Genomic DNA, 72,089 nt, shown 5'->3' with positions numbered 1-72,089 from the left:
CGCTACGAAAACCGTAACTTCGACTCAGTGATTGACGTTCTAAAAAAAGTATACGCGCCATGATGCTCGCAGTTTTGTACGCTCATCAGCAGATTGTGCGTTCACATTTGCTGAATGTTTTGCTTCGATGACACACAAAAAAGAACAAACGCAACTGCCCAAGGACGATTTTTTGAACGCTGCCTGAGGCTGTGGTTTTCACCCTTTAATCACCAAGCTTCACTAATTGTTGGAACGTGAAATACGCATGGGCGCCATTTCAGCAAGTGAATGTTTTGTTTCCCATTGATTAGGAATGGTCATTGTCTGCACTGAACTGTGCTGATCTATTGTTGTATCAAAAGAGTTACTCGCCAAAATGGCATCCAGTGGGATTTCACATTTCAGCCCGAGTTCCGCATCGGCGGCGCTCTAATAATCTTTGCACCAAACCCTTTATTGACAACATTCTAACCAATTCTGTTCTTGACACTACAGCTGGGATTTTGTACTCTGACATCTCGGATCATTATCCCCTCTTTCAAATCACTACCTCCTGTCTTGAGAGCTCTGACTCATTTAAAAAAACATTCTTGTCAAGAGATATTAGTAGGACTTCCATCAGTTCCTTCAAACAATGTGTCAGTAACATCAATTGTAAACTACGTGAATCGTCAAGTCTTCAATTTGAAGAGGTGCCTATTCCCACTTCACACAATACCATAATTTGTGACACATCTACTGGACATCCACGTCCATACGTCACTCCTGAATTTAGACGTAACATTTTTGATTCAATACATAACCTATCTCATCCAGGTATTAGAGCAACACAACGCCTAATAACTAACATATTCGTATGGCCGTCAATTAACAAAGATGTCAGACTTTGGACCAAACATTGTATCCAGTGTCAACGTGCCAAGGTACAGCGTCACACAGTGACTCCGATAGGTACCTTTGCAACACCTGACGCTAGATTTAGCCATGTTCACATTGACATTGTTGGTCCGCTAACCCCATCCAACGGTTGTTGCTACTTACTCACATGCATAGACCGATTTACAAGGTGGCCTGAAGCAATACCCATTGCTAACATTACAGCTGAAACTGTAGCAAAAGCATTTACTGAAAGATGGGTAGCTACATTCGGTGTTCCCGCAATAATAACCACAGATAGAGGTAATCAGTTCGAATCAAACTTGTTCCAACAACTATCCCAATTAATAGGCAGCAAACACATTCGCACTACTGCGTACCATCCAGCAGCAAATGGATTAGTGGAACGTTTCCATCGGCAACTTAAATCTGCTTTCAAAACGCAGAGCGAGCCTAACAGATGGACTGAATCACTACCACTTATTTTACTAAGTATCCGCTCATCATTAAAAGTGGATATTGGTTGTAGCGTTGCTGAGTTAGTGTTTGGATCCACTCTGAGATTACCTGGTGAACTCTTAGTCCCGGTCAGTAATTTTGATAGTCTAGACCCAGCCGTGTACGTTGACCGTTTGCGCCGACACATGTCTGAATTAAAACCAGAGTCTACAAGACCTAATCAACGCAAAAGTCACATTCATACCGATTTACATTCATTTTCCCATGTGTTTGTACGCGTATGATTCGGTAAAGAAACCATTACAACCACCTTATCAAGGCCCGTACCGAGTCATCGACAGAAAGAGTAAATTCTTTATAATCGAAAAAAATGGCAAACAAGATTCAGTTAGCATTGATAGATTAAAGGTTGCTCACATTGTCTCAGAGACAAAATCTATAACAACACATGTTGTTGATGAACAACCAACACCAGCCAGTGCCCCTGAACAGAAGTCGGAAAGAATTATTCGTTCTGGACGTCATGTTCGGTGGCCAAGTAGATATGTACATACCGTAGTTATAGATAGATGAAATTTTGTAAATAATGTTTGTATATTATTATCGATCACTTCCTTGTGAAGTTGTGATCTTGGAGGGGGCTAGATGTAGTGAATTCCATTAACAGCTGCCAAGCATGTGTTAGTTTTTAGTGCTTGCACTCAGAGACTTTTACCATTCCCCTATTGTATGTGACCATCTGGGAATGTCAGCTGTAAATGGTGAACAATCAGCTCCAAAACCCCAAGTGTAGTATAAAATATGGTGTTCCATAGAGGACAGCCTCCGTCGTAGTTGTGAGTTGTCCGTCGGAGTTGTGAGTTGGGGCGTCGGAGTTGTGAGTTAGGGCGTCGGAGTTGTGAGTTGGGCCGTCGGAGTTGTGAGTTGTGCGTCGGAGTTGTGGGTTGTCCGTCGGAGTTGTGGGCTGTCCGTCGTAGTTGTGAGTTGGGCCGTCGGAGTTGTGAGTTGGGCCGTCGGAGTTGTGGGTTGTCCGTCGGAGTTGTGGGCTGTCCGTCGTAGTTGTGAGTTGGGCCGTCGGAGTTGTGGGTTGTCCGTCGGAGTTGTGAGTTGTGCGTTCTGGTTGTATTGTTAGTTGGGCACCGTGGTTGTGATTTGGGTATTTTGTGATTGTGAATTGGGCGTCGCGTTATAGTTGGGCGCCGTGTGATTGTGAATTGGGCGTCGCGCATGGTTGTGGATTCATTGTCGTGGATGTGAGTTGGGCGTTGTGAGTTGGGCGTATTCTATGAAGTTGGGCGTCTTGCTTCTGAGTTGGGCTTCGTGATTTTTTAGTTGGGCATCGTGTGGATTAATTGGGCGTCGTGTTGTTAATGTCCGTCGTAGTTGTGAGTTGGCCGTCGGAGTTGTGGGTTGTGCCGTCGTAGTTGTGAGTTGGCCGTCGGAGTTGTGGGTTGTCCGTCGGAGTTGTGGGTTGTCCGTCGGAGTTGTGAGTTGGCCGTCGTTGTTGTGAGTTGACCGTTGGAGTTGTGAGTTGGCCGTCGGAGTTGTGAGTTGTCCGTCGGAGTTGTGAGTTGTGCCGTCGTAGTTGTGAGTTGGGTCTATCATTTTTGGATTCTGTGTCCGATCTGTTCTAGGAAGCAAGAGAAGTGTGTTATTTCATGCATGGCACAATCGGGGAACTTCTGTGACTCTAGATGATGTAAGGTCTTCGTGGATTCTTGCTAGGTTTTTATTTAAAAAGTAAAACGATACCCTCCAATAATGTGGAACAAAGCGTGGTATAAGTTTTGCCACATCAGTGTCAAAATTTCCATTCAGTGTCAGTTTTCATCAACAAAATGCACATTAAACATTGCTACAATTAGGTTTGGCTGACAAATGAAAACCTAATAATCATAAAATTCTAAAACATAAAATGTATAACGTATTTTTTAAAAGATGACCCTTATCATTAAACTTACCAACAGTTGATGTTATGTCGAAGGGACAAAATGCATCCTATCTCATCGTACGTATAACCCGCGTCAAAGTAGTGCCGCACCAATCCATCTCTTTTACATCCTGTTAAGTTATTTGACATTCTATCATTTTTTGTTAATAGTGAAAACGCCCATTCCTATTTTCATTTATTTTATAACATCGTAGAGAACACGTTTTTTAAAGATACCTTACAGTTTAGGCCGGTTCGCAGGAATTAAAGATGATGGTTAGCCCGTATTCCTCAACAAAATGAAAGAACAAAATATTTACATATTTTTAACGCCAGGAACTGTAGGTAGAACGATTTTTATCCAGACCATTTCATTCTGATTGGTTGAGCTCCGGTCAATCAGGAGAATGTGCAACTTACTGAATATTCATGACTGTTCGTTTCGCGCACACTGCGAAATTGTCAGCTATAATGTGTCACTTTGTGTACAGAAGTACATAATATTCAAGCACCAGACTGCTGTCCAATGTAAATTATTGAAATTGACGTCATAATACAGGAAAATGAAAAGGCTGATCCAGCCATTCACTGTATTTTGTAATCTTTGAAGTATATATAAAGTAAGTGGCAACAACTCTATATCCTGGAATAATTGCAATTTAACATATTTTGGCCTTCAGATCGTCTAAAAATCTGGCAATGCATCTGTAAATTGCTACTACATGTAGTTTCCCGGGGATCCATAAGAAGTTTTTGAACAGCAAATAAACCCACCAAGGATACAAGTCAATAAAACAAACTCAAGGCATCGTCAGATTTATGTCTATAATTTTTTATTTGGAAGCACAGCTTGCATACACACAGGTCACAGCTCGGGTATCAGAAAAAGTTGCATAGTTCCGTTGGCTTATGCGTTCATGCGTTCGTATTTCCGTTTACAACAAACAACATATAAATTATTTCAAGTTAACCAATTAAAACACTATTCATCCATACCTAGTCAATCCAACTTACATAACACTTTCAAATACTAAAGTTTTAGTATGTGTTTGTTTGTTTGTTGGGGTGTTTGTTTGTTAACCTGTTCGTTGAGTGAAATTGTTTGTCCTTTTGTCTCTTGGTTGGACTGATACACCTCTTGGTGACAGTGCAGGCACTATTGTCAGTCCTGGCAAACCTGTAGTGTTGATGTCTATCTGTTGTCCTCAGTCGTGTAGTACTTCTTTTTTTTTTCTTTGACTGCCTTCCATCCTTTTTATAGATCTTGATGTATCCCCCTTGTTACTGTTTTCAAATCCAGATGTATGTTTTTATATAATTAATGTTTTAAAGAGTTTTTTCCTTTTCGTATAAATTTTTGTAATTTTTTGTATTTTATGTGAATTGCCAAATAATAATAATAATAATAAATAATAATAAAGGATGATTTGACCATCTTTGGACTAATTTAATGATAGGCATACACTTTAAATTTTATTTAATTTTTATTTAATGTTAAATTGCTCTCGGGGTGTGAAAACATATAACGCTTTCATGGTGCCTTGAACGAAAAAGAAATTAGTGAAAGATTAATGCTAGTTCGTTCGTGCTGACTTGCCCTATATATACGTTCAAATTCAACACTTTAATGCTGTTCGTGATTAGTTTTAATATTCTTATAAGGCCCGCATCGTACCTGCAGTTATTAAAGAATATGTTACAATTCATAAACAACATTTCGAAGGGGCGTAGATAAATATAAAATATCAGATCTGCAACTGACAACATAGTGCTGTGCGAACAAAACATAGGCCTAATTTCCCAATAAAAGCATCGAACACATGGGTCCATCCATTTCATGTAGGCATAGGCAAGCAAAAACGACAACTCAAAAGGATATTGCCTTCTCGGTGACGAATCGATGGACTCAGCAAGGTTATAATTCATCACAATCGGAACTCAATCACATGTGTAGAAGAACCCGGAAGTAGGCATACGCCACCTATTGGCCATTGCAGTTTAGTACACAAAATAAAAAGTCCGACGGCCAACTCACAACTACGACGCACAACTCACAACTCCGACGGCCCAACTCACAACTACGACGCACAACTCACAACTCCGACGGCCCAACTCACAACTCCGACGGCCCAACTCACAACTACGACGCACAACTCACAACTCCGACGGCCCAACTCACAACTACGACGCACAACTCACAACTCCGACGGCCCAACTCACAACTACGACGCACAACTCACAACTCCGACGCCCCAACTCACAACTCCGACGGACAGCCCACAACTACGACGCACAACTCACAACTCCGACGGCCCAACTCACAACTCCGACGGGCCAACTCACAACTCCGACGGCCCAACTCACAACTCCGACGCCCCAACTCACAACTCCGACGCCCCAACTCACAACTCCGACGATCCAACTCACAACTCCGACGGACAACTCACAACTACGACCGAGGCTGTCCTCTGTGGAACACCATAATAAAAGGCTATTGTAAGTTCCTTTGTGCACGCCCATTGAGCAGGCCCTAATCTTTTTCCTTAGCCATATAAAAGTGAATGCAGACAATTGGTCGCCCTCACTCTTCTCCAGATTTTGGTACAGAAAGGTTGTATCTCTCTAACTTATATACATTGTAGTCGTAGTATTTGTTAAGGTTCATTTATTGTGGTTGTCCAAAGGCTGACCATTAGGGTATAAAGTAATATCTCTTAATACTTAAATATAAATAGTAGCTAGTAATTGTATTTGGGAGATCTTAAATAATTTGAATGAAGCCAAAGCTGACCAGCGCCGCCAAATGAAGCTTAATTCTGCCCAGACTCAGAAATAGGGTAAGTGTATATTATTGTAAAGTTATACCCTATAGTATAGAGTCATGTTTATCAAGCTCAGGACTCGGTCTCTGCTTATGATACTTTCCTTTCTATATTCTCCTCTCACTATAATTCTCATTTACCTCTCACTCTCAAAAAGGTTAGGACTAAAAAGATAACCAAGCCATGGATTACTCAGTCTATTGTGAGCTCTTGTCACTTCAAAAATAGGCTGCATAAACGATTTCTTCGAAATCCGACTGTAGCTAATGAGCAGCGTTATAAAATCTATCGCAACAAGCTTACTGCCACCATACGCTTCGCCAAAAAAAGATACTACGCCGACAAGCTTGACCATACCAAAAATGATCTCAAAGGTATTTGGAGAGAGATCAATGGCATCTTTGGCAAACAGAAGAAAACCAGCCTTCCTAGCGAGTTTATGGATGGTGATAATCCTGTGTCCAGTCCGCCTGAAATTGCCGACACTTTCATTACTAATATTGGCTCTTCCTTGACTAACAATATCTCCCCTACTCACTACACTGAATCATTTTTAAATCTGTTCTTCCTTTCATTGCTGAACCTCTTAGCTACATCTTTAATCTGTCTTTTCTAACTGCTTCTGTTCCTCTCAACCTTAAAGTCGCTAAGATCATTCCTATTTTTAAAAACGTAGGAATTCAGCAACTATATACAGGCCTATTTCCATCCTTCCTTGTCTTTCTAAAATCTTAGAGCGGCTTGTCTATACAATCGCCTTTCTCAGTTCATTTCCCACCATCGTATTCTTTTCGATCAGCAATATGGCTTTAGATCAACACACTCTACCGACATGGCGCTCATTGAACTTGTCGACAAAATAACCAATGCGTTCAGCAAAAAATTCTCTGCTATTGGTGTTGTCATTGACCTTTTTAAAGCTTTCGACACACTAGATCACTATATTCTTATTTTCAAACTAAACCACTATGGTATCAGCCGTCGATTTCACCAAACTTTTCCTAACTTAGGATTAATCTTAGGACTTAGGACGGGTTCAGTTCCGTATCAAAATACGTAGGGCGCATTGAACTCATCCTAAGTTAGGACGGGTTACTCGTCCTAACTCGAGATAGGATTGATCCTAGCGTTTCGTGAAATCGGCTACAGGGGTGTCCCGCTTCAATGGTTTGCTGATTACCTTTCTAACGGGTACCAGTGAACTACAGTAGTGAGCTGTGACTCTAATCGTCGGCTTATCTAACACCCTCATGCTCTCGCTCCTGTCTTGTACATAGTTAATTCCTAATTGTTAATTTATTATTTGCTTTTAGATTATATTGTTCTTTTGTATAATTTACTACACTTTAGATTTGTTAAATTTCTATGTACTGTTTAATTTTCACAATTGTTTTCTTTTCTTTTCAACAAGAGTATGGAATAAACTGAATTGAATTGAATTGTTTTATGAATTGAATTGAATTGAATTTTAGGCGTGCGTGCAAAGCCCGAATCTTATACCAAACAATATTTTGCTCACGTACCTGCAGGTATTTGCTCTTCCACGGTTAGTTGATTTTGTTCTCCTTTGCCTTTGATCGGTTTTGAAAAGAAAAGTGCTGCATGCAGATTGGAAATTCAATTCAATTCAATTCAGTTCAATTCACATTTATAGGTGCAACCTAGGACACACAAAAAACCAGAGTCTTATGGCTCATTTAAATTTGTGTATGCCCTAAAAATATTTTAATTAGAAAGATTTGAGAGCCCCCCCCCAAAAGTTTCAGTGTAAAAATATTGCCAAATTTCGATGGTCTAGAATTTCAAAAGGTCGTGGCCTCGAATCCCCACCGATTCGGTGATTTTGTTTTTTTCACCAGAACTCTGGAAAGTACTGAGCTTACAGTGCTAATATACATCTGTTTAAGGGTATAAAACCAAAACTACTTCATTGTATGATACTAAAGGGATGTCCTATGATGACATTATTTACTTGGATCACTTAGAGATCGCCGAGGAAAGGTTTCACTCGATCTTCTTCTGACACTCGTAAAATACATCTAATTCTCCCACCGTATACAAGGATATTGTAAAAAAAAAAAAAAAAAAAAAAAAAAAAAAAAAAAACGTCATGGCATTAAAACTTGATCAAGTTTTGATTTCTCAGCTCTCAGAAAACAGCTGTATTAATGGCATAGGCCAAATAAAAATTGAACATGTTTAACGTCCCCGTCAAACTCCCTTTTAGATGCGTTTTTCTTTTTTCTTTTAAGTTACATTTTATTTTTGAAAAAAAAAAAACTTACGAACAAAATTGTATAGACATAAGACATAAGAAAGACATTAAAAAAAAAATCTTTCTGGAAACAAACAAAAATTACGAAACAAATTGTATAATTATTATTTTTAACGATCTCAGCAAAAAAAAAATCATTTGATAAAAAAAAATCCGACGGCTATTTAGAAAGAAGACGAGAAAAAGTCCCTCCTTCCTTTTTACAAAAAGGGTGGACGCTAAACGTTTTTGTTTTTTGTTTTTTTTTTGGCAACAAGGGTCACAAACTGGTCAGTGTGCACAATATTAACCAATTCAAAAGAAAATCTATGTATTGAAGGTTGGTTTTAGACAGCACAAAATAGAACTGGGGTTAGTGACAATATCAATGGTTGAACAATTCACCTAGCCCTGGGGACAAGGGGAGCAAAGTGACCCCAGACATTCCCGGTGTCAATGGAGTCGAAAAATTGTTTTGAAAATACACCCCCACACCCTCTCTATTCACACACGCACACCATTATTCGCAGAATGGCAAGCAGTCAAGGGTTGGCAAGTCCCTATTATCATAGGCCTATAGGCTTTGTCACAGTAAATTCCGAAGTTTGTGAAGTATACTTTTTTTGAGAAAACAATTATCAATTCTCGATATCGATAATAACGGATTTATTTTAAAGACAATGGACACTATTGGTAATTGTCAAAGGCCAGTCTTCTCACTTGGTGTATCTCAACATTTGCATAAAATAACAAACCTGTGAAAATTTGAGCTCAGTTGGTCGTCGAAGTTGTGAGATAATAGTGAAAGACAAAACACCCTTGTCACACAAAGTTGTGTGCGTGTAGATGGTTGATTTTGAGACCTCAAGTTCTAAACCTAAGGTCTCGAAATCAAATTCGTGGAAAATTACTTCTTTCTCGAAAAACTATGTCACTTCAGAGGGAGCCGTTCCTCACAATGTTTTATACCATCAACCTCTCCCCATTACTCGTCACCAAGTAAGGTTTTATGCTAATAATTGTTTTGAGTAATTACCAATAGTGTCCACTGCCTTTAAGCACATGTCATGACAAAACGTGCGGAAACAAGTGTGGGTATCCGGTTATTTTCTCCCGACTCCGACGACTGATTGAGCCTAAATTTTCACAGGTTTGTTGTTTTATATATAAGTTGTGGTACACGAAGTGTGGGCCTTTGGACAATACTGTTTACCGATGTTGTGCGATTGCTTTAAGATCTAACAGAACGCTCATTCGTACTTACCCTTTTAACCTCTAGGCGTAAGTTTTATTTATACATCATGTTGGTGAACATTGTGGATGAATGGCAAAGATCGCGCAGTGTTCAAAGTTTGCTCCCGAGCTATCCTGCGCAAATTTAAAAATCCATGCATGGTAAAAAGGTTTGCTACATATAAACAAAATGGCACAACGCGCAAATTTAAAAATGGCCATGCGCCCAATAGTGCAAATATTATGTTTGGTCGCTATTTACTCAAATTTAACTAGCGTTTTTTTGGAGAACTTTCATTTCAATTAAATTCAATATGACTTTTACTCCATGCTTTATCTCAGTGAGACGAAAATTTGTTTAGCAATGTAAAACGTATTTTAATACATATGTTAAAACCAGTTATGGGTGCCACAACTGGTAAATACGTTTTACATGCTAAAACTGAGACGAAAATCATGTTCGTGACATTGTTTTACTAATAATTTCTCAAAAAACTAAACCACCTCAGCAAGTAATATTTTAAGGGAAGCTTTATATTGTTGTTTTCATCAAACTGTGTTGTGGTAAAGAACAAAATAAAAGTTCACAGATTTACAAATAACGTACAGGGTTTACAGAAGGTAATGGTGAAAGACTTCTCTTGAAATATTGATCCATGAAATGCTTTACTTGTTGAGAAAACATGAAAACAATATCAATTCTCGATATCGAGAATTACGGATTTATTTTAAACACATGTCATGACACGGCGAAATGTGCGGAATCAAGAGTGGGTTTTCCCTGTAGTTTTCTCCCGACTCCAAAGACCGATTGAGCCTAAATTTTCACAGGTTTGTTATTTTATATATAAGTTGTGATACACGAAGTGTGGGCTCTGGACAATACTGTTTACCGAAAGTGTCCAATGGCTTTAAGTACAACCATACAGGAGTAATTAATGTAGCCATCTATAATCTAATAACCAAGTATATAAAAGCTCATTACAGACCAAAGCATTATTAGACGCGATTTCTCTGTCTCGCTTGATTGCATTTAACATTAGAAATCTTCCATCTTCTTTTGGAGGTAACTCAACCACATCAGCAGCCCTGATGACTTTACCTGGTGATGACATTATTTAAAGGCAGTGGACACTATTGAGCAATTACCAATAGTGTCCACTGCCTTTAACTGTTTTCCCCCATTTGCAGTGCAAATGTATAATCTTTAAAATACTTCAGTTAAACTTAAAACTTTTTATTCTCTGTTTTATTGCTTGTAGACTATGCATCTTTGAAGCCACGTAAGCCAATTTGCAGAGCAAAGATATCTTCTGCTAAACGGGACTACATAATGACCGTAGCACCAGATGGAGGATGGGGTTGGTTCGTGCTCCTTGCGGCCCACTCTACCCTCATCTTCCGAGAGGGTATCGCCAAGTGCCTGGGCGTCTTTTTGCCTACTTTTAGAGATGTGTTTGAGACCAGTACGTCGATGATAGGTTGGATAAGTTCCCTATGCGTCACATTCGCCGATTTTACAGGTATCCTTGCTTTTTATCGTCATTAAGGCAGTGGACACTATTGGTAATAATTACTCGAAATAATTATTAGCATTCAACAATACTACTCGGTAATGAGAAAGGGGAGAGGTTGATAGTAAGAACCTGTGAGAAACAGCTCCCTCTGAAGTACATAGTTTTCGAGAAAGAAGTAATTTTCCACGAATTTGATTTCGAGACCTCAAATTTAGAAATTGAGGTCTCGAACTCCTGAAAGCTCACAACTTCGTGTGACCAGGGTGTATTTTCTTTCATCTCGAAACTTCGATGAGCGATTGAGCTCATACTTTCACAGGGTTGTTATTTTATGCATATGTTGAGACACAGCAAGTGAGAAGACAATAGTGTCCAGTGTCTAATAAGTTTAGGGAAGGTTTCCGTATCCTGCCACCACTATTTCATTGATTTTTATATCTCATTGAGATTAGATACAAATTTATTTCATTACGAATGAAAAAGTGTTGTCATGATACGGACATTTTTCCTAAATCTGTAATTTTCGTGGCCGAGTTGTCAAACTCAAGCTCTTCTTTTGACCGAATGTAGCTTAGAGGAGGTACCAAGTGTCGATGACCAATTGAATCCAACATTTGCACAGGTTTGTTATTTTATGCAAGTGTTGGGATACAGCAAGTGAGAAGACTGGTCTTTGACAATACATGTATTATCAAAGGTGTACAGTGCCTTTAAAACACAGTGTCCTGTGGCTATAGACTTTGTTACTCTCCTACGCCCACGGCTTTAATTCTGGTGAATGACGAAGATAGCTACAGTGTATGAGATCGAGCGATACTGAAATACATGCTTGGGATCGATATGCACCTGTCCACACTCGGGGACGAGTAATCAACCCCTGGCAATCGAAATCTACTGTAATTACATGTCGGGTGCTTAAAGGTGCACCGTAGTCGTTATTGACTTTTGCTGTTGCTGTACACCGACTGCTGTTGCTGCTGCCCCTGCCACTGCTGCTGCTGCTGCTGATGTTTTTTGTTGCTGTTGTCTGTTGCATTCTGTGATAAGATGAAATAATAATAATAATAATAATAATATACAAATTATTCGATTTATATAGCGCCTAAAAGTCTACAGGCACTTAACAAAGTATATTTACGGAGCTCCAGGAGTGCCATCCCATATATCGAGTTACCGACATACTTTACCTCATCAAGACGACTTATTTTGTGGAACTAGTTACCGACATATTTTATCTTGCTAAGTCGCCTTTTTCAAAACAATCAGTTGACTACCCAACACAATTTGTCTCACCAAGTCGACTTACAGAAACTAAGAAGTTGACTTATACACAGCATGAACACCGTGCACGCTATCCACACCTCGTCCACCTCTGATTGTATAAGTCAATTCAAGTATCCTCTTCAATTTTATTGTTTTATGTAAAAAGCAAACTAATAGTTTACTAATTTTATTTTAAAAATTTAATGGCTGTTAGCAAACTGCTGCGTCCAGCTAAAACTATATGATGTACATGCAAAATATTGTTTCTGGCCTCACCTTTTGACCCTACCAGATAGCTACGTCAGAATGGGATAATAAATCATGCGGTCAGTTCAAAAGCATAAAAGTATGTTTTCGACAAACTGTTGAAAAGAAAATTAATTTGAAGGTAACAGACAGCACACAATGGAACCAAGTTTAACTCGTTGACAATACCAAAAGTGAAACCGTCAGACGTTGAACTCGCATTATCTCCATGCGCTGATGGCTATCAAAAGGATACCATTTCATTGTCGCCACAACCACCCACTGATAGAGCGGCAGCTCGGAGCACTCTGGTTAACGGAGCGAGATACCAATACTTGAGTACAGGAACATTTAGTGGACAACCTGACATTATTCAGAAACAGATGTCTGCCGGGACCCCCCCCCCCCCCGCTGCGTTTGGCGCACGGACCCCCAACAAAGAGGCCAAATAATGGGCTGAATCAAACATTGTAGGTACCACATGAAACCAGGTGGAAATGGTCATTAACAGGATGCTTAGTAAAAAATATCAACCGCCAGACACATTGTCTGCTGCATTAGGCCTGCCAGACACCCCCTCCCCCAAATATTTAGTGCACAAACCTATGGGTTGAAATTAACCAGTTGTCAAATCAGCTCAGATTTACATGGAACTTAGTCTAACTGTTACACTATGGCTAAAATGAACACACACCAAAAATTAAATCCATGCTTTATATCGTTTCCGAGATACAGCCTCTTAAAATATTCTTAAACCTCCCCTTTTTGGAGCTCCGCCCCCGCCCGACCGCGCGCGTCGTCGTGATAACTGTTTTTCAAACTTTAAAAGCCCTTAATTTTATAACGACACCAGCTGTAGGGCTGAAAAGGTGTATGCTTTTTAAGTTGTGGCCCTATAGATTCATTATTTGGCTGCATTGGGCCCGCAAGACCCCCCCCCCCCGCCCCGGGGTTAAACACCGGAGGAACCACCTAAAACCAAGTTAAAACTACCAATATGCCTATAAAACACTATTCTTATACCAGTATCAGCCGCCAGACAATGTTTTGCTGCATTAGGCCTGCCAGACCCCCCCCCCCGGTTTAAGCACCTGAAACAAACTTGATGTGTGCTGCATTGGGCCCGACAGACAACCCCACCCCCTGGGTTAAACATGTTAATGTATTATCTTATCAACAGCTCTCCAATGCTTTACCAAGTCAGTTTTTAATTGAGTAATTTTTTTTGAGTAATTACCAAACGCGTACCTTATCTTTAAAGGCAGTGGACACTATTGGTAATTGTCAAAGACTAGCCTTCACAGTTGATGTATCTCAACATATACATAAAATAACAAACCTGTGAAAATTTGAGCTCAATCAGTCATCAAAGTTGCGAGATAATAATGAAAGAAGAAAACACCCTTGTCACACGAAGTTGTGTGCGTTTAGATGGTTGATTTCTAGACCTCAAGTTCTAAACATGAGGTATCGAAATCAAATTCGTGGAAAATCACTTCTCTCTCCAAAACAATGGCACTTCAGAGGGAGCCGTTTCTCACAATGTTTTATACCACCAACCTCTCCCAATTACTTGTCACCAAGAAAGGTTTTATGCTAATAATTATTTTGAGTTATTACAAATAGTGTCCACTGCCTTTAAATAAAATCAGTAAATTAATAAGTTTGCTTGTTACATATTAAAAATACAATTGAAGCGGATGCCTGAATTGACTAATACAATCATAGTTGGACGAGGTGCGGATAGCGTGCTCTCCTTTTGTACAATATTTGATACACACACGTCTCAACGTGTGTCCAGGCTGTGTAATAATAATAATAATAACTAGACATTCGGTGTTTGTGACCAAACACAAAGCTGTTCCGTGTTCTTTTGCTTTGATTATGTGTTAACATTACCAAGGAGTCTATAACTGAAAAGAAGTTTGAAAAATACTGTACAGTGTCTTGAGTTACGGTGCCACTTCATGGGGTCACGGTAACCTAAGGCTAATCTCTAACGCCCAAGGAGTCTGTAACTGAAAAAAGTTAGAACATCGGTTGTGTAGTTCTTGAGATATGGTGCCACTTCTGGTTGACCCGGAAGTAGAGGTCAACTTGGGGTCATAAAGTTTATTTTTAATGCCTTAGGAGGATAAAACTGAACAAACATGGCTGGGACATCAGTTTATACACCAGACAAATCTATTATATGGATATTCTTTTGAATATAAGTTGTATCGACAACAGACTTTTATCCTTTTGATCACCATCAGCCCCATGTATAATAAACTTTAAAGGCTGACGATTGCACTTTTGGTATTGTCATTGTTAAACTCCGGTTCCATTGTGTGCTGTCTGTTACCCTCCACGCATAGATTTTCTTGTGAATAGTAGCTGTGTATGATTCATGGTTCGCTGAATAATGTGGCAATAACAAACTTTTATCATTTTGAACTGAATGCTTGATTTATTATCTAAAGGTAAATTCTTGAGGCCAGTAAGAGTATTGTGCACGTACACCATGTAGTTTTTGTTGGAAACCGTTTGCTAACAGCCATTTATGTTACCCTTTGAAATAAAATCAGAAAATTTCCAAGTTTGCTTGTTGCATAAAATTAAATTAAAGATGATGCGTGAATTGACTTTTACAATCAGAGTTGGACTCTAGACTGACGTGTTGGACTCCTTGAACACTCCAAGTGGTTCAATAGGTAGTGCAATTCCAATACTTATGCTGATGTTCTCATGATGTCAGCATCAACAGGAAGTTCCAACAACTTTGTCCCCTTGTACAATTAAATATGCAATATGGGTCACGTGGTTAATTAATTACGATTTAAAAAATTTTTGGGGGTCGGTGGTTTGATGTTTGATCTAGTACAAGTTGATTTCACAGAACTCTTAACCACCAAACTCTGCCCTTATGATCACCATTTTTCGCTTACTGTGTTTTTAAACATCATCGTGTCATGCATGCACACAGGTTATGTTGGGCTAACATTTGAGAAAAAGAAAAGGCAACACTATCGATATAAAGATAAGAATCTAACTTAAATATTACAAAAAGAAATATTTTTTAGTTTTGGGGGCTAAAAAATCGAGGGTGTACCGGCACAAAGGAAAATGAGATCTTTCTTTTGCATGCTGTGATAAAATGAAATAATAATAAAAATAATAATAATAATAAAAATAATAATAAAAATAATAAAAATCTCGACGAAAACAACACCTGTTCCGACGGTAGGTCGGAACAGCTAAAAATAATAAAAATCTCGACGAAAACAACACCTGTTCCGACGGTAGGTCGGAACAGCTAATAATAATAATAACATAACATTTATAAGGCGCGCAGTATCTGGAATAGATCCATTCAAAGGCGCCGGAAGCTAGTCAGCTGACAAATTAAACAAATGAGACTTGAGGTTGTGTTTGAAAGTAGAAAGATCAGGTGTGGCCCTCAGCTCGTCTGGGAAGGAATTCCAGAGACGCGGTGCGCAGCTGGAAAAGGCACGGTCTCCGTAACTTCCCAGACGAGTTTTGGGAACATAGAGTATGTGTGATGATGATGGTGATCTAAGGCCTGGTCTGTTGTTACGTTGTTGTAAAAGATGTGTAATGTAGCAAGGTGCTAACCCATGGAGGGCCTTGAATGTGAGAATCAAGATTTTGAATTGTATTCTATGTTTAACAGGAAGCCAGTGGAGATTATATAAAATGGGTGTTTGTGATCGGAAGATTTGGTTCTGGTGAGTAGGCGCAGTAGGTAGGTGGTGATAAGTCAACGTCTTAGTTTCTGTAAGTCGACTTGGTGGGATCAATTATGTCAGTTAGTCGACCCAAGTCGGTTTGTTGTGATAAATTATGTCGGTAAAATGACTTATCATTATGAGTCGACTTGGTGAGATAAATTATGTCAGTCACGATTTATCATTTTATATGAGTCGACTTGTGAGATAAATTATGTCAGTAAGTCGACTGATTGTTTTGAATAAGTCGACTTAGCAAGATAAAATATGTCGGTAAGTTAACTTATTCCACGAAAATTAAAGTCGTCTTGATGAGCTAAATCATGTCGGTAACTCGATATGTGGGATGGCACTCATGGAGCTCCGTATAATATATTAAATAAATATTATCCTTAACTATTTACAATTGAGTGAATGATCTTATTCTAAGATTCTACAAAAATTAAAGTTGTTTTTGTCTTTTTCTTTTAAAGGTCTTATAAGTGGACCCCTCTGTCAGCGATTTGGCTGCCGTCCAGTAGCAATAATTGGCGGCGTGTTTGCTGGCTCTGGGCTGGTAGTCGCAGCTTATGGTGCTCGGACTATGATGCATTTATCCTGGTCGCTTAGTTTTGCAGGTATTTATGTTTCTTCAAGTACTCGATTTATATAAATATTAGTCTCAACTCCCAAACATCGCATGCCTTTTCAACTCACTCTGTGACGCTCAATAAAAATGGGACTATACGTTTGAATTATGAGACCTAAAGATAAGACGCATCGATGTTTTTTTTTTGGGGGGTCTAAAAAGTCAGATAAGACGCGTCTTATCCGCAGGAAAATACGGTACTCCGGTTAAAAACATCTGTTAACTTTGTACAATAACGTCATTATTATTTATAGCACCATGTAACGGATTACAAGGTGCTGTGGCGCAAGATGCTGACAACTGATTAAAACAAATCTTCTATTAAAATCTAGTCTACTTTCCAGATAGTCTGGTTCTTTACGGTTTCTACCCGGGTGAGAATACAGTTTTGCTATTGTACACAGCGAACAAGACATTCAACTCAAGACTTCCATTGTGAAACAAGGGGGAACTTGGGGAAGTCTGGTCGTTCTTTGTCATTATTATAGTTATTGGATTGGCCGCTGGGGGCGCTAGAGCATTCCTACTCCCCCAGGGACTTTGTGAGTGACCTAAAGATGGACCTATTTCCTGAGGCCAAAGGTTGAGGGAACTTCACTCATGATAGGGCCTACTTCTGGTCACTCACAGGCCCGAGGGGGATAGACGCGTGCACAAGTGAACAAATTATTGGTGCGTTCGATTAGCTTCCCTGGGTGTCTACCCGGCGGTGCTCACTCGTGTGAGCCCCTGACAAGAGCTAAACGAACGATCGCTCACCGCTCTCATAGTGACGTCATGTACCTGGGGCCAGCCCCCAAGTGACACACTCCACAAGCAGGGCACTGGGGGCTGACCCGGGTGAGCCCCTGTGACGTCAAAGCTATTCGAACGTACCGGGGGGCAGACCGGGGCAGACACAGGGAAGCAAACGAACGCACACTATATGCCAGCCAGTGTACACACCTCGGTCTAAAAATGAAAAAGGAAAACAACTCTTCAGGGTTAACCTAAAGTGTTATAACTCACGAGCAATTTATAGTCTTTAGCAATTCCTAAATAAGGAACGGTTTTAGTTTCCAATATTATTAAGTTTTAAATCAGAGAAACAAGCGCGAATTTGAATGCGTGTTCATGATGTTGTTTGTTGTTTAACCTCTAAAAAAACCTGAGAATGTATAAAATTGTAAATTGCGAAACTAGGAGCTGTTTTTTTTTAGTGGGGTAGAACTACCGTAGAATGTACTTTTGTAAATATAGCGTACAGACGTCATATATTGTTCGGGCCGGTGCAATGACACTGTTCACACCATGTGTGAGTTTCAGTTTAAGCCGATAATGGAAAGAATTTAACCATTCCACATTTTGATTTTGATCGGTACTTTTTTTTCGAAGATCATTCATTACTGAATTCCGGTTGAGTTGTCACATTCCCAACTGTTTTTTTTTTTTTTTTTTTTTAAAGTTATTATGGGGGTAGTCTAGACTTTAAAGCCACTGGACCCTTTCGGTAAACAGTATTGTCCAAGGTCCACACTTCGTGTATCACAACTTCTATATCAAATAACAAACCTATGAACATTTAGGCTCAATCGGTCATCGGAGTCGGGAGAAAATAACGGGAAAACCCACCCTTGTATCCGCGCGTTTCGCCGTGTCATGACATGTGTTTAAATAAATCCGTAGTTCTCGCTATCGAGAATTTATATTGTTTTACCGTTTTCTCAAAAAGTAAAGCATTTCATGGAATAATATTTCAAGAGAACATTTCACCACTAACTTCTGTAAACCCTGTAAGTTATTTGTAAATCTGTGAACTTTTATTTATTTTTTTTCTGTACCGAAAGGGTCCAATGGCTTTAAAAGTAATGACATTTTTAGTTATTCCTTTTTGCTTTTTGTGAAGCCTAAAAAAAAATGTTTCTCGACCTAACTCGCAAATTAGTTTTCGATGAAGTGGAACATATTTTGAGGTTGGTTGAATTTCAATGAAACAAACTCATAAAAAGACATTCTAAAGTCTATATGTTTTCAATCAGGCGGAACATATTTTGTGGTTGATTGAGATTCAATATAAAAACTCCATATTTCTTTGTGTTTTTGTTTTCGTGTATCCAGGTGTCGGGTTAGGTCTTGCACTCACCCCCAGTTTAACCATGATTAGTCGGTACTTTGACAAGCGCTACAGCATGGCGAATGGACTCGCCTATTCTGGATCAGGGGTGGGCATCTTGACACTTGCCCCTCTTTCCCAACTTTTGATTGATTGTTACGGGTGGAGGGGAGCCCTCTCCGTGATCGGTGCTATGACATTCAACGTGGCTGTATGTGGAGCGCTACTCAGACCGCTCCATTTGTCAACAGGGATGAAAGGACAGGGGCGTCGATACCAGAGACTCCCCTCAAACAATGACGAAACCAACAGTATCGATTCTAGTAACGACATTGATGATGACGTCACACCAGGTGGAGGGGGCGTGTCTGGAGACTCTGAATCAGGAGGAGGGTGCTGTAAATTCAAGGGTGAGATCCTTGCCCTGTCGCTGTTCAAAGATCCATCTTTTTTGCTACTCATGGTTGTTCAGGTCTGTGGACGTTTCGCGTATATGGGCTGGCTTGTCTATTTGATTCCACACGCTATTGAGAAAGGGATTACGCCAATGGGTGCTACGCTCCTGGCCTCCATAGCCGGTGTCACCAACATCTTCTCCCGGGCCTTGCATGGTATCCTAGTGGACAGGAAGATCTTAACAGCCACCCACCTTCTAACCATCGCGGCTGTAGTGGCTGCTGGGTCCCTAATGGTGGACCCTTTACTGAAAACCTTTGCGACCCTTACCATCGCATCGTTGACTTATGGACTGGCTAGTGGGGTATACTTCCCTATATCCGTCGTAGTAGTCAAGAATGCTGTTGGAGTTGAGAAATTCGCCAATGCGTTAGGATGGTCGTATGGTTTTGCTGGGATTGGACGAATGCTTGCTGGATTTATAACAGGTAAATCACAAAACGCTACAACCCATTTGCGGTAAACAATTGTATACCACAAAACCCTACAACTCAAAGTTATGTTAAAATTACCAGAAAGTGCCCACAAGGTGTCCACAAGGTGGCCTCAAGGTGCCCCACAAGGTATCCCCACAAAGTGCCGCACAAGGTACCGAAAAGGTGCACAATGTGTCCACAAGGTGCCCTCAAAGTGCCCAACAAGGTATCCCCACAAAGTGCCCCACAAGGTACCGAAAAGGTGCACCACGAAGTGCCCACAATGTGTCCACAAGGTGCCCTCAAAGTGCCCCACAAGGTATCCCCCACAAGGTGCACCAAAACGTGCCCACAAGGTGCAGGTGCACCCCAAGCTTCCCCACAATCTGCCCCACCATGTGCCCCATCACACAAGGTGCCCACAGTCTGCCCCACGTGGCCGCAAACTAGGTGACAACAAGGTTTCCCGTTAGCTGCATGCACCACAAGGTGCCCCACAAGGTGCAAACAAGGTGCCCCACAAGGTTCCAAAAAGGTGCCGCACAAGGGGGTCCGAAACGACTACGGTATTTATTGTTTTTATAAATTGATTCATTTATTCATTTTCATTTATTGACTTGTGTTTATCAGGTTGGCTATTTGATCAATATGGAAGCTATGACGTTTCCTTCATCGTGCTTGGGCTTGTTCAGAGTGTCGCTGTGTTTCTTATGCTCATCATATGCTGTGTGGAGTACCACCGAAAACGACGTCAACTGTAAACAGTAATGGCGCAGTTTGTCCCCCTGTGTATGTCAATGCAGCCATAACGAGGCTTGGAAGACAGGTCTTGACTCTTTGCAAGGACTATGAGGAGCCCCATTTGAGAGTAAGGTTTGAATATTGTCTGGTACAATGACTTGTTTAGTCACAAAGTACCACTGCATTTGAGTTCCTCGGACTGCATTTTATATGTCAATTGGTTCAGGGCAAGCTTTAACATAGCAACCTCCAGATAAGCAAACCTTGGTACCAGAGTGTATGGGTGTTCACCGTCTCTTACATTACTACGCAAAGGCTTGCCCGGAATTATTATGTCATATCAACTGTCTCTATAGTCCGAGAAATTCAAAATTAATGTAACTTGTGATCAAGCACGTCAAGAAAGGGCATTCTCATTTGAATGCTCACATATATTTATTGGGGATCGTAAGACATTATTTGAACTCATGTGCTACCAAAGTGGTCCTGTGGTATGTACTGCAATAGGAGACTTTCCAACGCTAGGCGGCAGCAGACATACCGGGTAAATTTCCATTGTTTACGTAGTTCTGAACATGCGCATAATTCTGAGAACAATGGATTTACCCGGTAAGTCTGCTGCCCTCTATCGTCCCAGAAAGTCTCCCATTGGTTGCCTCCAAGTTGCTTGTAAAAGTTGCTTCGTGTGACAAGGCACTAAAGGCCCGGTCACACAGGCTCTGATAACGAGAACGAAAATGAGAGCGATAAAAATGCACGCCCTCGAATGGTTGAATTGAATGGGAGACTTTTGGGACGCTTGGTGGCAGCAGACTTACCAGGTAAAATCCGGGGTTCCTGGTAATGTGCGCATGCTCAAAAGTACGTTAACAATGGAAATTTACCTGGTAAGTCTGCTGCCACCTAGCGTTCCAAAGTCTCCCATTGCTCCACGCAGAATACGCCCACGCTTATTCAACCAATCGAGGGCGTGCATTTTTTCTCGTTATCGGGGCTTGTTGGGTGACCGGGCCATACGAAACTTTTAAGCACTCTGTACCAATGACGTCATCTTTGCTCAAAATAAAACCCGACGTCTTTAGCTTTAGTACAGAGTGCTATTGCAACCATGTGTTATTGATATTGCAATAAAATATGACATGAACATGATAATTATGTAACTAATAACTATAATTCTGGTGCGAAATAATTGAAACTACATGTAATTTTTTTATGAAAGCGTTTTAAACCTCAATCCTGTTCCCCCTAATTTTTAATAATTCACAATGGACTATAACAGTTGACATTGCAGGATTTAACAGTGTTGACAGTTTTAAATTGTAAAAAGGACCATTGTTTTAATAACTCTACTGGTTTGTTTTTAATTCTAACTCAACTTCTTTTTACATCGGTTTAAAGGTACAGGACACATTTGGTAATTGTCAACGACCAGTACTCTCACTTGGTGCATCCAAACATATGCATCGAAAATCTGTGAAAATTTTGGCTCAATTGTTCATATCGAAGTTGCAAGAGAATAATAAACGATAAAACACCCTTGCTCTATTACGAGTGCTTTCAGATGTAGCTACTAAAAGGCTTCAGTATTTTTATTATTTCAGTGAGAAATCTCTTTCTCAAAACTACATACTTCAGAGGAAGCTGTTTCTCACAATGTTGGGCTGAAAAATATCAACAGCTCCCCCCATTGCTGGTAACCAAGTATAAAGTTGTTACAATTATTTTTAGTAATTGCCAATAGTGTCCAGTGCCTTGTTTTAAAATAACTCAACTCATCGGGAGGTGAACCGCGAAACAATTCCTCCAAGAACAAGCTTCATGCTATGTTAGTATTGCTTGTTTTAAAATAACTCAACTCATCAGGAAGTGGACCCCGAAACAATTCCTCCAAGAACAAGCTTCATGCTATGCTAGTATTGCTCATACGGAGCAGGTTTGTGACATTGTGAAGACCCATAACTATTTCAAAACTACCATAAAAGCAATGCAAAGTTTTCTTAACGATTGTGCCCTATAGTTGTCTACTATAAAAGTAAAATAATAATAAAAATTATGTAATTTTAACATTTCTCTTATTTGGTCACGTGAGATTTCTCTTTTTAAACACGATATATTGTGTATATCAATATCTGACTTCAAAAGTTCTTTAAAAATTTTTTTTTTTAAATAATGTAATTAATGCAATTAATGTACATTTTTAAATTCATGATGTAATGGCGACTTTGAAACGCTAGGTGGCAGCAGAGTTATTAGGTATATCTCCGTTGTTAACGTAGTTCTGGACACACGCACTTTACCGAAAATAATTTGAATAGACCTTTTTCCAAAAACCCATTGCGCAAGCGCTTATTACGGTTGAATGGGGGTACATGCTGGTCTAGCTAGAGATAGACCAGCATGCATCACATTCCACGCCTAACACGCACGTACCGAGTGTTTGCAATAAGGGCCCAATTTCAAAGAGCTGCTAAGCATAAAATGTCTTCCTTGATAAAACCAGAATTACCAACCAAACGTCCGAGTGTTGCATATTTCTTGTTACTGGTATTCAGCTATTGTTTGCTTGTCCTGAAAATCGCGTGGAAATTGGTTGGCGTTCTTTGTTTTATCAAAGGAAGAAATTTCATGATAAGCATGCTTAGCAGCTCTATGAAAATTGGCCCTGATAAGTCTGCCGCTACGTTGGTTGTTTGAGTTTGCAATAATGTAATACGGTGGTTGAAGACATCGTAACCCAACAGAATAACCGAAATAATTATTATGTTTAATGTGATCACAGACTGTGTTTACAAACTTCATGTATTTATGCAAAATAAAATGCAATAAAGTACTATGACACTGCGAACGTTTTTCACTGATTTCAATAATGAGGTCGTTTTTTACGGTGTCTTGTTTAAATTAATAATAACTGACGAGCTAAACTCTGGGTCAAAATCTTTCCAAGCGGGAAATTTACCTGGGCTCACTGTGGTTGTTTCAAGAGAGGGCGCCATCATAAGTATTGGTAAACAGTTGGCAGTACGGGAGACAGCGAATCCACGGCTTACAGGCTCCAGATTCGGCTGAGGCTAGCTTGGCCCCGCGGTTGTTTTGACAATATTGCGCATGTTTTTCGTACGCGCTCATGGCTTCAGACTTCAGGACGGAGCCTGTAGCCGAAACCAAAGCCCAAGTCGTGGTTTCGAAAAGGGACATAATCTCCGGGGGACGGAGTCTCCTGCCATACCGGAAGTATAACCCTCGCCAAGAGGGGGAAACATCACCATGCTTCTATCCCATGTAAGCCTCACTTCTCAATGGTAAGCTTATTCTTTTTTAACTAAACACCAACTTTTGTTTCAGACCCCTTTTATAGCATATAAATGGTTCAACAATGACAAACTGTTTTATGATGTATGGGCGAACGAAGCATGTATAGTCTAAATTGTACCATTATGCCAAACACACCTATTCAAGAATTGTGTACGGTGAGTGTTCACTGTCTCTTACGTAACTACCCTAAAAGCTTGCCCCGAATCATTGTGGGTGCTTTCGATTAGCTTCCCAGTGTCGATCGACCCCGCAGTGCTCACTCGGGTGAGCCCCTGACAAGAGCCAATCGAACGATCACACTCGCCCTCTCGTGGTGACGGCATGCACCTCAGTTCACCCCCAAGTGACCCACTCTACAACAAGCAGTGCACTGGGGGCTGACCCAGGTGAGCCTGTCAAAGCATGGAGGAATGGCAGACCGGGGTTGACCAAGTGAAGCGCATTGGACGCATCCGTATAGCAAATGTCTCATAGTCAGAGAAACACGATTTTAAACAGTAACAGTAGGACGTCATGACCTGACAATTCGGGTGGCTTCGCCCAGAGAGCTGCCGTTGAGCCCATCCCCACGCCCATAATCACTTTGACCTCGCATCGTGTCACATGGCCTTCATGGTTCTGAAGGTTTGCAGTTAAATCGGTCGCACATGTGTTTTCTTGCAAGACCTGTCTTTCAGTACAGGGGACCAGTAAAGCATGTTATGGGTGCGTTCGTTTAGCTTCCCTGGGTCGACCCCGGTGTGTGGCGGTTTTTTCTTCCAGGACGAACGTGTGTAATTATCTGCACACGTTCGTCCTGGAAAAAAAAAAACCGTCACACACCGGGGTCGACCCAGGGAAGCTAAACGAACGCACCCTAAGTTTCCAATAATTTGTTGGCTCTGGAGGTTCAAACTATGGTGGCGCTGTTTAAAGGCAGTGGACACTATTGGTTATTACTCAAAATAAGTATTAGCATAAAACCTTACGTGGTCGAGTAATGGGGAGAGGTTGATGAAAAAAAACATTGTGAGAAACGGCCCCTCTGAAGTCACGTAGTTTTCGAGAAATTTGAGGTCTCAAAATCAAGCACCGGAAAAAAATACAATTTCGTGTGACAGTTAAGGGTGTTTTTTCTTGCATTATGATCTCGTAACTTCGACGACCAATGGGAGACTTTCTGGGACGATAGAGGGCAGCAGACTTACCGGGTAAATCCATTGTTCTCAGAATTATGCGCATGTTCAGAACTACGTAAACAATGGAAATTTACCCGGTATGTCTGCTGCCACCTAGCGTTGGAAAGTCTCCTATTGAGCTCAAATTTTCACAGGTTTGTTATTTTGTGCATATTTTGAGATACACCAAGAGAGGAGACCGGTCTTTGACAACTACCAAAAGTGTACACTACCTTTAATATTGAAAAGGTACAAATTGTACATACGGGTGCACGCTATTTATTATACACCACTAACCTTGCAAAATGCTACAGGGACATTTGCACGGTGTAAGGACATTCTTAAAGAATGATGCTCTGACATTATTTGGAAAACATACATATGTGTAGGGGTGTTTTGGCCTGGATGGGGAAAAAATTCGACTGGCCCGGGGACTCTCCATATTAAATTGAACAGAGGATGGAAGTTCAAGAGTCGATGAACAATTTTCCCTCTACTGTAAACAAGCTGCGATTTCTTAGCATTGCTCGTGTATTTTTTTTAAATACTTTGCATTTTGCAGTGAGTGCTATGAGAGTTTATTTAGGGTGCGTTCGATTAGCTTCCCTGGGTCGACCCCGCGGTGCTCACAACTTAGATGACAAATTGATTTCAATGTTCGTAGAGTGGTATGTTATGCATGTGTTGGGATACACCAAGTGAGAATATTGGTCTTTGGAAATATTACCCAAAGTGTCCAGGGGTGGATTTCACAAAGAGTTAGGACTGGTCTTAACTCGAGTTAGGACCAATTACTCGTCCTAACTTAGGACTATCCATGCAATTTTGTATATCTTTTGGGTTTATTCCTAACTCTTTGTGAAATCGACCCCTGGGGTGGATTTCACAAAGAGTTAGGACTAGTCTTATCTCGAGTTAGGACCAGTTACTCGTCTTAACTTAGGACTATCCATGCAGGACTAGTCCTAGCTCTTTGTGAAATCGACCCAGAGCCTTTCAACTAAGTATCTTGATATTGTGCGAATACACTATTATAATAATGTAAAATTGTTTATTTATGGGTTTGAATTTCTTGCTAACATACGATGAACATAGTCATGTATATCTCTTCACCAACGTAGAAAAAAAAATACTAAAACGAAATTATTTATTTTTGATACTAGTAATGGACGACGTCATTTTGACAGCAGTCAAAGCGTTTGAAGACGGAGGAAAACATTGTTACTAATAATTGTTTTAACTAAGATGGACACATTAATATAAAAGTTCATTTATTTATATGGAAGTAAAAAATGTACACAGTATTCGTTGCTTTAGCCAAGTTGCAATAATTGGAATATCTTTAATTACCACCACCTCCTCTTCCCGATTTATAGGGCACATTTTCTTAAAATAAAAATGTAGTTCACATGTCGACTTGTTAATTATTTGGTAAATGTTGAATTTAGGGCAACCCTCAAGGAGTAGTATGACAATTCTGTGGACATTGAAAACGAGTTATACTATTATGTTAATAAGTGCAGACGGTTTAATTGAACTTAACAAAGTGATGTTTCGTCTTTGGAAACAAGTGCTGCCAGTTTTTACTAAATGGTGTTACATTTTCTCTCGTTCCTCCTCATATGACGTCATATGCATAAGGTATATTGACAACAGAAATCTCACTTGGCGAAGCATTAAATAAAGGGACTGTAATAATTAATTTGTTACCTATTGTGATTTTGTTGTTGTTTTGTTGGTTGTCAGCTTGATTTTGTTGTTATTTACTCAGCTATTGAGATGTATTTCTTTTCATAGAAGGTATAGACTGGTTTTTTTTATGTAAACTCCGGTGAGATGTGGAGCAACGAATCATTCCAACTGCTTTAATCCACGGAAATACTTGCCTGGTGCATGTTTTCCTCTGTCCTACAATCTAGACTGTTTTAAAGTGGACACTATTGGTAATAATTGTCAAAGACTAGCCTTCACAGTTGGTGTATCTCAACATAAGCCTAAAATAACAAACCCGTGAACATTTGACGTCAATCGGTCATCGAACTTGCGAGATAATAATGAAAGAAAAAAACACCCATTGTCACACGAAGTTCTGTGCGTTTAGATGGTTGATTTCGTGAGGTCTCGAAATCAAAATCGTGGAAAAATACTTCTTTCTCGAAAACTATGGCACTTCAGTGGGAGACGTTTCTCACAATGTTTTATACCATCAACAGCTCACATTACTCGTTACCAAGTAAGCTTCTATGCTAACGATGATTGTGAGTAATTGCCAATAGTGTCCAGTGCCTTTGCAGTGAGCAGAGTTTGTACGCAAGGCTACGAGCAAGAGACACATCAAACCGATACTACGGAGTTACGAGTCTGCAGTGAGACAGCGCCTATCGTCAGACCAACATATAACGGTATCCACACACACCGCCAATTGCGTGGATGATGTGATGAAGATTTAGATATCACAAGCCTAGACAGACATAAGGAGGCTTCTGTTATAAGACCACAAAAGGTAAGCGAAATTATACCTGATTACATACTTTAAATAAAATAAAATGCAATACGAATGTTTCAAAGCTATGTTTGATACATGCTTGGTAAAACCGGCTCTGAAGAACTTGTGCTGCGTTTTAACAGCGACTTATTCCGTTTGTGTGTGTGTTTGTATGTGAGATTTAATTTTAGTAGCAGTTCCAATACAAATTGTACCAAAAGCTCTAAGATTACCAAAAAGGAGTAATTGAAAAATATCATTATAAAAGGTATAAATAATAGCCTGATGAGAGAAGCAATAATAAATGCACTGCAATAAAATACCGACCTTAGCGAAGCACGCTATAAGCAAAACTCACTTTTCTATTGAGTTACAATACCACACTTCAGGAACTAAACGTACCCTCACAAAAATGGCAATTAAATGTATGTTTAATTATTATTAAATAATGTCTGCTTGAAGCTAATACTAGTATTTCTAAATCAGTTTTTATTGAAAGTGTCTACATGGCCTATTCAATCTTTCTTTAAAGGCAGTGGACACTATTGGTAATTACTCCAAATTATTAGCATAAAACCTTCTTGGTATTGAGTAATGGAGACTCTGTTGATAGTATAAACCATTGTGAGAAACGGCTCCCTCTGAAGTAACGTAGTTTTAGAGAAAGAAGTAATTTTCCACGAATTTAATTTCGAGATCAAATTAATTATCACAGAAGACGACATGTCGTCTTTTATGATAATTTATCTCGGGATGTCGACATTCCAATACTAGAAAAAATGGGCCCACAACTCTTGCTAAAGAAACATGTCGAAATAATACCATTGCTATCCATTAAGACGTTTTGTAGTCACTTTTGTCGGGAGCGAGGGAACTAGCAAAACACACACAAAGTCCCAAAGCTGGGACATAATTTTATGCATGAGACAAATCTATGTATGGATATTCTTTTGAATATTTTGATTGTTCGTAGATTCATGGTTCGTTGGATATAAGTGGGTGGTTTTGGGGACAACATACCTTTATCCTTTTGATCATCATGAGCGCATGGAAACAGAATAACTGTAACTTCAAAGGCTGATGGTTGCACTTTTAGTATTGAACTTGTGGTTTTCTTGTGTGCTGTCTGTTACTCAGATTTGTTGTTAAAAATAACGTGATTTGTTTTAAAACTTATGGTTCGATGGACATAATGGCGAAAACAAACTTTTATCCTTTGGAACCGAATCATGTTATCCAGTTCGTCTCACGTACTTGTAGTAGTAGGGTCAAAACGTGAGGCCACAGAACGATATTATTTTAGCACGTACGCACGTAGGCCTACATCATGTAGTTTATAGCTATGAGCAGTTTGCTTATCAGCCATTCTATAACCTTTTGAAATAAAATGAGTAAATTGATAAGTTTATTTTTTACCTAAAACGAAATTGAAGAGGATGTCCGAATTGACTTATACATTTCGAGTTGGACACGAGATTGGGCTCATTTTCATGGTTCTCTTACCGTAAGCACAAAATCGGCGCTTACGGAAGCAAGGAATTCTATGCTTACGGCAAGCGTATTTCACGGGATAGCTTAGAATTATGATTCAGTGAGGGTAAATAAGTGAAAAAGATGTAGGATAGGCCTAATTAAAACCTGCACGAACCAGTTATAGGTCTGATGATTGGAATGATTAAGGAGTGTTACATCAAAATATGATGGCCAAATTATATCTTATGGGGTATACAAATTATTATGTTGGATATTTTAGTAATAATTGTCTGGTCTTTAGCCGCACAGTATCAATCAAAAGCTCATGACCAAAATAATTGTTATTATTGTATTAAATTATTGTAATCGATCTGACTGATCACCTTTACCCCAACCAATCAATAACATAGAGCTGCTTGTAAACACAAAAAGTAGGTCTAGCTATAAGCAGAACAAAGTTATTATACCAGAACAGGGATACCTGTTATTATCTGCTAAGCCGCAGCTAGCTCTCAATGCACTCTCCAACAATCAGTCAATAGAGGGCGGTATTTACAATCCATCAAGGCAGATTTGCAGACGAACATGAACCAACTTTTAAGTGTCCTCTTTCTTCATTCTGCACTCTTCCTATAACATGTTGTGGAAGCGGTAAAGTATTCGAATTGACATTTAATATAGAACAGAGAGAATACTACTGAGGTGCTTTTGGGGTGGACACTTCGTCAGGAAACTGAGATGCGAGAGCTTTTGGGGCTCACCGGCTGATTAAAAAAGAGCGAGCGAGGCCGAGGGGGTTGGACTGTCACAGCGTACAAATCCAGGAGAGTCTTGAACCAAGACTACAGTGTGCCATGCTGTGTGTGTATGTGTTTGTTGACATGAATGTTTTCTGTCACTGGACACCACGTACTACTACTATACTAGACCACTGTTACTGTGACCATGGAGGTAGAAATGAGTGTCACTGTGTCAGCTGATCAGTGTCACGACAAAACCCATGGACATGATGGGGTGACCTGAAACCTAGGACTCTAGGGTAGGAGTAGAAGTTGACGCACAAGCCCACAAGCTCAGCCTCCCCCTCAGAGCTGCGCTAGTGCTACAGAGCTCCAGCTTGCAGCAGTGTAGTAAGTTAATCAATAGTGAACAGAACAGTTTGGTGTTTTTCATCAGTTGTACTTGTTTGTTGCAAAACATACTCTCCTCAGCTCAGTAAAGACCCAAAACTTCTTTCTAAGATTTAAACACATGATGAAGTGCAAGTTTCTTGTTAAAAAAAGAAATCATTTTATTAGTTTTTGATTGTAAACAATTTTCCTGTAGTGTTATACTATCACTATCAGAAACCCATGACACCTTGTATAGCACTGTCAGTGTCATTTTTGAACATGCACTTTTTCATGAACTTCTTTAAAGGAACGCGTTGTCTTGGATCGGTCGAGTTGGTCTGAAAAGCGTTTGTATTCATTTGTTATAAAATGCTTTATGATTAGAAAGATATTTTAAAAGTAGAATATAATGATCCACACAAGCATCACTCGAAATTGCATGGTTTTCCTTTTACCTCGTCGACAAACACTGTCGGCCATTTATGGGAGTCAGATTTTTGACTCCCATAAATGGCCACCATGTTAGTTTGCAAGGTAAAAGGAAAACCACGCTATTTCGAGGCAAATGTGTTTGGATCATTGTATTCTACTTTTAAAACACCTTTCTAATGATGCATTTTATAACAAATGGAAGCACTTTTCAAAGACCAACTCGACCGATCCAAGGCAACGTGTTCCTTTAACAAACTTGCTGACAGTATGTTGTAGTATAAAAATAAAAAACATTAAAAAAAACAGACGCCTATAAGTATCAAATGTCGCAGAGAAAAAAACGGGGTCAAAAGGCCATTCAATTTGTTGCATGGCCCTGTAACAAAATTATATTTGAAACTGGCATCAAACCTGAAGCTTGCACTTCAGCAAAAATGGCCCAACTCAAACTGGTCTAGCTACATGTACAGCCCTCTCCACCGCTTTTGTCATGTTTGTGAAGTAACAAATTCAGGGCGACTATTTTTTGTCATTTGTTATTCACAGATACAAGACATCATGGAGGAGACATTGCCACCAGTGGTTGCCCGGGAAAGGTATTTCTTAGCCGCCCGAACTGGAGACGTCAAGGGCATCAAGGACAGTCTAGAGAACAGTGCCAAGCATAGCATGGATATAGACAGCGTCGATGCTAATGGGCGCTCTGCACTCCACATAGCGATAGCAAATGGAAACCTGGGTGAGTAAATGACTGTGCAGTGTTGTAGAAGGTATGCAGGGAACGATTTCCCTTTTATAGCTGAGCAAAATGCTTCACAGCATGTTGCTTCTCCAAAAACAGGATTTGCTACTCAATGTTGGCATTCACTGTGCACAAAATAAGTGCAGTCTAAATTGATTGCTACATGTATACATGTAGACGATGTGACCTCTGATGTCACTCGAAAACCATATCATGATTCGCGCGCGTACCGCCGGGCAAAACCTTTGTGTTTTGGCAGCCAGCTAGAAAGTATAACGCAATCTTACCATGACTACGCGTGCCCAGCGAAATATGACGTGACCAGTGTTTTGTCAACAGAGGGCGGTTTGAATGAAGCATAGGTCACATCGTCTATACAAAAGTGCTGGACGAAATCGCCCCCTGGTACAACTGAGCTGGGGCTGCTTTCAGTTTGTGTGTTCAGTTATGACAAAAGTAAATGGACGGACCTTGCCCATGTAGGGAGTAGGGTGAACACCAATCTAGACCAACCAACTGTAGTGCTGAGGGTTAGAGTCAGGGCCCTACATGTACAAAGCTGTCAGCTTTATACTGAAATCTCTGATCTCCTATCAACTCTTCAGTCCCCTGGGCCAAATTAAGCTACCTGCTAAGCACACAAATTTGCTTCCCATGAAATTTCTTTATTGATAAAAAAAAAAACAGGATTACCAACCAAGTTTCCATTTGTTGCATACTGCTTGTTACTGGTATTCAGCTGTTGTTTGCTTACAATCCAAACATTATTATCTCACAACTTTGACGACCAATTGAGTTAAAGTTTTCACAGGTTTATTACTTTGTGCATGTTGACATCAAGTGAGAAGACTGGTCTTTGACAATAACCAATAGTGTCCAGTGTATTTAATACTCATTACATGACTAATATACACATATTGACTGGCAATGAGGTAACTAGTGTACGTCTATTCTCCCGAGGGACTTTGAATGACCAGAAGAGGGACCTATTTCCTGAGGCTGAAGGCCGAGGGAATTAAGCCTCTCTTCTGGTCACTCATAGGCCCAAGGGGGAATAGACATACACTAGTTACCGAGTTATGCCAGTCAATTTATACATGTATGTGTTTTATGACACAGCTTGATCTTACTTGTCAAATAAGAACAGAAATCTACAAAAGAAAGGAAGTTTTGTAGCATGCTGTTCTCGGTTCAAGTCAAGAGAGGGCGCTGTAACCGGGCACTATTTTCAAAGACTAGTGCCCGCTCGGGTACTATTTCCCGCAAAGCACGCGCGCGCGAGCACTAGACTATATTAGTTCATCCCACGTGACCGTGTTTTTTCAGCCAACCAGAATACAGAACGAGCAATAGGTGTGTTATAACTGTAACTATTCAACAGCGTTTTCGTTCCTTCTTGTGACCCATTTCTTAGTATTTATTTTTATGCAGCTGTTATATACCCGCTTCTTGAACACAACGTCCAAATAAAGGCACCCTCTTGAGAGCTGTGGAGCACGACTTTGGGGAAGCTGTCAGCAACATTGGCGCTGACTGAGCTGCTGCCACGCTGTTCTTAGCTCTCTACTACCGTTTTGAATTTGTGGGTCATTTGAGTTTCTCACCCATCTCTATTTCCTACCAGTGTCTGTGCCAGACATGTGGATTCTACTGAGCTTGTTGTTGTGTGAATTGGATTCTCCTAAAAAGTGATTTTTTCATGATGATTTTTCTGTCCTATGTGTGGTTTCTACAAAACTTGTACCTGTGCACATATGCTCCATTGAGCTTGGATTATCATCCTTCCAGTCTTATGCAAATGACTGAATCAATACCTTGGGCCAGTCAAAACCCCAAGATGAATGGAACTGTTCTGCACCAGCAGTCAACCTCAACACAGGCACCACCATGTACCTTGTACTACAGTAGGGCTGAGTTGCTTCGCCTTGCCCCTGTGTCTAACAAATGGAGGATTCCCAGCGAAACTTATTCCACCCTGAAAGACTTGGGCATCTTTCGTTATAGAGGTCGGCGTGCTGGATCCAATATGAGACGAAGATCTTCAAGTTGGAACTGTGTCACATACTCCGACTCCTCCTGCGACCTCATTCGAAGGCCTATACCTGTTCAAACAAGTAAACCTCGCTCAGTCATAAGAATACCACGTACCCAGGTAAATAAATTTGCTTACCGGTAATTGCTCTAACCTTAGACCTATACCACGCTCACCCCCACTCCACAACATAACTGTTCACCTGTGGAATGCAAACTCCATACGGAACAAGACAGTTACTCTCTTAGATCATGTTTTGTCTTATGATGTGGATAATATGGTAATTGTTGAAACCAAGCTACTTGATGATGATGCTGTAGTCATTGGTGAATTTACCCCTCCTGGTTACGAGTTTTTCAACTACCCTCGTGGAAGCACTACCTATGGTGGAGGCGTTGGAATCCTTTCTAAAAAGTCCTTGAACTTTAGCCCCCTACCAACTGACATTACTTCTGTTACTTTTGAGCACTGTGTTGTCATCCTAAAAAATCAAATCCAAGTTGTTGCTCTATATAGGCCACCACCATCACGGGTCAACAAATTCAGGACCTCTGAATTTCTAGAAGAGTTTGAGACATTCTTGGATAAGATATGTGACCCACCACATAAATCTATCTTACTTGGTGATTTTAATCTGCATTTGGACAAGCCTGAAAAATGGGACACTAGTAAGTTCTGTATTGCTCTTGAGAACTTTGGTTTTAACCAACATGTTAAGGATCCCACGCTTACGAAAGGTCACATCCTTGATCTTGTGATATCTGGTGCTGGTGACAACCTTGTTTATAATGTTGAAGTTGACCATTGTTGACCCTGTTACCCTCACAATAGCGGGATCACTTGATCACCATTACTTGATAAAGTGCTCTCTTAATTGTGAAAAACCTAACCACCTCAAGATCAGTAAGACCTACCGTGAATATGGCAAAATGGACCACAACCGTTTCCGTGAACTGCTAAGTGAAAAGGTTGACTCCATTCCTGATAGCGCCGATCCAAATGTTCTCGTTCAGTCATTCATCAGCATAACATCTGCTACTCTCAACGACGTCCTTTGATCACCAAAACCACTACAGTCAGGCATAGACTCCCGTGGTGCAATGACACTATCCATGGTGCGAGACGTGAACGGCGCAGATTGGAACGTAAATGGAAGAAGAGTCGGTCACAAGAGGACGAAGAACTTTTCAGGCAGCAGAAGGAACTTGTTGGCAGGCTCATCATAGATTCTAAGATCGGGTTTTTCTCTGATAAGTGTGCCTCCGCTAATCCCAAAGAAATGTATCGCACTATTGACGGTCTCCTCAATAAGCCATCCAAGATCTTACCCGAGTCTGTTTCTAAGCTTGAGCTTGCCAATAAGTTCTTGACATTTTTCATTGAGAAGGTTGATAAGATTCGTAATGATGTTGGTTCACGTAATGTATCTGCTAATCTTGACGAGTATGTTACAGTTACTAAGTCATCCTTTTCTGATTTTCAACCACTCAAAAGCGATGATGTTGCGGAGATTATCAGGCAATTCCCCAGCAAAGTGTGTACCCTTGACTCTATTCCATCTTGGCTTATCAAAAAGTACCTTGATATCCTGGTTCCTCTTATCACTAAGATAGTTAATGCATCTCTTTCCAGTGGCACTTTTCCTTCTGCCCTCAAAGAGTCCATCATTACTCCTGTTATTAAGAGGAGTTCTTTGGATAAAAACTCTCTCAAAAACTACCGGCCCATTGCCAACCTTCCTTTCCTGTCCAAAGTCATCGAGAAGGCAGCGTCACGTCAAGTAATGGCCCATGTGGACAGCAACAATCTAGGTGAGCCCTTCCAGTCTTCGTACAAGCGTCACCACAGTACGGAGACAGCCCTTCTGAAGGTGAAAAATGGTCTGCTGCGTTCCCTTGATAACAATAAGGCTGTCCTCATGGTCCTTCTTGACATGTCCGCTGCCTTTGATACCGTCGACCACGACATCCTTCTGGCCAGATTAGAATCCAAATTTGGTATTGGTAGCACTGTTAAATTTTGGTTTTCCACCTACCTCAAGGATCGTGTCACTAAAGTCTCCATTGATGGCGAATTCTCCTCTGATCATGTCATGCGGTACTCCTTACCGCAGGGTTCTGTTTTAGGCCCACATGGGTTTATCTTATACACCTCCCCAATTGGTAATATCATCCGCGCTTTCAATATCTCATTCCATGCTTACGCGGATGACATACAACTTTATGCCGAGTTTGATCCCAAATCAAATGGTGACTGTGAACAGGTCCTTGCAAGGTTATCTTCTTGTATTGGTGTGATCAACGAATGGATGATTCAAAACACGCTTCGCTTAAACCAGGATAAGACTGAGTTCTTTCTAATTGCCAATAGAAATGTCTCTGCTGCTCTTCCTGATCTTCATCTGAGCGTGGGCGCTTTATCCATTCGGAGATCTACATCAATCAAGAACCTAGGTGTTACTTTTGATGAATCTCTCACCATGACTAGTCAAGTTAATACCATATGTAAGTCCGTCAGCTTCCACATACGTAACTTGTGGCGTATTCGGCGCTTCATCACCATTGACGCCTGCCATCATGTCGTTAGAGGACTCGTCCTATCCCGCCTGGACTATGCAAACTCACCGAGGCCGATCTTACTTGTCTGCAATGCCTGCAGAACAAAGCAGCGAGGTTAGTTATGGCTTGTGGACGGGACGTGCCCTCTACCGACTTACTAAGGGAACTTCATTGGCTTCCTGTCAGACAAAGAATTGCTTTTAAACTCATGCCGTATGTCTACAAGGCTATCAACAACCTTGCCCCTAGTTATCTTTCTGCCATGACTCAACTCCAGAACACTGGTTCCGCTGAACACAGACCAAGACTGCGCTCCTCCACTGATTGGACCCGGCTTGTTGTCCAAAGATCATACAAGAAAGCTGTTGACATGACTTTCACATCTACCGCGGCTCGTCTTTGGAATGAACTTCCGATCAGTTTTCGTGAAGCGCCGTCTTTGTCTGTTTTCAAGCGGAAATTGAAAACTCATTTGTTTCCGTGATTCACTGTTTTCTTTGTTCCTCTTCTTTGTAAAGCGCTCCGTTCTTCGTGGGGCGCTCTAGAAATGCTTGTTTATTATTATTATTATTATTATTATTATTATTCTGTGCAATGTTGCTAACAAGTCAAGGGTATGTAAATTTGTAAATTGCTCTTTTCGCTTCCAAACTTCTTTCGCTTATCTGGTCTGATTTCTGAATTTTTTACCCTTGCTTCTGAAAGCACACAAAGTTGTGCAACAAGGGAGTTTTTTCTTATGTTATTCTCTTGCAACTTTGATGACCAATTGAGGAAAACTTTTCACAGGTTTGTTATTTGACGCATATGTTGGGATACACCAAGTGAGAATACTGGTCTTCGACAGTTACCAAATGTGTCCAGTGCCTTTAAAGGGTTTTGATACCTTTTGTTTTTGGCCATGACATGAATGAAGATGTACATTCTTTTACCCCTAGAAGTTTCAGCTTCATTAGTTGTCAAGATTTTGAGAAAAAAACCTGAAACTCACGTAGCAATGTTTTCAGGTGAGTAAATCTGTTGAACATGCTTAAATCAATTTCGTCTCACTTGAACAAAATATTATTTTTGTGTGAAATTGTTCTACTCATTGTTTGAAAACCTCAGAAATAATATTTATTTTTAGGGAAGCTTTCTACCTCTATTTAATATGTATCTAAATCGTGTAGGCAGAGTCACACTGCAGCGATAACAATCACGACGCAAAGAGAACACATTATGTTGGTTGAATGAGCGTGTGCTTATTCTGCGCGGAGCAATTCAACCAATAGAATGCGTTCAATTTGCGTTATCCTTATCATTATCCCTGCAGTGTGACTCGTCCTTTAGTCTTCTGTAAATCTGTGGACATTTTGTGTTTTGTGTCATATCAAAAGTACCCAAACCCTTTAACTCCAAATTATTTCAAAATTGATTTGATAATTTGTTTGAAGGATTATGCAGAGGGTCGACAGATTATTGACTGCCGTTGTTCCAATGATGACTTCCATCCTTACATCAATCCAATCATTCTCGCTGCTCAAAGAAATAATTTCGAGATGGTGAAGGTAAGACAGATTTCTCCACTCGGCTATAAGGTTGGGGGGAGCAGGGATGAGATTATTCAGACTTTTGGCTGAATTCAGACTTTTTATGTCGGCCTGGTGAAGAAAATCAGGCAATATTTTTATCCACAAATAAAGAAATCCCGCTTATTGATCTACCCCTCTATTGCTTTGGATACTGTTTCCAAAAGCTCCTTGGAATCTACAACCCCAGGGGTTAGCAAACGATAGAAATGGCATCATTTCAACATACCTTTGAATTTGTATCCAAGTTTCAGACTTGTTACAGTAATAATGACTCTCACCCCTGGGGGAGGGACTTGTGTGTAAAGCACTTGCCTCTCACCACTGTGTTCTTTGTTCGATTCCCAGCTAAAGCCCGGTTGATACTTCCTGCAATTGTGAATGCGATGCAAATTTGATGTGAATTTGACGTCACAACTCCTCTTTCGCTGTGCTATTCGCAAGAGAGTTGAGCACAACTCAACTCAGTGCGAATTTCATTGCGAGTTTGTGACGTCAACATTCGTATTGCAATCACATTCGCATTCGCAGGAAGCATGGGCAGGGCTTAAGGCCATGTGAGAAGAGAGACGTGTCATGGCCTAGCGGTTGAGACACCAGACTCAAGCTCCAGGTGTTTCTGATCAGCAGAGTGTGGGTTCGAGTCCCAGTCGTGACACCTGTGTCCTAAATGCAAGACACTTAACCGCTATGCTATGCCTTCGGAAGGGACGTAAAGCCATTGGTCTTGTCTGTTATATAACGCACATCAAAGAACCCAGTGCACTTATCGAAGAGAGAATGGGTTTGTTGCAGTGTTCCTGGTTTGATTGGTAGCACATTGCGCCAGAGCACCTTGTTACAAACACTTGGTTACAAACACTTTTCAAAGACCAACTCGACCGCTTCAAGGCAACGTGTTCCTTTAAATATTATCAATAATATTATTTGTAAATACTTAGTGATGATTTTGTTACGTTTGCAGATTATGACGGTCCTGTCCCACCCTGATGAAGACAACCCAATGAGTAGTGAAGAGACTTCACATTCACCTCTACCTAAGATATCACGCGCCCTCGATCTGGCATTGCAAAAGGTAAGGAAGTAAACATCCCTTTCTACTGTTGATAATGGCCAGCTGGTTGTTAGCAAAACACTCGTGTTAAAACAAATTTATTATTGTCTGTCATTATTCGTTTGCTGAAGTATCTCTATTATGATTTGTTTCCAACAAATTCAAAACATATTTTGGAATATTTGTGTATCATTTAGAACTACAAACTGTGGCCATCTGTTTTTGATTTGCACGCATGGCTTTCCCAACCTCGTTGGGCAAAAAACTTGGGCTTTGCAATTGACGTTGCATTAAAAAAGTCTACATCGGGATCATGTGAATGCTCTGTCACAGAGTGGACAAGCTCACTGGACTCAAGCTCATCCATGTCGTGGCCTAGCGGTTAAAGGGATGGTACACGTTTGGTAATTACTCCAAACAAATATTAACTTAAACACTGACTTTGTAACGAGCATTGGAGAGTTGTTGATAGTATTAAAACTTTGTGCAAAACGACTCCCTCTGAAGTAGCATAGATTTTGAGAAAGAGACAATTTCTCATGAAAATCATAAAAAAGACTTCTAGCCAGAAGTCTTTTTTTTATTTCCTTCTGAAAGCACACAAATTCGTCCAACAAGGGTGTTTTTTCTCTCATCATTTTCTCTACCAATTTGTTATTTTATGCTTATTTTGGGATACACCAAGCGAGAAGATTGGTCTTTGACAATTACCAATTGTTTACCTTCCCTTTAAGAGCACTGGTCTCCTCATCAAGCTCTGGGGTTTCTGATCAGAAGAGTGTGGGTTCAAGTCCTAGTAGTTTACCTCGACGATCTTGTGTCCCTGAGCAAGACACTTATGTAACCATTATTGCTTTGTCCTTTGGATGGGACAAAAGCCATTGGTCCTGTGTGTTGTTTAATGCACATAAAAGAACCAAGTGGACTAGTATTGAAAAGATAAGTAGTTTGCCCCCGTTGTTCTTGATTTGATTGGCAGCATATTGCGTCGCTGCATTTTGTAAACCATTACATGTTGCTATGTTAAAGGAGTAGGTTTTGTAATTCTAACGTAGTCCACCTTGCTGGAAATACTAAGGGAATCAATGTGTGGTGAAGAGGTTTTCTGGACTGGTTCTTGATAATTTTACCGAGACGATCGTTGAGGTAAATTATAAAGAACCAGGGGTGGATTTCACAAAGGTAGTCCTAACTTAGGACTAGTCCTAGGCAATGCTAAGAGATGGGACCAGTCCTAAGTTAGGATGAGTTACTGGTCCTCACTTAGGACCAGTCCTATCTCTTAGCATTGCCTAGGACTAGTCCTAAGTTAGGACTACCATTGGGACCAAAACTAGTTGAAAACCGATTCAACACACTTTGATTCCCATTCATAAATACCTTTTCGGTCAAAAACATCAACACTTTTTTAAAAATAAATGCAAAAATTATAATTGTTAAATGATTTCTTTCAACACAACACCCCTCCAGCTATGAAATGGTAAAGACCTCAGCCGCCCTCGGGTAAACAACTCCTTATAAGGGAATGCTGTGCGCGTATCGCGTGATGTGGCACAACTTTTTTAGCCATTGCTCTCGACCAATAGGAATGAAGAAACTGTCTTATAAGAACAGGTGCAAGCTCGCGTGTCACGCCCATGTTTCATCACTTTTTACTAGTGTTATATTATCCGTTCAAACAACCCCTCGTGATGCCCTCTCGACCAATGAGAATGGATAAACTGTCTTAGGTATTTATGAATGTATGTTAAAGCGCCTTCAGCAGGACTGAGTGATGGATATGCCTGCTAAATAAGAAGCCACTCTTTTTTTTTTATTGTTATATCGAATGCATGTGAGTGCTTTGTCGCAGACTGGTCTGGTTCATCAAACCAAAACTCTGGTGTTGTCAGCAGCAAAAGGGTAATCGCTTTTTCACTGTTTTCTCGTGACCCATATGGCCAATCAATTTGATACGTGTACTCATGTGTAGTTTTGTCAGTTTATGTATGGACCACATAAAGTGCTTACATGTACACTGCCAGCTTACACTGCCAGTAACTGTTTTGTTAGCTAAAACCAATTCTGTACATTGTTCCGTAATTTTTTTTGTATTTTCCAATTTCTTGCCCAGTTCATCGCTCATCCAAACTGTCAGCAAGTCATCATAAGCCAGTTCTACAAACGACTTCTCTTCGTCAGAGACAAGTCTGCCGTCCACCGAACTTTTCTCTTTGCTCTACTCTTTCTTCTCTACCCCTTCCTCGCTGTACTCCATGTTCACTCCGACAGACAGAAAATAAAAACCTTCGTCAGAATTCCGTAAGTATTATCAATTATATCTATTAAGTCTTTTGGGGGTCTTTTATACAGTTTAATAGTAATATTTATAATAATAATTTGGGAGGGCTAATCATCCTTACTCGCAGCTAAGAGCTGAATTGCGAAGGATGCGGCTACAACGTGTTCGAGAAGCAGGCATGCAAGGGCGCCTATAATAATAATAATAAGACTTGTAATGTGCACATATCCACCCTGCTGGGTGTTCAAGGCGTAGTAAAACCAAAAACAAAACACAACACAAAGAAAAACAGACACAACAAAATTAGTAATTGAAAACTTGTGACATAAGATAAGTTTTGAGAAGAGACTTGAATTTTGCAGTACAAAGACAAGATCGAAGATTAAGTGGTAGAGAGTTCCAGATGCGTGGCGCGGCTGAAGAAAAAGACCTGTCACCCCATGAGTGTCGAGACTTGGGTTCAATGAGGAGAAGCATAGAACTTGATCGAAGATTCCTTGATGGAGTGTAAACTTGAAGCAGTTCAGAAATATAGTGGGGAGCCTTGCCATTAAGAGCTTTGTGGACAATGAGCATCAGCTTGAAGATGATTCGTTGAGAGATAGGGAGCCAGTGTAGTTGTTTCAGAATGGGGGTGATAGAACACTAGGATTTTCTAGACAGTGTCACAATGCGGGCAGCAGTATTTTGGAGCCGTTGTCCGCCAGCCACATCAACTTGATTTTTTTCCTGGTGGAGGAAAACCGGATAGTCTGGGAAAACCCTCGTGGCACAGCAGAGAACCAATGCACAACTCAACTCACATATGGCTGGCCGGAAATCGAACCGGAGTCACTTTGGTGAGAGGCGAGCGCTTTAAGCACAAGCCAACCATGCCACCGAGGAGTTATATTGCCACACCCTTTTAAAGCAAACGTAATGATTTCATGGTCTGGCCATTCCAAGATATTAACGCAGAGTGCAATCAGATCCCCCTTGTGCATGCCGAAGATTACTGTACTAATAATTCAATGTATGTTTTTCACCCTGCCTACAGCATTGTGATGTTCATCATGTATCTAGCGGCTGATCTGACCTTCGTGACCTTACTAACCTGGGAAAAGGTTAACGATAGCGGAACGGCTCACAACCTCAGCTTCACTCGGCCCTACAACGTGGCTGCACTGCTCTGGATTCTAGGTAATATCATTTATTCTGTTTGTCTGTAAATGTCATTTGTCATGTTTGTTGAAAGGGTTTTGATACTTTTTGTTTTGTACTATCAACAGCTCTCCATTGCTTGTTACCAAGTAAGTTTTTTTGGTAACTATTATTTTGAGTAATTACCAAAGGTGTCCAGTGCCTTTAAAGGCAGTGGACACTATTGGTAATTGTCAAAGACTTGCCTTCACACTTGGTGTATCTCAACATATGCATAAAATAACAAACCTGTGAAAATTTGAGCGCAATCGGTCATCGAACTTGCGAGATAATAATGAAAGAAAAAAACACCCTTGTATGTGCGTTTAGATGGTTGATTTAGGGACCTCAAGTTCTAAATCTGAGGTCTCGAAATCAAATTCGTGGAAAATTACTTCTTTCTCGAAAACTATGGCACTTCAGAGGATGCTGTTTCTCACAATGTTTTATACCATCAACCTCTCCCCATTACTTGTTACCAAGTGAGGTTTTATGCTGATAATTATTTTGAGTAATTACCAATAGTGTCCAGTGCCTTTAACAGGACCCTGATGTAAAACAGCCTCTGAGCTTATGCTTCCGCCCAGTGACTCATGAGAGTCAGTGAAAGACCTTTTTACGGTGGAATTGTCGGTCCTCGGCTCAATTTCACAAAGAGATTAAGATTTATTATCTTAACTGGGATTCACAAATCACTATGGCAACACTGACAAAACTTATTAAGATGACTCTTAGTGCTATGTAAAATCAGCCCCAGGACATCTCCACCTGCATTATAAGGAAGTTTTTGAAGAGGATGTCCTCCCTTTTTAATATCACCTGGTGCGACTTGGCATTGGATCAAAACATCTGGAAATCGTACACAGGAAAGCCTGTAGTATGACACCGAACGGAGGCTTACAGAAGATACGTTTCTAGGTTAATAGTAGTGGACACTATTGTAATTAGTCACAATAATTATCAGCATAAAACCTCACTTGATAACAAGTAATGGAGAGAGGTTGATAGTATAAAACATTGTGAGAAACGGCTCCCTCTGAAGTGACATAGTTCTCGAGAAAGAAGTAATTTTCCATGAATTTGATTTCGAGACCTCAAGTTTAGAATTTGAGGTCTCGAAATCAAGCATCTGAAAGCACACAAGTTCGTGTGACAAGGGTGTTTTTTCTTTCATTATTATCTGGCAACTCCGAAGACCAATCAAGCTCAAACTTGCACAGGTTTGTTATTTTATGCATATGTTGAGATACACCAAGTGAGAAGACTGGTCTTTGACAATTACCAATAGTGTCCTTTGTCTTTAAAGACACTATTGGTAATTACTTAAAATTATTGTTAGCATAAAAACATACTTTGTAACTAGCAATGGAGAGCTGTTGATAGTATAAAACATTCTCAAGAACATCCCGTAGTAATGTAGTTTTTGAAAAAGAAGTAATTTTCCACTATAAAATGTTTTAATTTGATTTAAAAACCTCAGAATTAGATTTTGAGGTACCAAATCAAGCATCTGAAAGCAAACAACTTCTTGTGACAAGGGTGTTTTTTCTGCCATTATTATCTTGCAACTTCGACGACCAATTGAGTTAAAATTTCCATAGTTTTTTTTGTGCTTCAATGCTGAGATACATCAAGTGGGAAGACTGGTCTTTGACAATTACCAAAAAGGTGTCCAGTGCCTTTAACAGGACCGTGTAAAACGGCCTCTGAGCTGTTTTATGTATCCTGTGTAAATATTGTTTTAATGCGACAGTGGGGATGTTGTGCCAGCTGCGAAGGATTTGACACACCCGCCCAGTGACTTATGAGAGAGCGTGTGAAAAACCTTTTTACAGAGGAATTGTGGTAGACACTACAGCCGTAGGCCCACTGCTCGATTTCACTTAGAGATAAGATGGATTATCTTAAAACTGGGATTCAGTTAAGCAAACTGCAACGTCACAAAACAAATCACTTAATGTTTCTGTGGAAATCGGCCCCAGGACATCTCGACCTTGTTATAGAGGCGTTTTTAAAGAGGTTGTCCTCCCTTTATCACCTGGTGCAACTTGGCATTGGATCAAAACATCTGGAGATCGTACACAGGAAAGCCTGTAGTGACTAATGACACTGAACGTAGACACTGGACATGTTTGGTAGTTGTCAAAGTCCAGTCTTCTCACTTGGAGTTACTCAAACAAATGCATGAAGAAAAAAAACCAATTGGTCGTCGAGGTTAATAGAGAATAATGGTATAAAAAACACTCTTGTCGCTCAAGTTGTGTGCTTTCAGATGCTTTCAGAATTGGAGACCTAAGCTGAGGTCTCAAATTCAATACTGAGGTCTCAAATTCAATACAGAGGTCTCGAATTCAGTACTGAGGTCTCGAATTCAATACTGAGGTCTCGAATTCAATACTGAGGTCTCAAATTCAATACAGAGGTCTCGAATTCAATACTGAGGTCTCGAATTCAATACTGAGGTCTCAAATTCAATACTGAGGTCTCAAATTCACTACTGAGGTCTCGAATTCAATACTGAGGTCTCGAATTCAATACTGAGGTCTCGAATTCAATACTGAGGTCTCGAATTCAATACTGAGGTCTCGAATTCAATACTGAGGTCTCAAATTCAATACTGAGGTCTCAAATTCAGTACTGAGGTCTCGGCTATATCTCGTTGGGCCCCTCTGCCCCCTTTCAATAATAATAATAATAATAATAATAATAATAGTAATAAGAAGAAGAAGAAGAAGAAGAAGAAGAAGAAGCATTTATATAGCGCTCTACGGAGAACAGAGCGCTTTACATGAGACTATGACAACAAAAGAAAAACAAACAAACTAGGATGGGTGGGGAAACAGAAATGTCTTGAGGAGGCTTTTGAATACAGGCAACGCGATCGCCTCTCTCAGACCCGCGGTCAATGTTGGTTCTGATTGCACGGTCTTTTGTGTTCAATTCAATTCAGTGGACATTTATTTTTCACGTCGACAATAACAATTTCCTTTATGGTTTACAGGTTGCATTTCTTACTTATAAAGAAGGTACAACATTGGTGTTTATATACTGCATATAGAGTGCAAAATTTGGACACAAAAAACATTATCTCAAATTGCAGCGTTTCAAAACAAATTTCGTTATTTATTGCACTATTGGTAATTACTCAAATTATTTTTTCGCATAAAACCTTTCTTGGTGACGAGTAATGGGGAGAGGTTGATGGTATAAAACATTGTGGGAAACGGCTCCCTCTGAAGTGACGTAGTTTTCGAGAAAGAAGTAATTGTCCCTGGATTTGATTTCGAGACCTCAGATTTAGAACTTGAGGTCTCGAAATCAACCATCTAAACACGCACAACTTCGTGTGACAAGGGCGTTTTTTTTCTTTCATTATTATCTCGCAACTACGATGACCGATTGAGCTCAAATTTTCACAGGTTAGTTATTTTATGCATATGTTGAGATATACCAACTTGTGAAGGCTAGTCTCTGACAATTACCAATAGTGTCTACTACCTTTAAGCATTGAGTTGAAAACAAATAACAATGAGTATAATAATGAAAGATGGATGCCACATAATTTAAAAGCCGTACAATGTATAGAAATTTCAAAGTTAATAACTAGAGAAAAGAATGTGCTTGTCAACATGCAGGGAAAAAGGTTTAAAGACAGTGGACACTATTGGTAAATGTCAAAGACAAATCCTCTCACTTGGTGTATCTCAACATGCATAGAATAACAAACTTGTGAAAATTTGAGCTTAATCAGTCGTAGAAGTTGCGAGATAATAATGAAAGGAAAAACACCCATGTCACACGAAGTTGTGTGCTTTCTATGCTTGATTTCGACACCTCAAGTTCTAAACCTGAGGTCTCAAAATCAAATTCGTGGAAAATTACTTCTTTCTCGAAAACTATGGCACTTCAGAGGGAGCCGTTTCTCACAAAGTTGTATACTATCAACCTCTCCTCATTACTCGTTACCAAGTGATGTTTTGTGCTGATAATTATTTTGGGTAATTACCAAAAGTGTCCACTGCCTTTAATAACTAGAGAATTGAACGCGCTTGTCAACATACATGGAAAAAGATTTAAGCATAATGCTTTTGTGCATTTCCCTGAGACAGCAAAACATTGAGTGGGGGGACGGGGGATGGGGGGAGAGAATGTTTATTGTTAGGGGGAATTGTTGGCATGGAATGGCTTTATGTAACGTTAGGAATGGGTGGCCCAGGGGAAGCATTTTGGCCGGGATTGTACAGGAAAGAGATTTTTCAGTCTTTTGGCTGAACTCAATCTTTTTCATGTCGGCCTGGTGAAGAAAATCAGACAATATTTTTTTCCACAAATAGAGAAATCCTGCTCATTTGTCTACTTCTCTAGTGCTTTGGATACTGTTTCCAAAGGCTCCTTGGAATCTATAACCCCAGGGGTTACCAAACAGTAGAAATGCCAACATTTCAACATACCTTTGAATTTGTATCCAAGTCTGCAAGTTTCAGACTTTTTCGTTAGTAATGACTCTCACCCCTGATTGTAGCAACGATATAATCCAGTACGGACCGAGTTTGACATCTATAGGTGAACTCGGCTGTGTTTTTTATGGGTGCGTTCAATTGGCTTGCATTGGTCTATCCCAGTCTGCCCCCAGTACGTTCAATTAACTCGGACGTCATTCCAGGGGCTTTCCTGGGTCAACCCAAGTGCCCTGCTTGTGGGATGGGTCACTTGGGGCTGGCCCCAGGTGCATGACGTCACCACAAGAGGGTGAGTGATCATTAGTTTAGCGCAGGGCAGGGGCTCACTTGATTGAGCACTGCGGGGTCGACACAGGGAAGCTAATCGAACGCACCCAATGTAGTTCACAGGAAAATGATAACTCAAGAAGCTCCAAAAATTTCTGAAAAATCAAACTGTAGTTGGACACAGATTAGTTTTAAAAATACTTACCTGAAGTGGTTATATAATTGTGATTAGAGATAGAGACCAGAACATCACTTTTCCTCTAGCGACTCACACCTGTTATCTCCATGTTATTCCCTTTTCAATGACAGTGGATCATGCACAAACCCCTGGCAGATTAACTGCTCATCCATTAAGTATAATGACCTAAGTATTTCAACTTAAACACACCTACCTAACGAGTTTTTGTAGCCAAACTCAAAAATTCTTTAGTTTCCCTTAGACCAGCCTTACCTCTTTGTAAAATCAAGCTCTCGTATACTTTGTAAAATCAAGCTCTTGTATACTTTGTAAAATCAAGCTCTCGTATACTTTGTAAAATCAAGGTCTCATATAACTCTTACTCATTACTTTTTTAAAAACTCCATACAGACAATCCCGTTTGCAGCAGATGCCTTGATGACGACCACCGAGGCCACTGTTCATTTCAGGAGATCCGCAGAGCTACAGCCATCCATCGTCGAGAGGAATTTCACAGATGTCAAATACGCTGAAATTGGCGACTACGTTATCGGTGAGATCGACAAAACAGAGATGCAAATCAACCAGACGACAAAGGGACAGATCAAGGAGCATGTGCGGAGGTATATGAACTAAACGGCCAACGCCGAGCCGGAGGGCGCGGGGAAACGTCATACAACACCATTGATAAGACCCTATTATCAGCTGACTTTGACAACAAAACTGAAGACTTCCTCAACCAGACCTGGGACCACCCGCAGATCATGGGGCGAGCTATGTTTGCCCTGGCGACTGCATTTACGGTTCTGCGCATGTTACTGTATTGCGTGATCAGCGATCTGATTGGTCCACTGCAGATCTCCCTCGTTAGTATGATAATCAGGACGTTCCATTTCTTTTTTGTCGTTGGGACCGTGCTGGGATCGTTTGCTGTTGGATTGACGTTGACGTACTCGCACTACATGGATGAAAGCAGAATCGGCAGCTTTTCAAGGTAAGTTTAATAACAGGCAGTTACACCCAAACACATGCTTCATCATCATCATCATTTAGCCTGTGTTAAAGGAACACGTTGCCTTGGATCGGTCGAGTTGGTCTTTGAAAAGTGTTTGTAACTGTTTGTTATAAAATGCATGATTAGAAAGATGTTGTAAAATAAGAATACAATGATCTACACAAATATGCCTCGAAGTTGCGTGGTTTTTCCTTTTATCTCGTCGACAAACACGGTCGGCCATTTGTGGAAGTCAAACATTTGACTTGCATAAATGGCCGACCGTGTTAGTTCGCGACGTAAAATGCAAACCGTGCAATTTTGATTGATACTTGTGTGGATCATTATATTCTACTTTTAAAACATCATAGTAAACGGTTTCAAATGCTTTTCATAGACCAAATCGTGCGATCCAAGGCAACGTGTTCCTTTAATCCAGTGTAAGATATAGCTCTCCTCATGTAAATACCTAGCTTTTAATCAAGGTGCACGCGGCAGCGGCACCCCCAGATATCAAGCATGAAAAAAGATCAGCGCGAGTGGCGAAGGTGTGAAGCGCCTTTAGGTATAACTCGTTTATCTGATCAGTTCATATGCACTTTCTGTGTGTTGCCCTCGGCATGTGACTTTGCAGTGCACCAATATTTGTGTGTGGGTTATGGGCGTGCACGCGACGTGTGAACAATGGTGATTGTGTCTTCTTATAGGCCACTTCTCATCACGCTCATGCATTGTGCGTTACATTTCTCCCACCAAAATCTGTGGCAAAAAGTAAAGAAAAACATCATGCCACAAAACGAGTTGCTAAAAACTTTGTTGCTCGCGCTGGTCATTTTTTGGTGCTTGATATCTGGGGTCGTGCTTGACATCTGGGGGGTGCAGCGTGCGCCTTGACTAAAGGCTAGTAAACACAGTTCATTTCTATTTCTTGCAGTTCTGGTCCATGTTGTTCCTGCATAAACCCTGATGTCATCTCTCCATCTTCTTCTCTGTCTACTTCTTTTCCTTTTCCCTGTCCTTTGGTTGCCAATCCATTATTCTTGTTGTCCATCTCTTGTCATTTCTTTGGGCCGTTTGCTCAGCCCATCTCCACTCAGCTGTTTTATTTTTGTCCTAATGATGTCTCTTACTCTTTTCTTTCGTATTTCTGTGCATTTTATCCTGTCCTTAAAGGAACACGTTGCCTTGGATTGGTCGAGTTGGTCTTTGAAAAGCGTTTGTAACCATTTGTTATAAAATGCATATGATTAGATAGATATTTTAAAAGTAGAATATAGAGATCCACACAAGTATCACTCGAAATTGTGTGGTTTTCTTTTTACCACGTCGACAATCACGGTCGGCCATTTATGGGAGTCAAATTTTTGACTCCCATAAATGGCTGACCGTGTTAGTTCGCAAAGTAAAAGGAAAACCACCCAATTTCGAGGCAAATGTGTGTGGATCATTGTATTCTACTTTTAAAACATCTTTCTAACCATATGCATTTTATAACAAACGGTTACAAACGCTTTTCAAAGACCAACTCGACAGATCCAAGGCAACATGTTCCTTTAATTGAGATATACATGTACATGTACGTAGCATTTGCCTCTCCATTGCTCTTTGTGCTCTTCAGGCCTGAAGCCTTATATTATTTGAGAGTGTCATTACCTTGCTCTTTTACAACATGTTATTAACTATCAACAGCTTTCCATTGCTCGTTACCAAGTCAGTTTCTATGCTAACAATTATTTTTAGCAATTGCAGCTAGTGTCCACTGTCTTTTAGATGCCCACACAGGACATGGGATCAAACTGTGTTTTATAAAACTGTTTTTTTTTTCTTTCCACAGTATTTTCCAGTCTTTGATTACCCTGTACTGGTCAGTGTTTGGTCTGATGCCGATGACTGAGTTACATCTACCCCCGGAAGCTGTAGTCAAAGAAACGTCCGGCTCTCTGCTCTACGCTTCGTTCTACGTCCTGGTCATTATTGTACTCCTCAATGCTCTGATTGCTGTATGGAGCAACGTTTACAACGAAATTGAGGTACAATAAATAACTACTGTGATTTACATTATTGATATTTATAATTAATCATTTGGGAGGCCTAGTCATCCTTACACGCAGCAGAGAAGCTGAACTGTGAAGGGCGTGGCTACAACGTGTTTGAGCTGCTGGCATGTAAGGGTGCCTCTGGCATCTAGCCACAGCAACCAATATATGAACACGGCAGCGGAGCACAACCAGAAATGTGTTTGATTTTTCATGAAGGGGGAGAAAACTGGAGGGCCTTGAGAAAAACCCCTGTGGCATACATGGCATATGGCATAGGAGAGACCCAATGCATAACTCCTCAAATAGGACCTCAGCTGAGAATCGAATCAGGGTCACATTAATAATATCGAAGTCTTATAACGCACGTATCTACCAAACAAGGTACTCAAGGCGCTGAGTGTATACAAACTTTCAGAAAGATAGGTTATTGCAGTGATTAACTCTGAGACCCAATTATTTAGCACCTTGTCATGGTTTACAAGGTGCTGCGGCGCATACAGCAGCCACAGCCAGGAAGACCGGGTCGAACCCCTTCTCTTTTCGATAAGTGCACTGGGTTCTTTTACATGCGTTACACAACACATGGGACCAACTGCTTTACGTCCCATCCGAAGGACGAAGCAATGGTTAAGTGTCTTGCTCAAGGATACAGTGTCACGGCTGGGGATTCGAACCCACACTCTGCTGATCAGAAACACCAGAGATTGAATTCGGTGCTCTATGGGTACGTTCAGACGTGGGGTTAAACTAGTCCTTAATCCAAAAGTGCTAAACTAACCCTGCGTGGGAACGCAATATTCTGGTCCGCGAGGGTTAATTTGACCCACTGAGCTGGGCTAAACTAAACCAAAAAATTGGTGGACTAGCCTAACTTAGCCCAGGTTTTACGACCAACCCCCGCTGCGAGGCCCAGTAAACCATCGTTGGAACGCAACTGACCTGCTACTTCCGGTCTATTTTAGCCCAAATGACCGCGGCAACAAAGGTGACGTCATTCCACGTGTATGGATGGATCGGCTGCGAGTATTGGGTGGTGTCTGCATGAATCCATGGAGCTATACTATAATATCTCCTTGCGTCTCTCCGCTGCCTTCCCTTTATGTTACCATTAAGTGTTGGGGCCCTGGTATTCCCCTTCGCCGAAAATGTTTAAAATGGACCTCGCACGAAAACAAGTTCTCATTTTTAGTAGCACTATTTAGTTTTTAAATTCACTTCTTCTGTACAAAACGCTACTTTATGATAACGAACGGGTTTTGCTTTGAAGAAAGTGGCATCTAATCACAGCTAAGTTACACACACGGGATCGACAATTAAGACCAAAGTTTGGGTTCGAAAACTAGGTTGTATCTGGTTCCTGCCCTCAACAACTTTACGTAACAGTAATACGAGTACCAGACTAATGTTGAATTGAAAAACAATTTTTAACGTAACATGAGAATGTGTGTAGGCTACGACTTCTCAATGACTAAGTTGTGATATACTTACAAAAGTTCACACTCGAAATTAATTTGAAGCTTTCAACAACAACGTGTAAATGTTTCGTTCATCGAGGGCAGTGCGGAACGGAAACTTTAGCGGGCACAATAGAATTGCGTTTGTGCTGGGGCTAAGCAAGGATATGAAGTGATTTTGCCGTCTTTAAAGATGGAATACATGATGACCATGAGGTTCGTAGAGACGATAGCGGATCGAAACCCTGTGGTAAACGCATGGACAATGTAACAAACCGGAACCAGCAATGGTAAGGTCGCCGATGCATGACCCAATAATCAACATCGTGGGCTAGTTTAGTCCGCTTGACCAGGATAAACTCACTGTGTGAACGCAAGCCAATTTTGGACTAAGTCATGTTGATCTTTTGGACACCCGCGGTGCTCGGATTAAGGACTAGTTTAACCCCACGTCTTAACCGCTCGGCCACGACACTTCCACATTAGTGAGAAGCCAGCTCTTTACGCACCAGTGGTCCATATTGTACCACCCAAGTTGGGTGTCATGGCCGAGTGGTTGAGAGTATCGAATTCTAGCTCTTGTGGTTAAGTCATTGGGTTCGAATCCAAGTCATGGCACTTGTGTCCTTGGGCAAGATGCTTTACTTTAAAGGCAGTGGACACTATTGGTAATTGTCAAAGACTAGCCTTCACAGTTGGTGTATCTCAACATAAACATAAAATAACAAACCTGTGAAAATTTGAGCTCAATCGGTCATCGAACTTGCGAGATAATGATGAAAGAAAAAACACCCCTGTCACACGAAGTTGTGTGCGTTTAGATGGTTGATTTCGAGACCTCAAGTTCTAAATCTGAGGTCTCGAAATCAAATTCGTGGAAAATTACTTCTTTCTCGGAAACTATGGCACTTCAGAGGGAGCCGTTTCTCACAAGGTTTAATACCATCAGCCTCTCCCATTTACTCGTCACCAAGAAAGGTTTTATGCTAATAATTATTTTGAGTAATTACCAATAGTGTCCACTGCCTTTAACTGCTTCTCTTCATCCCTAGGGGTAAGAATGGGTACCTGCGATGGTAGAGGTTGAATTTGTGTATGAAAAAGTCTTTGGAGCACTACTGTTGCCCAGGTTGTATACTCCCCAGGGAGCTGAGAAATATTAATGGAATGTTTATTGGCTCAATGACCAAGGCAAGAATGTCCAGTTGGCCACGACAAGCCATGCAAACTTAAAATCTCACTTAATTTTTTGTTTTTTGCGATCAGGAGAATGCTGACCAGCAGTGGATGTTCTCCTGCTACGCAATGTGGATGACGTTCCTCCAGGATGACCTACGGGTACCTCCACCTTTCAACCTCCTACCCACGCCCAGTGCCTTCCGGCGAATCTTTGATCTGTTCTCGAAGCGGGGTCGCTGGGCTGAGGTTGCTGTTGAGGAGATGAAGCCGATTTACGATGATAAGTGGCTACGGACGGAAGGAGTACGACTATTTGTAAGTTTGTTTTAAAGTTTTAAAAAGACACTGGTCACTAATTGGTAATTGTCGACGACCAGTATTCTCACTTAATGGTGTATCTCAACATATATAGGCACAAAATAACAAACCTGTAAAAATTTGAGCACAATTGGTCGTCAAAGTTGCAAGATAATAATGGAAAAAAAAACACCCTTGTCACACGAAGTTGTGTGCTTTGCTTGATTTCGGGACCTCAAAATCTAATTTCTAAAATCTTTCTTGAAAACTTTGTTACTTCAGAGGGAGCCGTTTCTCACAATGTTTTATACTATCAACAGCTCTCCATTGCTAGTTACCATCCAAGGTTTTTATGCTCCTAATTATTTTGAGTAATTACCAATAGTGTCTACTGCCTTTAATTGCAGTGGTGGTAGGGGTAAATCATTTGATTTTGGTTTTTACTCTTCACAAATGCTTGTGATAATGAAACATTTCAAATCATCCAAATGATAGAAACTGTATTGAAACCACAACCCCGGCATTCTAGAGTAGAATAGGATTCCAACTGCCTCTAGCTACCGGGCTAGTCTAGTTGGTAAGACACTGCTCTAGAATTGCAAAGGTCGTGGGTCCGAATCCCACCCGAGTAATATGCCTGTGATATTTTTTCACAGGACTCAAACTAATATTCTTTATCCCGGATGCAAATTTACCATCTACACACGTATTGAGTGGCACGGTTGGCTTGTGCGTAAAGTGCTCGCCTCTCACCAAGGTGACCCCGGTTTGATTCCCGGTCGGGGCCATATGTGAGTTGAGTTGTGCGTTGGTTCTCTGCTGTGCCGTACAGGTTTTCCAGACTATCCGGTTTTCCTCCCTCAGGAAAAAATCAAACACTTTCGATCTTGGCTGTGCTCCGTGGTCATAATGGGTTGATGTGGCTGGCAGCTGAATGCGCCCTTGCATGCCTGCTTCTCGAACACGTTGTAGCCGCGTCCTTCGCAATTCAGCTCTAGCTGCGAGTAAGGACGATTAGCCCCACAAATTATTATTATTATAGAGTAGAATAGCCGGCGCTACTCGGGCCGACCTCGGCTCGAGAAGTTGTGACCACAAGTTTTTGCAATGTTAGGAATTTGTTCGGGTTGTAGGCCAATGGTGTTCAGGTGGCTTATAACCTGTTATGGTGTAGCAGGGGCCTCCACCCTTTCAAAAGAGTCCAGAGGTTGTTTTGGTGGAAAGAAGGCAGAGATAGGAACCTCAGGTCTTCACAGAGTATGACCAGTGTGCCGTATTTTTAACTGCGTGAGGGCGCTCCCAAACATATTTGTATCACTTCTGGATGTGTATGCATTTATACCCCAAAAAGTTATTAAACTACCACAGACATCTAATCAATCACCAATCACAGACAATACGCCATTTAAAGGAGACGTTATAATCCACCTCTGAATCAACTTAAAATGCGCCGTATTATTTTGACCATGTGAGGGCGCTGTCAAACTATCACTTTCTGGGTATTACTCATTCATACCCAAAATAGTTATTCAAGACTGGAACACATTACCACCACACACATCTTATCCATCAAGACAATAAGACATTTAGAGAAGCCTTTATAATCCACCTCTAAAGCAACTTAAAACTATGGCGCAACAAAAGTGACAGAGCGGCGATTAAAACATGTGCAGGACGAATCGCATATACCCCTGGAAGTGATACAAATATAATTGAGAACGGCCTCATGCGGTCAAAAATATAGCTCACTAAACAACAAAAAGATGCGTACAGTACACGAGCGACCTTTGAATTCACGGAGTTGCGACCGTTGCGTTATTTTCAGGGCAGACACAGTTGATTGCTATTGTGATGTCATCTTGACAGAAAAAAGGGGCCCAGCTATTTCCATGACTCCACTTTTAATCAATCAGATTAGAGAAGTCAATACATGAGGTATATTGACCCAATTCACCTGACGTCATCACCAGAGTAATCTTGGATGCGCCATTTTGGTGGTCAATGTCAATGTGTGTTGTTCAGAGAAGTGCGCATCTTAGGTGACGTGGCGATTACACGTAAACCTATTGACAACGAACATAGTGTGACATCAGTCGCGGCGTGTGACGTGTGAGCAAAGTGGCAATAATAGATAATATTGAATGTTCAAAGGAGTATGAGTGTTTCCTGTGTACTGTACCTTTTGTTTGAAATGTGTGTTTGGCACCCCAAAGATATTGTCTTTGGGAGGCCGCCAACATTGGGCATGTTGGGCTTGATAGCTCAGTTGGTAGAGCGCCGATACATTAATCAGGAGGTCATCGGTTAAAGTCCAGCTCAAGTAAATTTGTCTTTTTTTTCAAACTCAGACTAAATGTTTGTGTAATGTGTTTGTTTGAAACCCGCAAATAAAGATATTGTCGTTGGAAGACCGGCAACATTTTGCTGGATAGCTCAGTTGGTAGAGCGCCGGTAAGTTAATCCACAGGTCATTGGTTCAAGTCCCACTCTAGTCAATTTTATTTGCTCACACCCAGATTAATAATAAAAATAACGACAATCGTTTTTTATATACTTACTTGTACTTGTACGTATACTTGGTATACCATGTATACTTGGTTGGTTAGTTCTTTTTCGCTGTTGGGCAGAACTCTCATTTGTCTCTTGAATGTAGCCACATTTGGTGCAGAAATTAGTGACTCTGGCAAACTGTTGCCAACTCTTACCACTCTATTTGAGAAGAAGTGGCCTGCCAATTTTGATTTAGTACTTCTGACGAAAAAAATCTTTGAATATCCTCTTAGTTCTTTGTGGAGGAGTTCTTTGTTGTCAGCCGGTGTCTTTTATAACCCATTAACATTTATAGGTTTCAATCAGGTCTGTTTTTGTCCTCCTCTCTTGCAAAGATTCCAACTTAACATCTTCGTTTGCACAGGCGTAGGCATCTTTTGTGCACCTTCTCTAGTTATTTCATAACTTTTGGTTAATGGGCTCCAGGCAGACGAAGCATACTCTAGAGCCGGATGGATGAGGGACTTAATATAAGATGGTGACTTTTTCCTCGTCAAATCCGGAGAAGCATCTTCTGACCATGGCAATCTTCTGTCAAGCCTTTTTCACAATGTCTTGGATGTGCTTTGTTCCCTACAAAGCACATCCAAGACATTGTGAAAAAGGCTTGACAGAAGATTGCCATGGTGTTACAAGCTTTGATACCCAAGTCTTTCTGTTCCTCAACCTCCTGTAGATAGACTCCATTCAATGAGTAATGGTATTGGTAGTCGAGGGATTGCTTGATGCGAAGAACAACACATTTCTCTGCGTAAAATTCAAGCAGCCATAATTTGGACCATACAGCAAGAGAATTTAAGTCATTTTGCAGGGTGTCACAATCTGTAATGTCATTTATTTTACTGTAGACTTAAGTATCGTCAGCAAACATATTTGCGGTGGTGGATACATAATCGGGAATGTCATTCACATAGAGCAAGATAGGTCCTAGGATGGATCCTTGTGGAACTCTGATTGTTACAGGTTTCCAGTTGGAGACTCCATTTCTGAGTACAACTCTCTGTCTACGGCGGCTCAGGAAACCTTCAATATAGGCTGAAGCATGTCGTCTTATACCAAGATAATGAAGCTTGTACAGTAGATGCTTGTGGGGCACTGTGTCAAAGACCTTTCGAAAATCAAAGTAGATTACGTCAACACCAGGTTTTTTTTGTCGTGTGCTACAGTCCAGTCACAGAGGCATTAAAGAAGCTGCGTCACACAGGAGCATATTTTTCTGGAAGCCTTGTTGCTCACAGGAGATACTATCATCAACAATGAATTCCATATGTTGGTCATACACAATCTTCTCCAAAATCTTCACCACCTGACTTGTGAGTGATACTGGCCTGTAGTTGTTGGGACTAAGTCTTGAGCCTTTCTTGAAGAGTGGTGTAATGTTCGCATCCCTTCAATCTTGTGGAACTACGCCGGAAGTCCATCTGGTCCACAAGCTTTATTCAGGTGAAGCTTCTGTAACTCTTCACATAGTCTGAAATAAAGGAGATGTCATACATACAAGTTGGCAGTGGTGTCCATCTGGTCCTCAAGCTTTACTTATATGAAGCTTCTGTAACTTTTCACATAGTCTGAAATAAAGGAGATGTCATACATACAAGTTGGCAGTGGTGTCCATCTGGTCCTCAAGCTTTACTTATGTGAAGCTTCTGTAACTCTTTACATAGTCTGAAATAAAGGAGATGTCATACATACAAGTTGGCAGTGGTGTCCATCTGGTCCTCAAGCTTTACTTATGTGAAGCTTCTGTAACTTTTCACATAGTCTGAAATAAAGGAGATGTCATACATACAAGTTGGCAGTGGTGTCCATCTGGTCCTCAAGCTTTATTCAGGTGAAGCTTCTGTAACTTTTCACGTAGTCTGAAATAAAGGAGATGTCATACAAGTTGGCATTGCTGTCCATTCGGTCCACAAGCTTTATTCAGGTGAAGCTTCTGTAACTTTTCACGTAGTCTGAAATAAAGGAGATGTCATACAAGTTGGCATTGCTGTCCATTCGGTCCACAAGCTTTATCCAGGTGAAGCTTCTGTAACTTTTCACATAGTCTGAAACAAAGGAGATGTCATACAAGTATTTAGAAAAAAAATAGACACAAATTTATAGAATCGATGTACCCCCATTATCAATTCAATTATTTAAAATAAGTGAAATTAAGTGGAATTAAGTGAAATAAAAATAATAATATAATGCAAAGGATACGGAGCAAACCAATATGAAACATTTACAGAAGACAGAAAGGCTTGTTTTAAAATGCAAGACAAATAAAAAAAACAAAAAAATGACGGTCAAAATAAAAGCAGTAAACACAAACAAAAATGAACAATTGAACTCAACATGCTCAAAGTGGGTTGGACTAAAATAATAGCATGATAATAAAACTAAAAAGGAGGTGGTAAAATAACAACAATTAGGACGGAGTTTTAATGGTCTGGGTTTACCGTCTGAATTTCTTCTTCCTAGTCAATGCACCGCCTTTGGTACAATGTCAGTTCCCCCTATACTTTTGAATAATTTGTTGCATGCATCCAAATCATTCATATCTGTACTGAGAACAGAGTCAATTATCTGGTCATCATCACTTCTTGTATTGGCTACATCATGCTCAGGTTAAACCCTCTGATAACAGCATTTTTCTTACGCTTCGCTCTCTCCTCAGGCTCTTTCTGCATCAGGTCTATTCTATTTGTCAGTTTAGCAATATCACTGTTGAGTCCACCTAACATCTTTGTGGCTGCAACTTCGACATTCAGATCATCAACAACAGCTTTGTCAGCTTTACTATCCAAACTTACCTGTTTACTCATTAATTTTTGTAAAGCGCTTCGGGACTGTTGTGTGAAGCGGTATATAAGTCACACGATCCAAAACCTGTGACCATATGTCACCAATTTTCTCGGACTTACACTGGCTTCCGGTTAGACAGCGGATTGTGTACAAAACCCTCCTTCTGACATATACCTGTATCCATGGCAACGCACCTACTTATTTGTCAGAACTTATTCACAAATACCAGCCTTCAAGAAATCTCCGTTCCCAATCACAATCTCTACTTGCCTGTTCATCGGCCTCAACTAAGTCTTACGACCAACGTGCATTTTCCACGTCTTCTCTTAGTCTTTGGAGCAAACTCCCCCTTAACATCAAAGACGCACAAACTCTGGATTTATTCAAACGCCTTCTCAAAACTCACTTGTTAAAGTCTATCTAATTTTGACTTTGTACAGTGCATTGGGACTCCGTGTGTAATGCGCATTATAAAAACGGTTTATTATTATTATTATTATTATTATTATTATTATTATTATTATTATTATTATTATTATTATTATTATTATTATTATTATTATTATTTCATTTTATCACAGCATGCAAAAGAAAGATTTCATTTTCCTTTGTGCTGGTAACTCCTCGAGCCGGGCTACGTCCCGTAGCCTTAGATCTCAAGGGTCTTTCTCAGGATCCTCGCTGTTCCCAAAAGCGCTGCCTTCTGTAATAGATCTACCCTCACATTTGTCCCTATTTCATCTAGATGTTTCCCCAGTGCTTTGGGAATGGTGCCAAGTGCTCCAACCACCACGGGGACTACTTTTACCTTTACCTGCCAAATCTTACGAAGTTCCCTGGCCAGGTCCTGGTACTTCTCGATCTTTTCCATCTCCTTCGAAGCTACCCTTATATCACCTGGCACCGCTATGTCAATGAGATGACACTTCTTCGTCTTATCTAATAGCACAACATCCGGACGCCTATGTTGTATAACATGATCGGTCTGAATGTTAAAGTCCCATAGGATCTTGACCTGGTCGTTCTCTACAACTTTCTCAGGAACATGGTCGTACCATTTCGCAAGTACTTTGACACCATACTTCTTACACAGATCCCAGTGAATCACCTTGGCCAGCTTGTCATGTCTTCCTTTGTACTCCGTCTGGGCCATCTTACTGCATTCGCTAACAATATGAAATACAGTCTCCTCTGCTTTATTGCACATTCTACACATAGGAGAGACGTTTGCTTTCTCTATCCTTGCCTTCATTACATTTGTCCTTAGAGACTGGTCTTGCGCCGCAGTAATAAAGCCCTCTGTTTCCTTCTTTAGTTCTCCACTCTTTAACCAATTCCATGACTTGCTGCTGGCCACTTCCTCAGTACACCTCAAGAACCGGCCATGAAGTGGTTTGTTCCTCCAATCTTGATGTCTTTCCTCCTTCCTTTCCCTCTTGTACTCTTTCGGCCCAACTTCGTCTGCCCTCGTGTACCTTTGTGCAACTTTCAACAAGCTCTCCTCGGTCCTCCTGACATGACAATGCAAGCTTCTGCGCTCGATGTTAACACTGTCCGCCACGCTAAGCAACCCCCTTCCGCCCTCTGACCTCGGAAGATAGAGTCTACTAACATTTGACCGTGGGAATTATTATTATTATTATTATTATTATTATTATTATTATTATTATTATTATTATTATTATTATTATTATTATTATTATTATTATTATTATTATTATTATTATTATTATTATTATTATTATTATTATTATTATTATTATTATTATTATTATTATTATTATTATTATTATTATTATTATTATTATTATTATTATTATTATTATTATTATTATTATTATTATTATTATTATTATTATTATTATTATTATTGTCGTCAATCTATTTACAATTGATGTTTTCTCGTTTACAGCGAGTCATCGGTCGGCTTCTTGAGCGGTATGTGGCCGAGAAGACTGCCGATGAGTGTAGCACCACGGCCGAGGTTTCCAAAGCTGACCTCCGAAACTTGAAGAATGATCTCATTGCACTAAGGTAATAATAATATTAAACTATTCTTATACAGCGCATATCACAGTGAGATCCCTATGCGACGGCTGTCAGTATTTCCTACAAGTTTTATTATATCAAAGTCTTATAGTGCACGTATTTACCAATTAAGGTACTCAAGGCGCTGAGTGTCCACAAACTTTCAGAGAGATAGGTTATACCCTAATCTGTGAAAGTTTGAGCTCAATTGGTCGGGCGATAATAATGGAAGAAGCAGATGCTTGATTTCAAGACCTCAAATTCTAAATCTGAGGTCTCGAAATCAATTCCGTGGAAAATTACTTCTTTCTCGAAAAATACGTCCCTTCAGAGGGAGCCGTTTCTCACAATGTTTTATACCATCAACCTCTCCCCATTACACGTTACCAAGTCGGGTTTCATGCAAAAAGATATTTTGAGCTATTAATTACCAATAGTGTCCACTGCCTTTAACATGGTGCTAAATCAATCACAAGATATGTGTGTACATGTATATGTATAGCTACATGTTGAAGTATGAGACCTATTCCTTTATGTAGCACCATGTCATGTCACTTGGTTCTTTTACGTGCATTCAAATGTTATATAATAATATCAAAGTCTTATATAGCGCACGTACATATCTACCAAACAAGGTACTCAAGGCGTATAGTACATTTATACAAACTTTCAGAAAGATAGGTTATTGCAGTGATAAATTATGAGACCCAAATAATGTAGCACCTTATAAGGATTTACAAGGTGCTACGACGCATACAGCAGCCATACCCGGGAACGCGGGGGCGAACCCCTTCTCTTTTCCATAAGTACACTGGGTTCTTTTGTGGAAGTGTCGTGGCCGAGCGGTTAAGAGCTCCGAACTAAAACTCTGGTGTTTCTGATCAGCAGAGTGTGGGTTCTAATCCCCAGCCATGACACCTGTGTCCTTAAGCAAGACACTTAACCATTGCTTCGTCCTTCGGATGGGACGTAAAGCCGTTGGTCCCATGTGTTGTGTAAACGCATGTAAAAGAACCCAGTGCACTTATCGAAAAGAGAAGGGGTTCGCCCCGGTGTTCCTGGCTGGATTGGCAGCATATTGCGCCATAGCACCTTGTAAACCATTACATGGTGCTGAAGGATTAGGTCTTATATCTCATAATTCGGCCCACTCCTTGCAGTAATAATACCTGGCGCTTTGTATCCTTTGGCAAAATGCGCGTTATAAATATGGTTATTATTATTATTATTATTATTATTATTCTTTTACATGCTTCACGACTGGGACTCAAACCCACATTCTGCTGATCAGAAACACCAGAGTTTGAATTTGGTGCTCTTACCGCTCTGCCACGACACTTCCACGGCTTTAGGTCCCAAGTGTAAGACACTTTTAAACTCTAATTGCTTCTTTCCACCCAGGAGTAAATGTGTACCTCTGAGGGCAGAGATGGTTCTTGTGATTGGTTTAGCTTAGTTGCGCATAATATTTGTTGCACAGGCTGTAATACTCCTCAGGGAGCTGAGACGGTTTATGGAATGAGGAAAATGGCTCAGTGACCAGGGGTAATGATGTTGGAAGCCCTTCGAGTTTGAAAAGCACGATATAAAACCCTTTTATTGTTACTATTAATGTTTTCATTAAACCCTTTTTTTCAGATATGAAATCTTTCTGAAGCTGTGCCAAGTCCACGACCAACTGGTGAGCACGTCCAACGACTGCATCGTCATCAACAAGCAATCGGACATCGTACCGGGCATCTAAGATAGAGCTGACATCATCAGCTCAGATCTCTTTCACAACTTGGCGAACACACTGGACTTCCAGTCCTCCCTGGCGCAGACAGTTGCCAAGCTCCCCCCTCCCCAGTCGGCTCCACCTTCACCCCCTCCCGACGCTCCAGCGCCACCTGACCTTCCGGCGCCACCTGACCTTCCGGCACCACCTGACCTTCCGGCACCACCTGACCTTCCGGCACCACCTGACCTTCCGGCACCACCTGACCTTCCGGCACCACCTGACCTTCCAGCACCACCTGACCTTCCGGCACCACCTGACCTTCCGGCACCACCAGACCTTCCGGCACCACCTGACCTTCCGGCACCACCTGACCTTCCGGCACCACCTGACCTTCCAGCACCACCTGACCTTCCAGCACCACCTGACCTTCCGGCACCACCTGACCTTCCGGCACCACCTGACCTTCCGGCACCACCTGACCTTCCGGCACCACCTGACCTTCCAGCACCACCTGACCTTCCGGCACCACCTGACCTTCCGGCACCACCAGACCTTCCGGCACCACCTGACCTTCCGGCACCACCTGACCTTCCGGCACCACCTGACCTTCCAGCACCACCTGACCTTCCAGCACCACCTGACCTTCCGGCACCACCTGACCTTCCGGCACCACCTGACCTTCCGGCACCACCTGACCTTCCGGCACCACCAGACCTTCCGGCACCACCTGACCTTCCGGCACCACCTGACCTTCCGGCACCACCTGACCTTCCAGCACCACCTGACCTTCCAGCACCACCTGACCTTCCGGCACCACCTGACCTTCCGGCACCACCTGACCTTCCGGCACCACCTGACCTTCCGGCACCACCTGACCTTCCGGCACCACCTGACCTTCCGGCGCCACCTGACCTTCCGGCGCCACCAGTGGCTGAGCAGACTCAAGAACCAAAAGCATCAACGATGGCGGTTGCCTCTGCGACAAGCTCTCCTGGTCCAAGTCGGCCGGTTTCTCCTACACCTCCAGTATTTGAAAAAGGGGTGAAGAAGTTCGTCGTTAAGCTCGTTAAACAGTTTGAAACTGGGCAGATCAGTACGAGAAATACAGTGACCCGAAGAACATCGTTACCGGTGCACTCCTTAGAAATGTTTTACTGAGGACAATTGTTGTTGCTCTGGTCTTTGCCTGTGTTTCTGCAACCTCCAGTATTTGAAAAAAGAGCGAGGAAGAGCTGTGTAGGCTTGTTTTTGAAACCTGGCAGACCCACACAAGAAATACAGTGAACTAAAGAACATTGTTATCGGTGCACTCCTTAGAAGTGTTTTACTGAGCTCTGTCAAAAAGGACAATTCTTGTTGCCCTGATCTTGGCCTTGGTGTCTCTGCAACCTCCAGTATTTGAAAAAGAAATGAGGAAGATCGTTGTTAAGCTCGTTTAACAGTTTGAAACTGGCAGATCAGCAAAAGAAATACAGCGAACCGACGAACATCGTTACCGGTGCACTCCTTAGAAATGCACCTGCACAAGTCCACGTTTATGGCGCAAGTTGCTCCTTAAACGCTGCAAAAGTTTTGTGAAATTGGCTGCTGGTCTTGGCCTTGGTGTCTCTACCACCTCCAGTATTTAAAAAAAGGTGCATGGAAGATCGTTGTTTAGTTCGTTAAACAGTTTGAAACTGGGTAGATCAGCACAAGCAATATATTTATTGTCATCTAGTTACTGAATCACCATTGTTGATTTGTGCAATTCAAAATTATGAATGTTAAAATGTACGAGAGAGATTGGCTATCGCCATCTCGGATTAAGTTCGAGTGCACACATTTTAGTCGACTTCTGGCGAGCAAAATACATGCGTAGTGCACACTCTCTCGAACGACTCGTTTTGAAGCCTTGTCAACCATCAGTACCACGGTATTGCCTTGCGAGTGATCACTATAGTGTCACTGGTTGCCCTCTGCGCTTCGCACATGTTAGAATGAAGCAGGCTATTGGGACCAGTGAATAAACCTGCCGTCGATTTCACCAAACTCTTCATAACTTAGTGAGGACTTAGGACCAGTCCCAACCCTGTGCTGTAGCATGCAGACCTTAAGATTAATCCTAAGTTAGGACAAGTTACTCGTCCTAACTCGGGATAGGATTAATCTTAGCGTTTCGTGAAATCGGCTGCAGGGCCCTGAGGCTGGTTCAAAATGGTCGACCACAATAGCCCACCAATGGTCGACCACAATAGTCCACCAGCCTGGATTCAAGTAAAAATAGTAAACCTTTATTCATAAATACCTCAGACAGGTTCGCCATTCCTATTGGTGGAAAGCGCGTCACACTGGGGTGTTTAAACGGTTGATAATGACCAGCTGGAGCTGTGTTTATTGTTTGTTTTTGGATACTACATGCTAGTCTTGGTGCAAGGGGAGACGTTTCTCGGAGCTGTTGGTGAGTTAGCTGCGCTGTGTGTGAAAGGAAAATGAGAATTGTCTTGCACCAAGACTATTTACGCGCATGATTGCATTTTTGAAAATTGTCTCAGGCATAAAAATGCAACCCACGTATCAAGGACGTTGGAAAAGGGACAAGTTTTACAGAGTTTCTTACTTTATTATGCCTTTTAACCAAGGCATTTATGAATGGGAATAAAAGAGAAGTAACTCGTTCTTAAACGGACGTTTAAATTCTTGCAGGATTATGGACGTGTAATAAAGGCCTGAGCCGAAGGCGAGGGCCTTTATCACACGACCACAACCCTGCCAGTTTTAAAGAACTCATCGCTACCCTTTTATTCTCTAACCATGGTGCACACTTGAACTTGCCCTTGGTTTTTACACTGTCTTCAGGGAGTTTGTGAATTCCCAGGAAGGGATATTTTTTAAACAAAAAATTTACCAAACAGTTCATCTTCTCAACTCTTAATGATTATCAATAACTTTATTATCAAAACAAATTATCTCACATTTCAATATTTATTATTATGATGTGGTTTTTAGTTTGTTGTGAGAATTATATTTTTATTTGTAAAGTTGAACATAGTGAACATTTTGTATTATATGTAGATCGGATGTATATTTAAATCAATTGTAAAATTGTTTGATTGTAAAATAGTACCTGTATATTAAAGCAATTGGACACTTTCGGTACAGAGTAAAAATTAAAAGTTCACAGATTTACAAATAACTTACAGGGTTTACAGAAGGTAATGGTGAAAGACTTCTCTTGAAATATTATTCCATGAAATGCTTTACTTTTTGAGAAAACATTAAAACAATATCAATTCTCGATATCAAGAATTACGGATTATTTTAAACACATGTCATGACACGGCGAAACGTGTGGAAACAACGGTGGGTTTTCCCGTTATTTTCTTCCGATGACCGATTGAGCCTAAATTTTCACAGGTTTGTTATTTTATACCCAAGTTGTGATACATGAAGTGTGGGCCTTTAGACAATACTGTTTACCGAAAGTGTCCAATGGCTTTAATTCAAAAGATCTGTTCATACTTATTATCACTTAAAGACAGTGGACACTATTGGTAATTGTCAAAGACTAGCCTTCACAGTTGGTGTATCTCAAAATATGCATAAAATAACAAACCTGTGAAAATTTGAGCTCAATTGGTCTTGAACTTGCGAGATACTAATGAAAGAAAAAACACCCTTGTCACACGAAGTTGTGTGCGTTTAGATGGTTGATTTCGAGACCTCAAGTTCTAAATGTGACGTCTCGAAATCAAATTCGTGGAAAATTACTTATTTCTCAAAAACTATGGCACTTCAGACGGAGCCGTTTCTCACAATGTTTTATACCATCAACCTCTCCCCATCACCAAGAAAGGTTTTATGCTAATATTTATTTTGAGTAATTACCAATAGTGTCCACTGCCTTTAATTCAAAAGATCTGTTCATACTTATTATCACTTAATACATTTTTATTAATAATTGATTGGTAGAAGTTTGAAGAGCGGCCTAATCTTATGAAGGTGCTCAGGCAGAAAATAGTGCTTGAAACTTTTAAGAATGTTGGTAAATAAGTCAAAGACCAGGGCCAATTTCATTGAGCTGCTTAAGCAAAAAATTTGCTTAAGCGCGAAAATAGCTTGCTTATTTTACACAAGTTACTGGCCGAAATTTCATTCCATATACATTGCTTATTGACTGGTATTTAGCTGTTGTTTACTTAGCATAACAATTGAGTGGAGTCTTGGCCTGTAATCTGGTTTTACTAAGCAAGGAATTTTTTGCATTAGCAAATATTTTTGCTTAAGCAGCTCTACGAAATTGGGCCCCGAGCAAATTTTCCTGTTTAAAATAAAAAATGAATATTTTTCTGAAGGGTTGGTTCTGGTATGAACTTTAGAATCAGTGAGCTTTCAGATGGAAATATTTCTCTGGAGGATTAGTACTGGTATGAACTTTATAATCAATGAGCTTTCAGATGAAAATATTTCTCTGGAGGATTAGTACTGGTATGAACTTGAGAATCAGTGAGCTTTCAGATGGAATATTTCTCTGAAGGATTGGTACTGGTATGAACTTTAGAATCAGTGAGCTTTCAGATGGAAATATTTCTCTGGAGGATTAGTACTGGTATGAACTTTAGAATCAGTGAGCTTTCAGATGGAAATATTTCTCTGGAAGATTGGTTCTATTATGAACTTTAGAATCAGTAAGCTTTCAGATGGAAATATTTCCTGGAGGATTGGTTCTGTTATGAACTTTAGAATCAGTGAGCTTTCAGATGGAAATATTTCTCTGGAAGATTGGTACTGGTATGAACTTTAGAATCAGTGAGCTTTCAGATGAAAATATTTCTCTGGAGGGTTGGTACTGGTATGAACTTATGAATCAGTGAGCTTTCAGATGGAAATATTTCCTGGAGGATTGGTTCTGTTATGAACTTTAGAATCAGTGAGCTTTCAGATGGAAATATTTCTCTGGAGGATTGGTACTGGTATGAACTTTAGAATCAGTGAGCTTTCAGATGGAAATATTTCTCTGGAGGATTGGTACTGGTATGAACTTTAGAATCAGTGAGCTTTCAGATGGAAATATTTCTCTGGAAGATTGGTACTGGTATGAACTTTAGAATCAGTGAGCTTTCAGATGAAAATATTTCTCTGGAGGGTTGGTACTGGTATGAACTTATGAATCAGTGAGCTTTCAGATGGAAATATTTCCTGGAGGATTGGTTCTGTTATGAACTTTAGAATCAGTGAGCTTTCAGATGGAAATATTTCTCTGGAGGATTGGTACTGGTATGAACTTTAGAATCAGTGAGCTTTCAGATGGAAATATTTCTCTGGAGGATTGGTACTGGTATGAACTTTAGAATCAGTGAGCTTTTAGATGGAAATATTTCTCTGGAGGATTGGTACTGGTATGAATTTTATATTCAGTGAGCTTTTAGATGGAAATATTTCTCTGTGGAGGATTGGTACTGGTATGAACTTTAGAATCAGTGAGCTTTCAGATGGAAATATTTCTCTGGAGGATTGGTACTGGTATGAACTTTATATTCAGTGAGCTTTCCATTCGGGACTTTTCCCCTTTTAAACACCTATCCAGGGTTTTTTTCTAAGCAAAACTACATGGAACTTCTTATTGAGAGTTTGTAGTGTTGTGTATTTATATGTTGCTACAGTGTTTCCATGAAAATTGATCATTTGTAGAGTATTAGAAGTGCAAATGGTTTTACTCAATTTTTGTCAAAGGATTTTAATAAATGTTCGGTCAAAAAATGCAAGGGGTGTCAAAATATTTAAAGGGGTGAGTCCAGAATTTTAATCAAATGTTTGTCAACAAAACAAAAATTAGCTTACTACTAAAAGGGAAAAGAAATGTAAAAATATTTGATTAAAATGCTGGACAGCATTTTAATCAAATGTTTGTACACAATCTATTTTTGGGGGTTCAAATAATATTGACAAAATTACAAGGGGTTTATTTAGTCCAGCATTTGGGTGAAACTTGGGTTAACAAAATTATGAAAATAGTCTGGTCAGCATTTACACAAGTTTGAGTCAAAATCACAATGAAAACAGAGCAATAGCAGCCTTAAAGACACTGGACACTATTGGTAATTGTCAAAGACCAGTCTTCTCACTTGGTGTATCTTAACATAGTTATGCACAAAATAACAAACCTGTGAAAATTTGAACTCAATCGGTTGTCGAAGTTGCGAGATAATAATTAAATAAATTTTTAAAAAACCGTTGTCACACGAAGTTGTGTGCGTTCAGATGCTTGATTTCGAGACCTCAAATTCTAAACCTGAGGTCTCGAAATTAAATTCGTGGAAACTTACTCATATCTCGAAAACTACTTCACTTCAGAGGGAGCCGTTTCTCACAATATTTTGTACTACCAACCTCTCCCTATTACTCGAAAGGTTTTATGCTAATAATTAATTTGACTACTTACCAATAGTGTTTACTGCCTTTGAGTGTTGACATAAAAAAGTACATGATCCTAGTTCTAATCTAAGTTTATAACAATTGCATTTATTGTGTTTTTCACTCATTAAATTTGAAGGGTGAATTCACCTGAAAAGCTAAAAGGGTTAAAAATGTTACTTGTCTGTTTGTTTGCATTTGAATTTGACTTTTCAATCATAATTTATATATAAATTTTATTATTAAAGATGCTATGCCAGATTTTTGGCCGATTTGACCCAGAAAATTTAATTTAAAATTAAATAGGTATTTTGATGGGAGTCGAGAAAGTTACAAGCTTTCATTTGAGCCATTGCTCGAAAAAGTCCGCCAATTATTAGTAGCAGTGAAATTAAGTGCTCAAAATTAGTTTTTGTCGGGATCCCGACAATATATCACATGACCAATTATTATGTGTTTTATAAGAAACGTTTTAAATTTTTGTCATGGTTCCTGACCATTAAAAGTAAAAGTTAAACTTTTTTTCGTTAGAGCGGGTGATGCTCTTTAAAATACCATAATACCATAGAATCAGTAAGCTTTCAGATGGAAATATTTCTCTGGAAGATTGGTACTGGTATGAACTTTAGAATCAGTGAGCTTTCAGATGAAAATATTTCTCTGGAGGATTGGTACTGGTATGAACTTTAGAATCAGTGAGCTTTCAGATGGAAATATTTCTCTGGAGGATTGGTACTGGTATGAACTTAAGAATCAGTGAGCTTTCAGATGGAAATATTTCTCTAGAGGATTGGTACTGGTATGAACTTTAGAATCAGTGAGCTTTCAGATGGAAATATTTCTCTGGAGGAATGGTACTGGTATGAACTTTAGAATCAGTGAGCTTTCAGATGGAAATATTTCTCTAGAGGATTGGTACTGGTATGAACTTTAGAATCAGTGAGCTTTCAGATGGAAATATTTCTCTAGAGGATTGGTACTGGTATGAACTTTAGAATCAGTGAGCTTTCAGATGGAAATATTTCTCTAGAGGATTGGTACTGGTATGAACTTTAGAATCAGTGAGCTTTCAGATGGAAATATTTCTCTGGAAGATTGGTACTGGTATGAACTTTAGAATCAGTGAGCTTTCAGATGAAAATATTTCTCTGGAGGGTTGGTACTGGTATGAACTTATGAATCAGTGAGCTTTCAGATGGAAATATTTCCTGGAGGATTGGTTCTGTTATGAACTTTAGAATCAGTGAGCTTTCAGATGGAAATATTTCTCTGGAGGATTAGTACCGGTATGAACTTTAGAATCAGTGAGCTTTCAGATGGAAATATTTCTCTGGAGGATTGGTACTGGTATGAACTTTAGAATCAGTGAGCTTTCAGATGAAAATATTTCTCTGGAGGATTGGTACTGGTATGAACTTTAGAATCAGTGAGCTTTCAGATGCAAATATTTCTCTAGAGGATTGGTACTGGTATGAACTTTAGAATCAGTGAGTTTTCAGATAGAAATATTTCTCTGGAGGATTAGTACCGGTATGAACTTTAGAATCAGTGAGCTTTCAGATAGAAATATTTCTCTGGAGGATTAGTACTGGTATGAACTTTAGAATCAGTGAGTTTTCAGATGGAAATATTTCTCTGGAGGATTGGTACTGGTATGAACTTTAGAATCAGTGAGCTTTCAGATGGAAATATTTCTCTGGAGGATTGGTACTGGTATGAACTTTAGAATCAGTGAGCTTTCAGATGGAAATATTTCTCTAGAGGATTGGTACTGGTATGAACTTTAGAATCAGTGAGCTTTCAGATGGAAATATTTCTCTGGAGGATTGGTACTGGTATGAATTTTATATTCAGTGAGCTTTTAGATGGAAATATTTCTCTGGAGGATTGGTACTGGTATGAACTTTAGAATCAGTGAGCTTTTAGATGGAAATATTTCTCTGGAGGATTGGTACTGGTATGAACTTTATATTCAGTGAGCTTTCCATTCGGGAATTTTCCCCTTTTAAACACCTATCCAGGGTTTTTTTCTAAGCAAAACTACATGGAACTTCTTATTGAGAGTTTGTAGTGTTGTGTATTTATATGTTGCTACAGTGTTTCCATGGAAATTGATCATTTGTAGAGTATTAGAAGTGCAAATGGTTTTACTCAATTTTTGTCGAAGGATTTTAATAAATGTTCGGTCAAAAAATGCAAGGGGTGTCAAAATATTTAAAGGGGTGAGTCCAGAATTTTAATCAAATGTTTGTCAACAAAACAAAAATTATCTTACTACTAAAGGGGAAAAGAAATGTACAAATATTTGATTAAAATGCTGGACAGCATTTTAATCAAATGTTTGTACACAATATATTTTTTGGGGTTCAAATAATATTGACAAAATTACAAGGTGTTTATTTAGTCCAGCATTTGGGTGAAACTTGGGTTAACAAAATTATGAAAATAGTCTGGTCAGCATTTACACAAGTTTGAGTCAAAATCACAATGAAAACAGAGCAATAGCAGCCTTAAAGACACTGAACACTATTGGTAATTGTCAAAGACCAGTCTTCTCACGTGGTGTATCTTAACATAATTATGCACAAAATAACAAACCTGTGAAAATTTGAACTCAATCGGTTGTCGAAGTTGCGAGATAATAATTAAATAAATTTAAAAAAAACCGTTGTCACACGAAGTTGTGTGCGTTCAGATGCTTGATTTCGAGACCTCAAATTCTAAACCTGAGGTCTCGAAATTAAATTCGTGGAAACTTACTCATATCTCGAAAACTACGTCACTTCAGAGGGAGCCGTTTCTCACAATATTTTGTACTACCAACCTCTCCCTATTACTCGAAAGGTTTTATGCTAATAATTAATTTGACTACTTACCAATAGTGTTTACTGCCTTTGAGTGTTGACATAAAAAAGTACATGATCCTAGTTCTAATCTAAGTTTATAACAATTGCATTTATTTGGTTTTTCACTCATTAAATTTGAAGGGTGAATTCACCTGAAAAGCTAAAAGGGTTAAAAATGTTACTTGTCTGTTTGTTTGCATTTGAATTTGACTTTTCAATCATAATTTATATATAAATTTTATTATTAAAGATGCTATGCCAGATTTTTGGCCGATTTGACCCAGAAAATTTAATTTAAAATTAAATAGGTATTTTGATGGGAGTCGAGAAAGTTACAAGCTTTCATTTGAGCCATTGCTCGAAAAAGTCCGCCAATTATTAGTAGCAGTGAAATTAAGTGCTCAAAATTAGTTTTTGTCGGGATCCCGACAATATATCACATGACCAATTCTTATGTGTTTTATAAGAAACGTTTTAAATTTTTGTCATGGTTCCTGACCATTAAAAGTAAAAGTTAAACTTTTTTTCGTTAGAGCGGGTGATGCTCTTTAAAATACCATATAAAAAAATACTAAACTTCCCTCAAAACTTCTTGCCTTTGGTATCACCGTTACCATTATAGGGTGCGTTCGTTTAGCTTCCCCGGGTCGACCCCGGTGTGTGCCGTTTTATTTTTCCAGGACGAACGTTTGCAGATAATTACCCACGTTCGTCCTGGAAAAAAAACCACCACACACCGGGGTCGACCCAGGGAAGCTAAACGAACGCACCCTATGGCTTGTCCCAGGGACGTTTGTGATATGCAAATTACTCACGTGGTGTGCTCGCGCTCTACCTTTCACCCTTTTGCAAGACAAAATGGCTGAAGGCTCAAG

The 72,089-nt window shown here is 40.2% G+C and overlaps 1 protein-coding gene and 1 pseudogene across 1 annotated transcript; both read left to right on the top strand.

The window, feature by feature from the left end:
• The first annotated feature begins 858 nt into the window (after window positions 1-858).
• Window positions 859-21,154, top strand: LOC117301775 (monocarboxylate transporter 13-like). Its single transcript, XM_033785791.1, has 6 exons — window positions 859-905; window positions 5,634-5,743; window positions 10,819-11,079; window positions 16,784-16,927; window positions 19,036-19,914; window positions 20,533-21,154. The coding sequence occupies exons 1-6, from the start codon at window positions 859-861 to the stop codon at window positions 20,661-20,663; spliced, it is 1,572 nt and encodes a 523-aa protein (XP_033641682.1). The 3' UTR covers window positions 20,664-21,154.
• An 8,760-nt stretch (window positions 21,155-29,914) lies between these two features.
• LOC117301774 lies at window positions 29,915-63,136 on the top strand (annotated as a pseudogene).
• Window positions 63,137-72,089: the final 8,953 nt, after the last annotated feature.

This window comes from Asterias rubens, chromosome 17 (assembly GCF_902459465.1).
Source record: "Asterias rubens chromosome 17, eAstRub1.3, whole genome shotgun sequence".
NCBI lineage: Eukaryota > Metazoa > Echinodermata > Asteroidea > Forcipulatida > Asteriidae > Asterias > Asterias rubens.
Note: the sequence above shows the minus strand (reverse complement) of the source record. Positions and strands in the feature narration are given on the sequence as shown.

What these genes read in the sequence shown, in the direction of transcription:
- LOC117301775 (XM_033785791.1), top strand. Translation starts at nt 859, where the DNA reads ATGTCAGACTTTGGACCAAACATTGTATCCAGTGTCAACGTGCCAAG. An exon ending in TCCAGTGTCAACGTGCCAAG is followed by an intron (nt 906 to 5,633) that starts GTACAGCGTCAC and finishes CCCCAACTCACA; the next exon opens with ACTCCGACGCCCCAACTCAC. An exon ending in CACATTCGCCGATTTTACAG is followed by an intron (nt 11,080 to 16,783) that starts GTATCCTTGCTT and finishes TTTCTTTTAAAG; the next exon opens with GTCTTATAAGTGGACCCCTC.